General features: G+C 33.3%; 4 protein-coding genes and 3 long non-coding RNA genes across 11 annotated transcripts; 4 read left to right on the plus strand and 3 right to left on the minus strand.

Moving 5' to 3' along the window:
- The first annotated feature begins 2,359 nt into the window (after positions 1-2,359).
- On the plus strand, positions 2,360-15,218 carry RAPTOR1 (Regulatory-associated protein of TOR 1). Of its 2 annotated transcripts, none has more exons than XM_011020735.1 (23): positions 2,360-3,080; positions 4,756-4,858; positions 5,548-5,630; positions 5,704-5,862; positions 5,974-6,090; positions 6,213-6,370; positions 6,877-7,031; positions 7,152-7,296; positions 7,380-7,458; positions 7,636-7,737; positions 7,953-8,036; positions 8,149-8,259; positions 8,752-9,105; positions 9,198-9,387; positions 10,054-10,659; positions 10,790-11,119; positions 11,217-11,340; positions 11,758-11,882; positions 11,980-12,125; positions 12,215-12,319; positions 13,882-13,967; positions 14,289-14,373; positions 14,472-15,218. In XM_011020735.1, the coding sequence occupies exons 1-23, from the start codon at positions 2,724-2,726 to the stop codon at positions 14,808-14,810; spliced, it is 4,143 nt and encodes a 1,380-aa protein (XP_011019037.1). In that variant the 5' UTR covers positions 2,360-2,723; the 3' UTR covers positions 14,811-15,218. The 2 variants fall into 2 exon arrangements, with proteins under 2 accessions (XP_011019037.1, XP_011019038.1); XM_011020736.1 differs by having other exon boundaries at positions 10,790-11,107.
- A 277-nt stretch (positions 15,219-15,495) lies between these two features.
- LOC105121881 (target of Myb protein 1-like) lies at positions 15,496-20,581 on the minus strand. The gene is made up of 9 exons (XM_011020737.1): positions 20,147-20,581; positions 19,705-19,783; positions 19,345-19,443; positions 18,515-18,628; positions 17,854-18,017; positions 17,666-17,747; positions 17,503-17,588; positions 17,067-17,348; positions 15,496-16,700 (listed from the first exon to the last, which is right to left on the minus strand). The coding sequence occupies exons 1-9, from the start codon at positions 20,284-20,286 to the stop codon at positions 15,878-15,880; spliced, it is 1,869 nt and encodes a 622-aa protein (XP_011019039.1). The 5' UTR covers positions 20,287-20,581; the 3' UTR covers positions 15,496-15,877.
- Positions 20,582-27,026: 6,445 nt separating this feature from the next.
- On the plus strand, positions 27,027-30,039 carry LOC105121883 (Pentatricopeptide repeat (PPR) superfamily protein). 2 transcript variants are annotated; one of them, XM_011020740.1, is made up of 3 exons: positions 27,027-29,133; positions 29,440-29,801; positions 29,892-30,039. In XM_011020740.1, the coding sequence occupies exon 1, from the start codon at positions 27,150-27,152 to the stop codon at positions 28,668-28,670; it is 1,521 nt and encodes a 506-aa protein (XP_011019042.1). In that variant the 5' UTR covers positions 27,027-27,149; the 3' UTR covers positions 28,671-29,133; positions 29,440-29,801; positions 29,892-30,039. The 2 variants fall into 2 exon arrangements, with proteins under 2 accessions (XP_011019042.1, XP_011019040.1); XM_011020738.1 differs by having other exon boundaries at positions 29,440-30,039.
- Positions 30,040-31,058: 1,019 nt separating this feature from the next.
- On the minus strand, positions 31,059-34,550 carry LOC105121882 (uncharacterized). The gene is made up of 3 exons (XR_841617.1): positions 34,163-34,550; positions 31,262-31,368; positions 31,059-31,195 (listed from the first exon to the last, which is right to left on the minus strand). It is a non-coding gene; the product is annotated as an uncharacterized LOC105121882 (long non-coding RNA).
- Positions 34,551-49,737: 15,187 nt separating this feature from the next.
- On the plus strand, positions 49,738-50,490 carry LOC105121884 (uncharacterized). Its single transcript, XR_841618.1, has 2 exons — positions 49,738-49,933; positions 50,108-50,490. It is a non-coding gene; the product is annotated as an uncharacterized LOC105121884 (long non-coding RNA).
- Positions 50,491-51,610: 1,120 nt separating this feature from the next.
- Positions 51,611-53,405, minus strand: LOC105121885 (uncharacterized). 2 transcript variants are annotated; one of them, XR_841620.1, is made up of 3 exons: positions 53,174-53,405; positions 52,973-53,076; positions 51,611-52,831 (listed from the first exon to the last, which is right to left on the minus strand). It is a non-coding gene; the product is annotated as an uncharacterized LOC105121885 (long non-coding RNA). The 2 variants fall into 2 exon arrangements; XR_841619.1 differs by having other exon boundaries at positions 51,611-53,076.
- A 7,509-nt stretch (positions 53,406-60,914) lies between these two features.
- Positions 60,915-70,101, plus strand: LOC105121886 (D-alanine-D-alanine ligase family). Of its 2 annotated transcripts, XM_011020741.1 has the most exons (24): positions 60,923-61,507; positions 61,593-61,664; positions 61,741-61,784; positions 61,857-61,968; positions 62,059-62,130; positions 62,505-62,567; positions 62,729-62,806; positions 62,907-62,999; positions 63,401-63,520; positions 63,850-63,936; positions 64,132-64,341; positions 64,424-64,471; positions 64,927-65,181; positions 65,333-65,409; positions 65,622-65,866; positions 66,339-66,407; positions 66,493-66,557; positions 66,678-66,847; positions 66,979-67,057; positions 67,833-68,088; positions 68,428-68,473; positions 68,747-68,855; positions 68,990-69,052; positions 69,788-70,101. In XM_011020741.1, exons 1-24 carry the CDS (start codon positions 61,178-61,180, stop codon positions 69,866-69,868), a joined length of 2,844 nt encoding a protein of 947 aa, XP_011019043.1. In that variant the 5' UTR covers positions 60,923-61,177; the 3' UTR covers positions 69,869-70,101. The 2 variants fall into 2 exon arrangements, with proteins under 2 accessions (XP_011019044.1, XP_011019043.1); XM_011020742.1 differs by lacking the exons at positions 67,833-68,088; positions 68,428-68,473; positions 68,747-68,855; positions 68,990-69,052; positions 69,788-70,101 and adding an exon at positions 67,712-67,796 and having other exon boundaries at positions 60,915-61,507.
- Positions 70,102-71,259: the final 1,158 nt, after the last annotated feature.

Genomic DNA, 71,259 nt, shown 5'->3' on the forward strand with positions numbered 1-71,259 from the left:
TTTGAAAATTGCCATGAAGTTTCTCTTTATTTTAAACTTTGATCATAACAATTTGATCAATAATTTAATTAGGATGCAATTGAGAAAAAAGGTTAATTGATATATGATTTCAAATTAATTTCAAACAAATAGAAGAAAACATCAGTGATTAGGATACATTTTCTGATACCATAAAACTTATTAATGAGAAGTGAAAGGATGATATTTGCACTTGATACAGTGAATTAAAAAATGTATATGGATCAATAAATCATAAAAAATATAGTGAATGCTAATTAAAAACTAGAGTAAAAAAGTTGATGTTTATAGTAAATAGTGTAAAACGTAATAGTAAAAAATATATACACATGCAAATAATTTATAACCAAGGGCTAGTTAATGGTAACATAAGTGCAATAAACTATAAAATAGATGAAATAATAAAGGTAACATGATCATTTTCAAAGTTTATTTTTATTTAATTCTATAACAATTAAAATAAATATTCAAAAGGAATTAAAAGATTTAAATTATGTATGACAAAATATGTTTTTCTAGTGAAAATCCTCATTTCTTATCTATGCAATTTTTTCTTGTTTTGATGAAATATTTCATTTTATTAACGTCATAATTTTTTAATAAAAAGTTAAAGCAATTAAAATAAATATTCATAAAAATTCTAATAATTTAAATTCATGATAAAATAATTTTTTTAGTCAAAATCCTTACTTGCTTACTCATTTATTTTGTTGTACTTAACCACGACACCTTTTTTTTTATATCTAGCCGAAATGTTTCTCCCTCATTTTCCTTTTTCGATAATTTTTTTCCTCGTATCTTAACATCCAAGGAATAAATGTGAAAAAAATAATTTTTTAGGACCAAAACATAGATACTTAAAACTATAGGAACCCAAAATATAAAAATCAAGACTTTATGATCAAATTGAACTTATACAAAAACTTCAAGGGCTGCTCTGAACTTTTCACGTCATACAAGGATTGAAATGCTAGGAAAATAAAATGTTAAGATTAAAACATGAAAACCTAAAACTATAGGGACTTTCAAGATTGAAAATTGTAAGGACCAAATCAAACTTCTTTAAAGAACTCTAAGGATCAAATTGAACATTTAACAATATCTAGAGACTTAAACTCAATAAAAATAAAGTTTTATAAATGAAATGTAAACAACTAAAACTACGAAATGTGGAATAAAAAATTAGTCTCACGTTCTATAGCAGGTCAATAACAATTTTTTTTAAATATAAAAAATAATAAGAGTATAAAAATTATTTTAAATGTCTTGGGTGAGACGATTATGCCTGACCCAACACACGCCAACAACTTTTAAAATAAAAAATAAAAAAAAATCACCTTTATAATTCTTTAAATATCTATAGTATGGTTTACAATATAAATATTTTATGTATACAATACCAATACAATGATTTTCTCACACATTTTAAAGTATAGTAAAATATAATAATAATGAAGATAAAAAAGTATTTTTTTAGTTATAAATAGTGTGACCACAACATTTATTTCTTTGAATCTACTTGGAAGTGAAATTGCGATTATTTTTTAAAATATTTTTTATTTAGAAATGCATTAAAATAATTTTTTTATTTTTTAAAAATTATTTTTAATATCAAAACATCAAAATAATTTAAAAATAAAAAAACATAAATTTGAAATAAAAAATAAAAAAATTTAAAATTATTTTTAAATCATAAAAATAGACTATTTATAATCAATAACCCAAAGGAGGAGAATAAGGGGAAAAAAAGAAAAGAATTTGGAATCGATTCTTTCCATTTTTAATTTGCTAGTTGCCTATTGACCACACCAGATTTCCTTCGTAATTCCTCTTTTATTCTGAAACCACACCCCTCTCCAGAACTAATTCTTGAATCGGCTTTGATATATTTAAATCATTTAAAAAAATAAAAAAAATAAAAATTTCATGCAATTAAGAACCTGTGCTTGCAATTTGACTGAGGTCCCATGGACTGGCTCCCTAAAGTTGTATAAAAATAAAACTTGGAATGTGCTCGATATTTCTAAATCCCAAATCATCAATAAATTTAAAATTAGACACCAATAGTATAATACCACGAGATGCTTCCTATCATTTATGGATTTCGTTGCCCGTTAATAATTAAATAATCTCAAGTGAACAATTATAGTCATTAGAAAAGAAAAGATGCCATTAGAACAAGCTTAAAACCGTTATTTTATTATTAAATATCTTCATCAAAAGGATGTTGTAATTAATTACCCTGTATTCTACTGTCTTAAAACAAAATCAAAATAACCTAACAAATATTAATGAAAACAAAATTATATTATAATTTTAAATTAAAAAAGACAAAGGGAAAGACAAGAGCAGCAATCCTATTCTCCCTCATTATCTCTCTCTCCCCACTTTATTTCTCTTTCTCCCCCTCTCGCTGCGCCTCCACACTGTCCCCCCCCACCACCACAACCACCACCACATCACCGAGCTGGAATCTCTCTCTTCTCTCTTACGCATCTCCATGCGCCGCTGGTTCAGCGGTTTCGTTGATTAACCCCCTCCTCTCCCTCTGTAGATACCCTTACACACGACCACAATACACTCCCCCCCTCTCGTGATTCGAAAAACGACACCGTTTTATCACCTCCAGGAGCTAGGGTTTCGAAACCAGATAACCATTTCTAGAAAAAAACTTGTAAATATTATTGTCGTGTTTAGGGATTTTGATGGCATTGGGAGATTTAATGGCGTCAAGATTCTCCTCACAATCACCAGTCGCTTTTGTATCGAACCATTATGATCATTATCCGTCAAGTCACGAAGATGATGCTATTGATGTAGCCAGAAGAGATGACAATAATAATAGTAATAATAATAGAGATAGAGATTCTGATACTGCTAGCACTAGTAATTACAGCGGAGGCAATGCCACGGCAAGCATCACCGCCACAACCACTACTAGTACGGCGTATTTGCCGCAGACTGTTGTTTTGTGTGAGCTTAGACACGAGGCATTTGAAGCTTCTGTGCCTACCGGTCCGTCTGATAGTGGACTCGTTTCGAAATGGCGGCCCAAGGACCGAGTAAGATACTGTGTTTTGATGTTTTGTGTTATTTTTTATGTTTTAGTGTTTGATTGAATGTGAATGAGTTATAGTTTTTTCTAGGGTTTTGTTTGTCAGCTAGTCATTCTGGTGGATTTATGATTATGAAGAAAATTTGATCTTTTATGGTTGTTGTGTAGTTATTAAATGAAAAACACTTTTAACAAAATAGTTAGTTGAATAGATAATGGAACTGTTGAGGTGAGATGAAATTATTGTTTGGGTGGGGAAGTTTTACAGTAGTGTTGCTACTCGGAGGAATTGTTGTATCACACTGGCAATTGGCTGTTATGTGATCATTGGAAACTGTGGTTTCTTGGTGGGTGGGGGTGGTTTGAAGAGGTTTTGATTCAATATAAATATAAATTGTGGCACTTGACATTTTCCGTAAATGTTTCATAGAGGTTGTCTATCAAACCTGTGACATTTAACATGGCATCCCTGGAAATGAATTATAGTTTATAGAAAAGGACTAATTAGGGTTTTGCTTTATTGGTGGAAAGTGCATGCCATCAATTACTTGACATCATATTAGCTTAACAATTATATAAGGAAAACTTAGGTTTAGAAATCCTAATGTCAGTAAAAGTAACAGGTCTTCTGACCTTTGATGAGTGCTCTATGCTTTGTGAAATTTCTGAAACAAAGTGAGCTGAGGAAATTGAAATGCCAGTATCTTTTTTGCTTCTTCTTGACATTTTACTTTAGATGAAAAAGTCATTTAACTTTCAAAATAGTAAAGAGATTTCAATACTACTGCAATGAGGGTTATCATATTGACCATGTGACTGTTGGTTGGTCATGCCCTGCATAGCTAACTGTCTGCTGGGAAAAGAACATGTCGACAGAGCTCCTGAAGATCCTTGATCCAGTCTTAGCAGTCTTTTGATGAGCAGTTTTGATTTCTCTTTTTATTTTTATTTTGCCTTGAGCTTGCTTCTCTAGTTCTTAACTCTATCTGCTGCTATGGCCTAGCAAACATCTAATAATATTAAATGTGTGTTTGGAATTGGTGCTTTTGAGCTCAAAAAGTACCAAATTTTTGGGGTGCTATTCCTTGCTTTGGGAAAACATTGAAAATTCCCCAAAGGCATCAATTTAAGCTTATCATTGCTGTAAGAAGGGATGATAGTGTACAATGAATTTCCTAATTGGTTTTGTTGCTTTAGGGCTCCCACAGGGCTGACCACCTCTTTTCCTAGGATTGCCATAGATTTTGGCAAATGCCACTAGATCTTGTGAATGAAACATGTGTATTAGGACTGGGTACTGATTTTATTGCTTGGATGGATTAGAAGAAAATGATGTAGCAAGAAGAGTAAATCATATCCAAAAATAGCTTCTTGAAAGAAAAATATTGAACGAGTTATTAACTAGGAGAAAAACTGCATGCATTTAGCAGTTGCATGTTGTGGGATGCCATTGCCTCCACTTGCATTGTTCACAACAGAAGGTTTTTTCTTTGAATGGAATATTTTTCTTTCATTGATAATGGCTAGGATGGTAATATCCAGTGACATCTTGTTTTTTGTACTAGGCTATATTTCTTATCATCTCCATGTTGTGCCACCATGGTAAATTTTTGTTCTAGATGCTTACAAGTTATATCTTCACATGTACTTGTGTTTGATTTAGCTCCCAACTTTTTGTGCAGATGAAGACTGGATATGTAGCTCTAGTTTTATGTTTAAACATCAGTGTTGATCCTCCGGATGTAATAAAGATATCCCCTTGTGCCAGAATGGAGTGCTGGATAGGTGCACTTTGAGCTGCTGATCTCTTCTATTAGTTTTAAATATTTGCCTTCTCTCAACTCATGCTTTGTATGCTGCTTTCACTTAAGCTTTTGTTTTAATATTAGAATTGTGTGGTTTATAAACTTTTTTTTAGAAGGCCAATTGGTCAAAAGACCCTCAAACGTTTTGTCAAATCCAACTTGATCCCTGGCTTTTCCTTTTTTCGATTTTGTTCCCTCAAACTATCAAGTCAAAGCAGTTGATCATGGAGGCAGTAATTACAGCCATCTGTTTTTAACAAAGGTGGCCAAATGCTTTGACCTGATAGTTCGAGGGACCAAAATCAGAAAAACAAAAGTTAGGGGTTATGTTGGGTTTTTCCAAAGTCCACGGGCTCTTTTGACCAGTTAGCTTTTTTAAGAAACTGTTGTGTGGTGCTTAACTTGTCTCTACTATTTGATTATTTATCTTACTGTTGGATTCATATAGTTGTAATGCTTTGTTGGTTGTATGGAAGAAAGCAATGCACTAGAATCTGGGAGCTTACTGCAATTTTTCAACTACACAATTTAAATCCAATTTACTTTCCTATCATTTTATCTCCATGGCAAATAAGTGAAACATAATCAAGAAATGCTAAGAACAATCTCCTTTTATTCATGAATTTAAATCCTCCCATTGGAGGTTCTAATTTTCCTTTTTCTTGGCAGATCCACTTTCAATGGCACCTCAAAAAGCTCTTGAAACAATTGGAAAAAACTTAAGCATTCAGTATGAAAGGTGGCAACCTAAGGTGAGGACTTTCTTGACACTTCTTTCTTTGAATTATAGTTCCATTTATATTTACTTTGTTCATCTATTAACAGGCTCGCTACAAGGTTCAACTTGATCCTACTGTTGATGAAGTGAAGAAACTTTGTAATACATGCCGAAAATATGCCAAGTCCGAGAGAGTTTTGTTTCATTACAATGGGCATGGCGTTCCAAAGCCAACTGCTAATGGTGAAATCTGGCTATTCAATAAGGTTTTACTTTTACTCCTTTAGTTGATGAGTTTTTTTATTTCACTGCTACAGTAATCTTTCTAGACATTTTTATATTTAACATGCTAAAAATTTTCTTCATCACTGGTGTAGAGTTATACACAATACATTCCCTTGCCAGTCAGTGATCTTGATTCCTGGCTGAGAACACCGTCAATCTATGTTTTTGATTGCTCTGCTGCTGGGCTGATAGTCAATGCATTTCAGGAGGTATTCAGCAATTGTGTCACTATAAGTTTCTTTCTATGTACCTTTGACTGCTATTTCATAAAATTTGATCTCACAATTTGAGTAATCTGATTCTAACTTGGCTGTTACTATTCTTTAAATAGCTTCATGACTGGAATGCTTCTGGCTCTGCTGGATCCACGCGGGATTGCATTTTGCTTGCAGCCTGTGAAGCACACGAGACTTTGCCACAAAGTGATGAATTTCCTGCTGATGTGTTCACTTCATGCCTCACCACTCCTATCAAGATGGCATTGAAATGGTGAAGCTTTTATCTTTTTAGTTTTGATTGTTACAATCCATCCTTTCTTTTCCTTTCAGATAGCAACTTTCTGACTTCTGGATAAGGATTTCCATGTTTTTTCTCCTCATTACATTAGTTAGTGTTTTCTATTTATGTAACTTGCCTGTGATTATCTTCTATTCTTTTGTCTTCTGATGACTTTACAAGGAATATTTAAATGTACTATGTTGAGTTGTCTTGATATTTGGAGTTTTCATGTGGTTCACTTCTGAAATGTAATGGTAATTGATTATTTTTGTGGCAAGTACTTGTTAATCATTTGGTTTACATTAAATGTACTATGTTGAGTTGTCTTGATATTTGGAGTTTTCATGTGGTTCACTTCTGAAATGTAATGGTAATTGATTATTTTTGTGGCAAGTACTTGTTAATCATTTTGGGTTTCACTTCTGAAATGTAGTGGTAATTGATTATTTTTGTGGCAAATACTTGTTAATCATTTGGTTTTCATCCCTGTGCCCCAGGTTCTACAGACGTTCACTACTTTGTGACTCCCTTGACTACTCATTAATTGATAAAATTCCTGGACGGCAAAACGATCGTAAAACACTTCTGGGAGAATTGAACTGGATCTTTACTGCAGTGACAGACACAATTGCTTGGAATGTTCTTCCTCGTGGTAGTTTCTTCTTATTAAAAAATGATTTTTTGATTTTTCATACGTGCACTTCCTCTGATTTAGTTCTTCATTTCTCTCTTTCCTTGTTACATGTAGATAACACTTAGTTTTACTCTGCAGATCTTTTCCAGAAGTTGTTCAGGCAAGATTTGCTAGTTGCCAGTCTGTTCAGAAATTTTTTGCTTGCTGAAAGAATTATGCGTTCGGCAAATTGTTCTCCAATTTCTCATCCAATGCTGCCACCAACCCATCAGCATCATATGTGGTATTGTAGGAAATACTTGTTTAGTCAGCCCTGCAGTGTGTTCACATATCCATTTATCACTGTTTCACTAAGGTTCAATGCAGGGATGCATGGGATATGGCTGCTGAAATTTGCCTCTCTCAGCTTCCATCTCTGGTCGAGGATCCAAATGCAGAATTCCAGGTGTGTTCCATTGTGATACTATGCTACAATAAATTGGCATGAAATTTCTTCTGCCACAATTGTCATGTGCTTTTGGAAGACTGACTTTATTTATTTATTTTTCATATTATTACCTTTTGTCCATCCAAAGCATAAAAATTTAAAGTGTCTAAGCAATATGCCTTTCTTTTGATTCAGCCGAGTCCTTTTTTTACTGAACAACTGACGGCTTTTGAAGTGTGGTTGGACCATGGATGTGAACATAAGAAGCCACCCGAGCAGTTGCCTATTGTTCTTCAGGTGTGTGCCACTTAGTTCATGTTAATTTCAAGAGAATCACAAGTGCCTTTTTTTTTCCTTCTGTTTGTAATTACAAAAAAAAAAAAAAAACTGGTAAAATGCTTTATATTAGGTTAGATTTTATCCACGTCCATGCCTGTCTTAGCTAAATTCTATTCTTCTGTTCTGTTTTCTGTAACTATTATCTTATGAGATTTTTATTTATTCATATACAGGTTCTGCTAAGTCAATGCCATCGTTTCCGAGCACTGGTTCTTCTAGGGAGATTCCTTGATATGGGACGCTGGGCAGTGGATCTGGTACTTGCTGATGAATTCTTTGGTGCAAAAGCTTTTTTATGAACAAGTGCTCATGGATTGGGGTTTTATTATCATGGCATGATTGACTTTGTTTTATTTTATTTTTTTCTAGGCTTTATCTGTTGGAATATTTCCATATGTTTTGAAGCTGTTGCAAACAACAACACCAGAACTAAGGCAAATTCTTGTATTCATATGGACAAAAATTCTAGCGCTTGATAAGGTACATTTTCAAGGTCTTTTTAACTTTTTTGACAAGTTGGTGCATGTATGGTGTGCTGTATTAAACAATATTTTGAATATTTTTGGTCTCTAGTGGTGGTTACTGGAGTAAAATATTCTCCACCTGTATTATAAATTTGCATAAGATGAAAGGGTGCAAATGATCATTTTTAGTGACAAAAAGAATTATCAAAAGAAATGTTGAAATAATATTGTGCAGTTTTTGCCTCTGGGGCATGTAGCTAAAATACTATTTTCCTAGTTCATAAGACTACAACAGTGGCATTATTGTTCAAAGAATGACTTAGGCTGGAAATTTAACAACTACAAACTATATCTTACTGCCTTTAATTCCCAATTTTCTCGTGGCTGTTGTTCTTATGTCAAAAAAAATTACCAGGGCTGGAAATTTTACCACTATTAGAATTACTTTCTGTTTGATTGTACTCATTTCTATAACAGTACTTAAGAAGTTCTTTCTTGTGGATCTCAGTCATGCCAGGTTGATCTTGTTAAGGATGGGGGGCATACATATTTTATTAGGTTTCTCGACAGCTTGGAAGCATATCCAGAACAGCGTGCAATGGCTGCATTTGTTTTGGCTGTTATTGTTGATGGACACAGACGGGGCCAGGAAGCCTGTATTAAAGCTGGTTTGATTCATGTGTGCTTGAAGCACCTTCAAGGTTCAGTGCCAAATGACACACAACCTGAACCCTTGTTTCTTCAGTGGCTTTGCCTCTGCCTGGGAAAGCTGTGGGAGGATTTCACAGAGGCTCAGATACTAGGTTTGCAGGCCGACTCCCCAGCAATATATGCTCCTCTACTGTTGGAGCCCCAACCAGAGGTTTATCTTTTTATTAGTTTGTTATCTTCAGCAGTTCTTCTTGAGTTTGCTTATTTGTTGAACTACTTAATTACATAATCTATTCATTCCAGGTTAGGGCTTCTGCTGCATTTGCACTGGCCACCTTGCTTGATGTTGGGGGTGATGTCTGCAGGGATGGTGCTACTGGAGATGATGAGTGTGATGATGATGAAAAAATTAGAGCTGAAATTAGTATTGTTAGAAGTCTATTAAGCGCTGTTTCAGATGGAAGTCCTCTGGTCAGGGCAGAGGTTGCTGTAGGTATGTGTAGCTAACCATTAACATTTCTATACTTGATCGATTATGTTTTCTTTCTTTTAGTTTAGTGCTGTGAATATGCCTTCAATTGCAATTATCATGTATAATTCAGTTGGGGGCAGGTTAATAACATCAACTATCGCTGGGGCCGTGGTTAACATTTTGGAATTTAAAAGAATACCTGAAGTGCTACCTTCTCTTATCATTTTTTCTCAGCCAGATTTCGGTTATCATCTGTTCTGTGGGAAATTTTTTCCTTCTGTCAACAGATTAAAATAAAAATTTTGGGGCTTAAATTTATAATATTACATCCTCCAAAGCCAATGAGTCTACTAACATGCTTGACAAAGCGCACCAATTATTAAAGCTAATTATATCCCTGGTGGATCATCTATTTGATCCCTACTTTTCAAAATGACCTTTATAGGTTTTTGTACTCATAAAAGGCTGTAAAAAGATTCGGAGGCAACATAAGACTTTTTTTCCCGTGAAAAGCAATGTTGTTTGGTGTCTTTTTGCCTCTTCATGTCCACTTTGTTTCTTCACCAGTTCTGGGGCAAGTGTAGGGTGTGGGGCAGTCCATATTTTTTCTCCTATTTCATGTTTGTTTTAGTGAGTCCCTGGGATTACAATTGTGAATCATGAATGAATTCAGTTCTCTTTGTGCAGCTCTGGCACGCTTTACATGTGGCCACAAACAGCACCTCAAGCCAATCGCTGCCTCCAATTGGAAACCTCAGTCGAATTTCCTACTCAACTCATTACCTTCTTTGGCCCATCTAAAAGCTACAGGTAGTGGACATGCCAACCCTAATCAGTATGTGCCATATGCAAGTATTGTTTCATCTCAATTTGGCCCTTTGACAAGAGGTGGTAGTGACAGCCCATCTGTGGTTCGAGATGGAAGGGCTTCCACCAGCAGTCCTACTAAAGCTGGAATTATGCATGGATCACCATTATCTGATGATTCATCTCTGCATTCGGATTCTGGTATATTGAATGACATTGTCAGCAATGGGGAAGTACTCCATTCAAGGCCAAAGCTTCTGGATAATGGATTATATTCTGACTGTGTACTGGCTATGTGCACTTTCGCCAAGGATCCTTCTCCACGCATAGCAAGCCTTGGTCGAAGGGTACTGTCGATTATTGGGATTGGACAAGTGGTGACAAAATCTGTAAATTCCACTGGTAGCAGTGGTCCCAAAATGTCATCTCCGACTCCAAGTCTTGCTGGACTGGCTCGTTCATCATCATGGATTGACATGCATGCAGGTAACTCTTCTCTTTATATCTTTTTACATGATTGTACTGTCACTCCAAGCAAGTGATTGTGTCATCTTAGTTATCTGCACCTTTATCTTTTGATCTTCTCTAATCTTTAATTTTGGAATATTTTTGACAGGTCACATTCCTTTGACATTCAGAACTCCTCCTGTCAGTCCTCCACGATCAACCTACCTAACAGGAATGCGTAGGGTGTGTTCTTTGGAGTTCAGGCCGCACCTTATGAATTCTCCAGATTCAGGATTAGCTGATCCTCTTTTAGCTTCTGTTGGATCTTCTGGAGGCACAGAACGGAGTTTGCTTCCTCAGTCAACTATCTACAATTGGAGTTGTGGTCACTTCTCAAAGCCGCTTCTCACCACACCGGATGATTCTGAAGAAATATTAGTTAGAAGGGAAGAAAGGGAAAAATTTGCACTGGAACATATTGCCATGTGTCAGCACTCTTGTGTGTCTTTCTATTTGTTTTCTCTTCTTTTATTTATTTATTTATTTTTGTACGAGGTTTTGGTTGAGCTGATGAAATGTTCATTTTTCTTGGCCAGCTGTTAGCAACCTTAATAACAGAATTGCTAGTTGGGATACAAAGTTTGAAACTGGTACAAAGACAGCCTTGCTTCAGCCTTTCTCTCCTATTGTGGTTGCTGCTGACGAGAATGAACGAATTAGGTAAGCCAGTCTTTATTCAATACATCTTTTATGGAGTATTATTTTAGTTTCTCATGGCTGTCTGTTTTGACATGCCAAGTATGGTCGCAGATTAATGACATTGTATGATGTCATGTTTTCAAAAGTTGGGAAACTTGCATACATTGTACAATATGCCATCAGGAACTACTTCTCAGTGGCTCTGGCTTCTTGCTTAACTTAATCTTTAGTTCTGTTTATCCTGTTACCTTTTGCATCTAGTAAGAACAATTCAGCATGTATTCTACCTAAATTCAACTGATACTACAGAAAGGCCTGGGCAAACAAAAACTGGAGTATGGATTCTTTTGTTTTTTTCCCTGGTGATAGGCAAATAATTTTTAATCTTTTCTCTGATATTGATCTCTTGAGTGATGTGTGATGCTTGTTTCTTTGAAGGGTGTGGAATTATGAGGAAGCTACCCTTCTCAATGGGTTTGATAATCATGATTTTTCCGACAGAGGAATTTCAAAGCTCTGTCTTGTAAACGAGCTAGATGACAGTTTGCTCCTTGTTGCTTCATGTAATGTTTTTTTACTGATTTTCAATTCATTTCATGGTGGCTAGACTGGTCCTTTATTAGAATGCTAGGAATCATTTTTGCCATGTTTTTGCTAAAGATGATGGAAGTATACGGATTTGGAAAGACTACACTGTGAAGGGTAAGCAAAAGCTTGTCACTGCATTTTCTTCAATCCAAGGTCATGGACTTGGTGTGCAGAGTTTGAATGCTGTTGTGGACTGGCAACAACAATCTGGATATCTGGTACATATTTAATTGTCTTTTGTACTGTTTTTATATTCGTAATGTGATGTTTATAATAGTTTCTTCTATTTTTAATGTTGCTTTCCTAGTATGCTTCGGGGGAGATACCATCCATCATCATGCTTTGGGACCTGGATAAAGAGCAGCTTATTCATTCTATTCCTTCCTCGTCAGATTGTAGCGTCTCAGCAATGGTGAGTTTTGTTGTTTCCTGGGGTTGTTTTTGAAAGTAGTGTCATTCTTTGCTACAATAGATAATAGCAGAACTAAGTTAGAATTTACGAAAAGCGGCAAATTTAAAACATGGTAGTTTTGAAGAAATTCTTTAGTTCTTTTGTTTATGGTGTGCTTGTGGATGTGAGAATGGTTCATGACCTTTCGTACCTCATTTTTTTCTTTCTGATTATTTTACTGTTCAAGTTTTATGGGGTAGGCTCTCATAAAACACCACTGTTATCATTACCATGTAATAACACTAAGAAAACGTTATCATGCATGTACCTATTGGTGGTAAAATGCAGATGTGTGATTGGCTATAGGAGCGCTTTAACGAATACCTTTCTTTTCATTTGTGACAATGATGCTTGCTGGATACATTAAATGTTGTCTTACAGATTTTACCATTGTCTTTTGCTGATGTTCAATTTTTAACTGATTGTGCTTGAGAGCTTTTCCCTATCATCATAAACCGTGGAGTCAAAAGAAATCTTGTCAAGGTTTGTGGAAAGCTGTTTCCAACTGAATGAAACCCAGCCTTGGATCCAAAGTCTTGCTTCTCTGTTCTGTTCTAATGAGTGCTAGGTGTGGTTTTTTTTTTGTTTCAATTTTCTACCCTCTTACTCCAGTATTCAAAATGTGCAATACCGTTACTCCATCTGATAAACCTTTTTCTCTTTCTGGAATTGCTGTTGCAAGGAATAAAAATAAACCTCAGAGTGGTGTATGTAGAATACTCCATAAACTTTTAGTTTTCCTTGCTACAGGTTTCATCCATTATAATCATATAATCTGCAAATAATAAAAATCATGGTGTATCATCTTGAATATGGACAATTTCTCCATCACGAAAGCAAAAGGTAGAGGCTGCAAACCAAAAGGACTGTCCGGATGGTAGATTCTTGGTGCTACCCAACCATGATGGATAAATAGTTCATGTCCCTCCCAATAGTTCTCACCCTTGTAATTGTCCTTTATACGTTCACACTTGTTCCCCAGCTCCACAATAGGACCTCTGTTACATTATCTAGAGTGATAGAAAGTTTATGGAGGTCTCTTTTTTTTCTTTGTATTTGCATCAGCCTCATTGGGAATAATATAGCCTTCATAGTTGCCTGGCATAGAAGTGAATTAGTTTTCTCATGGAGTAGCATTTTAATGTGCTGCTCTGGTGCTTGTCAAGGATTATTCTCCTTCACCATTTATTTGCATAGCAATTTGCTTTCTATAGCCAGTGACTAAACATTGCAGTTCTTGGTACTATTTCAATAGCATCTTCAAATTGAATTCGTATGGATAAGGTTGTTCCATGCCCAAAATTGGTTATGGGCAAAGATTATGTATGTAAATCGCAATCTTGTCCAGATTTAAGAAAATGTTTATAATTTTTGTGCACTATTGTTTCTGCCACCATATCAAGCATCCATATCTTTAATAATCTTTTATTTATTGCTATTTGGTAGTTTATTTCATATCCGCTGTCATCATTAGTAACTTGTCAAATCTGTTGAATGATCTTCATTTATGTTTATCTGTGCAGTCTGCTTCTCAAGTTCATGGAGGTCAATTTACTGCTGGTTTTGTGGATGGGTCTGTCAAACTCTATGATGTCCGAACACCTGGAATGTGAGCACTGCTTGTAAAGTGTTCCTCTGGCTCTGGCATGGCATAAATGTTTGCTTGTTTTTGACATTTTGATAAGCTTGTTACTGTTGCTACTTTTTTTATGATAACAATCCCAAATTCAAATAAACTGGTTCCTAATGCTTTACAGTGAAACAAGTAATGGGACTGTATGTGATGAAACGAGTTGGGGATTCCTATCATATGATGAAATATGTCGATCTTATTATAGACCAGACTATTCAGTAACTTCTATTGCAAGCTCAAAAGATATATTACTTTGCATTCCCTTCTGTTTAACTGTTGTATTTTTTCTAATTTTAGGCTTGTTTGTGCTACTCGGCCGCACACTGAGAATGTAGAAAAAGTTGTGGGGATTGGCTTTCATCCCGGGCTTGATCCTGGAAAGGTAACAATTGCACTTTGTGATATACTTGTTTGTTTAGACAGCTGGTGGATTTGTATCTTGCCTTGCCACAATTCTCCTTTTCTCTTGTTTTCTTTCAGATTGTCAGTGCATCCCAGGCTGGTGACATGAAGTTCCTGGATATGAGAAATTATAGAGATCCCTATCTCACGATCAAGGCCCACAGGGGCTCACTCACAGCTCTAGCTGTTCATAGGCATGCCCCTATTATTGCCAGTGGATCGGCAAAACAAATTATTAAATTATTCAGTCTAAATGGTGAACCATTAGGCTCCATTAGATACCACCTAACCATAATGGCCCAGAAGATCGGTCCTGTAAGCTGCCTCACCTTCCATCCTTACCAGGTCCTCCTTGCTGCTGGTGCTACTGATGCTTTATTCTCCATCTACGCCGATGACAACACTCAAGCAAGATGAAAGCACACTTCTTTACTGGTTGACTATGTCGTAGATTTTTGGTGGCTGCACAAGCACTGAATGATTTGTTAATGTCACCGATGGTAGTTTATGGCTTCAGATGTGACAGTCGACCATGCCAACACCTGTTTGCTGAAACACTGATTTGACGTCCTGAATCGTGTGCCAGATATTTCATCAGCCTCCAGTGCTGAGGGTCAGATGGTGAGAAGAAGTCCTGCATGGTGTGGGTGGAGGCAAAAATGTGTGTAAATAGTTTCTTTTCCTTCGGTGTGTTCATTGATCCTTATATCTCCTTGTTCATTTTTATAAGCAACACGTGTCACTACATAATTGGAAGTGTTGCTAACCGATGTTGATAATCAGTTTATCATTCAATCCCAGAATATTTTAATAGGTTTATGGTTCGATGGGCTTTTGTATAGCTTGTAATTAACTGTCGAGTTTGCCCCCTGTAACCCCTTGACCCTTTGAAAAATTCTCTTGTTTCAATTATCCAGCAAGGCCTGGAATGGTGTGATTAAGATGTTAAAGACAGGATGATGCCCCACCTTGTATCATCTCGACCATAAAACTAGAGTGATAAAAATGTATTGCGGCGTTTAATATTCTGAGAAGACGCTATAGGCAAAACTGGACATCTATATACCAAGAACATGTTTGTTTGATCACACCATGGAATGAGTGATGAAGCCAGCTACAAGCTTCCAATGAAGAGCCTGGCTACTTTTCGCAATTCGGGTTAATTGAAGATCAAAACCACTAAATCCCACATCAATTTCATATAACATAGGCAAGTGCTTAGATAACCAGCAGAAGCTACCCAAGAGTTGGATGGACGACCCATCAATGGGGAATGGAGAGCTATTATCGCCTCAACCTCCTTCGGTACATCTAAAAATGAACCTTCTTACACACCCCAAACTGAAAGACCACACAACAGGCAGTAGCCATATTCACAAAGATATATCCAGTTTGTGCGCCCTATTCCCCACTAACATTTCACTTGCTCCCACCCACCATACCTTCGCCAGATGATCCTGACAAGCTTGGTGGTCTGCTGCCAGTCATTTTATACCTCCATCTGCATTTCCAAGAACATTTAGATCTTCAAACAACCTGTATGGAGGAACAAAGGACTGCTTTTGTCCTGGAGCTGCAGGTATCCTAGAGGCGGAACTCATCCAAGGATCACCACTCATGGTTGATCCATTGCCTGCTTTTGTGGGAAATGAGTTAAATTGTTGCACAGGTCTAGCAGCTTGCACCGGTGTATAAGATGCAGTTTTGTTGGCTCGGGGAGATGAAAACATATTATTTGTAGCAGACGTGTGATTTTGGTTGTTGAGATAACCAGTTGTAGCTGCCCAGGGTGGAGGTGGGTAGCAGGACGAGTACAGCTGAGGCTGACGCACTGCTTGCTGCTGGGGTTGAGGTTGCAACTGTTGCAGTGGTTGAGATGGAGGTGGTAACTGGTGCTGCTGAGTTTGATGCTGTAACTGGGGTTGAGAAGGAGGTCGTACTTGGTGCTGCTGAGTTTGAGGCTGGGCCCATGGAACGACATAGCTGTTGTATGGAATGGGCCCATGGTTTACAGGATAAGTTCGAGAAACATACGGATAACCTTGTGTATTGGAGGAAACATGTAATTGAGGCATGGTTTTGGAGATTGGTGGGGTGTGAGGGGAGGTTGATGTTGACAAGGTGAGGCTCAAAAGGTCAATCATATCCTGCTCTTTCATGGTTCTTACTGGTGCAGGTGGGTCAGGAAGAGCCAGAGCATTGCGTGGGGAAGAGGTTGATGCAATGGGCACGCCAGCATTCAATGGCACAAGAGCCCCGTTTGTTCCACATGAGCTTTGAGATGACATGGAACGTGTTTTGGAATGCCTGTGTTCACAGAACAAAACAAGTGCAATTACTGCTTCGAGATAAACCAAAGTCTTGGTAAACAGCCATGATGCAGAGCATGAACAAAGGAAAACGGATAAATAATTTGTAAATCTCCATAAAGGTTGGCCAGCTACCAAAGTAAAATAAATTGAGTGGTCTTTTATTCACCAATTACTGCTCCTGTCGCTCCACATACTGGCCATAGTTATGGTCAAAGTTTATTTCCTACCTCGTGATTGCTTCATGATGGGTTCCAAAGTGGTAGAACTGCTATCTCCCTTATGTATGTAATGTGAAAATAATTTAAAAGTTCAGGTCACCAATGAAAAATTATATAAGATTATTTTCATAAGCATGAGCTACCTCCGAGCTAGCTGTGCGAAGCCATCCTCCTCTTCATCATCTTCATCTATAGCGCTCCTTGTCACATTAGGAACTGGTGTGGTGGAATTAGTTGTAGATCTTGGTCTGGCATCCCTTGCTTCAGTTGGCTTGATGTCTGAGGACCATCCTTCACTTGGTTTGGAGCATAAGCTTGTAACTTGAGTTGGCATTGGAGAGCCAGAAGCAATAGCATCATGTTTTGCAAGCAAGATTTGCAGACTGTCATTTAGTTCAAGACCCTTGCCAAGAAGTTCCTCGTCCCTGCATCATGACCAAGATACTTTCAGAAATTCATGTACCAGACTTGCATGGGATCAACACTCGCATGCATGGAGAAACAAAGACAAGCATACAGTTACCAGTCTTATATCAAGAACATGTTTTCAGAAAAATAGACATCTAACGAGCAACTGACCCAGTTGTAGCTAGCATCTGCATCAATTTTTTCTGGTTCGACCTACACCGGTCGACAAGATCAACTATCACTTCATCTTTTATAGCCTGAGAAGACAAGCAGGACCACATCTCAAATATTTTCCTCAATTGTTTCGCTAAGGTAAAAAGCTCACTGCACATACCTCACAGTTTCCAGGGTTAACAGCTTGCAGCATATCATTCAAGAGCTCCATAACATCCCACATGGAATCCAAGCCTGACAAACTATGATAATTGAGAAAAATATCAGTCAATAAAAAACATGAGATTTGGCAATTTTGAGAATACATCATAGACAAATACAATGTGTAAACCAGCAGTTGATCCTAACCTTAAGCCTTCAATCTCTGCAGCCATTGTTTCATCAAGTCTTCTAGAAGAATTGCTAGGCATTCCATAACCAGGTTGGGTAAGCCTCAATGTTGGATTGGTTGCCGGTGGTGTAAATATTGGAGCCGCATCTAATGATCGCTGGGGAAATTCAACTCCAGCACGCTGCCATTCGCACACCCCGTAACTAAAAATTAATTTTTCTGTACAGATTCCATGTAATATGGCATAATTTGTTAATTAACTACTATGAATGAAAAAACTTTTGATCTGGCTGTCATAAAAGTATGTAAGAGCATATGAGCAATATTCCATCCGAAGGATTGGGCTTGCATCTCATTTGAATGCAACCATCTATAGCATCATTTGAAGGCACTCTTATTATGAATCATGCATTGAGACCATATCTTTCTAGCATTAAAAATTAAATTAAAAATCAAATTAAAAAATTGACAGCGCACTGTAATCCACAACAATATTTGGTTGGATACAAAACCTATAAATTATGTTTAGATCAGGGGCTTATCATTCTAGCATTCAATGATTATTGCCCCACTTCCAAAGTCAACCGAGTAAAAATTTCATGCAAGAGTTGGCACACATACTGAACCCAGCAGGAGCACATCAAATAAAATAATAGAATATTTTAGCGAGATACTTGCCCTTAATTCCTCATATGCCCAATAATACTGAGGGTGTTTTCCTCCAGGCCCACCAAATGCCTCTTGCCAAGAATCAAGCAAAGCCAGAATCTTATCTCTCACATGCATATCTGTCTGCACAACCAGTTAAAATGTGTTAAGTTAAGATCAAGGCTTCCCCCAACCTAGCCCCTTTTTCGTTTTTTATGAAGATCGATTAGATGAGAAAAATACAAACATCAATGTTTCGATTTTCTCATGAAAAATCAACCACATTCAATCTTATTTGAGATCAATGGAGGCCTCAGACAACATAGCTGGGAATTTTTCCCATCAAAACCAAATAGCTCATTGAGCACTGTGGTTTTTATGGCAAAGGCACCAATAAGTGGCAATTATATCAAAACAATTTATATGTTATCCTAGTTAAGATGGGCCAAAACTTTTGCTTATACTACTCTTAAATAAACCTAATTACAATTTCTCCCGAAATATTTTGGCTGGCCTAGTTAAAAGGTTTGAGATGAACAACCATTGCTGGAATTTCCATAAAACACACAGCTTAACAATGTATCAATTGCAAAACACAAATGGCTCCACCTCTTTATGTATATGCACAACTCCAATTGACTATTAGACATTCTACTGACATTTATTCTTTTGGTTGCTGGAGTTCAGAATTTAACATCTTGAAAACAGAATGGCTACAGAATTACAATTACGAAGGATTCTAAAGAAGGGAATCATATATACTGATTTCTAACACATATTAAAAAAGAAAACAAAAAGGAGTCTCTACAGAGATGGTAAAATTGACGATAATTACTTCTAGCAAGAATTCAAGGAGTTACCTTCTTCTTTATGATTTTCACCATTTCCCCCAATACATTCTTTTCAGCAATTTGAAAATGGACATAATCACCACAGTTCTTCACCAATGTCTCCAAAAGCTACAGAGAAAATTTTGCACTCAATCAAGCAAACCCAAAAAACCAAAAAAGAAGAAGAAGAAGAAGAAGAAAGAAAACTTTATAAACAACAGAGCTTCCTCGAATGCCGAATAGATAATTCAAATCCATATTTTGGTGCAATAATCAAAAGAATTTCACATTCCAAAACACACATTTGAATTCGACAAAACCATAATCGAAATAATAAAAGCTTAAAAAAAACATAGAAAAATTAGTGAATTCAAGAAAACAAAAGGCTACCGTCAAAGTGAGTAGTTGGACTTTAGGGCTCTTGTGCTGCAACCTTTTCTTCAAAGCTTTCACTACATCTTTGGCTTGCCTGGTATATATATATAAAAATAAATAAATAAATAAATAACCAATCTCACCAAACAACACAACATCGAGTCTAAAAAAACCCATTTGATAAAAAAAACACCATTTCTTCTTATAAATTATTTCTCATAAAATTAAAATTCTTTCCGGAAAAACAAAGCATACTGATTAACCGATAACAAAGAAGTAAGCTTCAATTTCAGTTACAACACCTAAGAGAATTAAGAAGCAGAATCTTTAACACGTACGTATACGTATAAACATACGTATACAAATGCGCAGGGTAAAAAAAACCCACCTGTTGTCAAAACGTGAAATTCTGAATAAAAACATAAAAGAGTTAAAAGAAGAAGCAAAAAGGAATTACCAGTGATGAGAATTAACGGAGTCACAAATATCAATATTCATGGTCCAATCAGGACCGATTAAAAGATCGCATGTTGCTTTATCAACGGCAACTGTTGCCGAAGAAGACGAACCCAAACCCATCCCCATAGCAAGAGCCATCAATCTCTCTCTTTCTTTACTTGTGTTTAGCTCGTTTTCTGGGAGTGTTGTTCGACGACAAAATTGAAGGTGACAGTGATGATGATGATGATGATGAAAAGAAAGTCTCTCTCTTTCTTTCTCTTATTAATTATTTTCTTGTTTGGCAGGAAAGAAAATAAATCTAGGCCTTCTTGGTTGTTTTCCTTCTCTCTTTTCTTTCTTTATCTGGGTCACTTCTCAATTCTCATTGATTTTCTCCCCTTTCTTTTCATTATTTTTTGACTCGCCATTTTCTTTCAGCCTTCTCTTCGCGGAAATGTCGTTTCTTTATTTCCTTTCCTTCTTCTTATTTGTTCTTATAAATTATTTTATTAGTTGATAAACAAATTTATGTTGCCTTTCCTTCTTATTTGTTCTTATACATTATTTTATTAGTTGATAAACAAATTTATTTAAATTAGAAAAATTGTCTTATTTCATACAGAATCTGATCCTGCCTTCTGCTAATTTATTTTAGTTTTACGGAACAATTTTATTTTTCAGGGTTTTTTTATAATTTTTTGTTTGTTTTACATTTTGAAAAAATTTAATCTCTTTTTATTTTTATTATAAATTTATGCTTTTTAATACTTTGATATCTTTTTAACATAACATAGTAATATTAAAAATAATTTTTTTTTTAATCAGAATAACTTGAGAGTGAGAGAAAGTAGAGGGGGGGCTTAGAACGGACAAAAATGATTGTCAGAGGTCAGAATCAATCAGGGTGGGGTTGTCTGTTAAAGAAAAGTGGAGGTCAGTTTTGTCATGCAACCCCCAAAATATGGATGGACCAAAAATCTTCTCAGCATTCTTAGGGATATTGCCAGAATGAGACATTGAGGTGATAAGAGAACATACTGTAAACAGAGGTTTGTTTTGGCTGTTTCCAAGCAGTTCGATTTTACTTGTAATAAAGTTCATTCATGCCAAATACTGCACGCTGTCCCACTTCATCAAATATTTTCCTGCCAGGTTTTTTTTTTTTTTTGGAGAATCCAGGTTTGATATAGTATTATTTTTTTTAATGAAATATGGGAAAAGTGGTGAAAAATAATTGTTTATATAAATAAATATAAAAAATCATTAATAATAAATCACCCAATATTTTAAGATGGCCACTTAGGTTTTGTTTCACATTGCAATCCAACAATATTTTTAAAAAGTTTTAAATTTTTTAGTTTTAAATTATTTTATTTTTTGTGTTTTTGAATTAATTTGATATATTGATACCAAAAATAAATTTTAAAAAACTTTAAAATATTATTTTGATATATTTTTAAATAAAAAATATTTTAAAAAGTAATTTTTATCATATTTTCAAATAGTCATTTAACCTAACATGGTATATAAAGGTGATAAAAATTAAAGAGTTCTCCACATTAAGGTTTCTTAATTTTGAAATTATAATCTTAAACTATATAGAGGAACCTCATATATTTCTTGAAATATTTGTAATTAAATAATTTAATGAAAAAAATAACACATTAACTGTTTATAAAGAGTACTAACTGTCTATATAGAGTGTGAAATGATTTAATAAAAAATTAAATTTAAGTTGAAAACATAATTACTAACTTAGAAAAATAATTAAAATAACAAAAATAATATCTTTTAAATCTACTTTAAGGGTCTTTCGATCCCCGGATCTTGGCTGAAAATAGTCAAATACCTCCTAAAAAACTAGATTTGTAGAATTATTAAGTAAAATTTAATAGTGAAATAAAAAATTATAACCCGTTTTTTATTATAAAAATTGCTTGAACGCCCCAGTCACAACCCCTCCGCTCTTAAGTGGTGTTTGATTTATTTCAACCGTTCATAGGTGTTAATTTAATTATTATTTTAGCTAATCGAACAACAAGCTTAGAATCCATTTATATCAGATTTTATCAAAAAAATAAAAGAGAAAAACAAACCAGCCTCTATTTCAAAAATAAATAAATAAATAAATAAATGACTTTTGATTATACAAGATCTTAATAGAATGATGTTCAATTACCTACAACTCTAAAGGAATCGAGATTTTTTTCTGTGCTTCACCGTCTTCTTCTTTTCTTTTTTTCATTTTCAAATGTTTTTCTCCTTCCAATTACATTCTGCAATGGTCTAATTAGATGGAATTAATATTGAAATTATGGTAGAAGTAATACATCAAAAGAAAAAGGGGCCATACGGTAAAACACAAAGAACAATAAATAAATTTGATTCAAAATTCTTGTTAATGCTTGTTTCGATTTACAAGTTAATTTTATTCATTTTAGATTTCTGGATGAAAAGAACTAGTTGAGAAACAATGAATAGAGAGAGAAAATAATTAATTTTCACGATTATAACTCTAAAAACAATCAAGTTTAGTATTCAAATATTCTATTCGGCTAAAAAAGTTAAATAATATTGGTTGTTAACATTTAAATTTGCTGAAAAAATAAATTGAACTTTGAAATATTTAGGATCTCGGGTTAATATTTTATTTTAGATATTTTTAAAAAACTTTAAGGGCACAAATAAGTTAACTGAGTTATGTATGTTGTTTTTCATATGTTTTCGTATAAAAAATAAATTGTAAAATGAGTGGTTTGATTAAAAAAACTAAAGGAGATTTTTTGCTCATTTTCCGGCTGTAAGCAAGCAAACAATGAGCCATTTTCCTCATTGGACGACACATTATTTGCTCCCTTAATTAAAAAAGAAGCAAGGCTAGGAGTTGAGCCTCACCCTTTTATGTCATTTTTTTTGCTCCGGAAAACCAATGGTTACCATGTTGATTCACTAACTCTGAAGTTTTTATATGTTCTTATACAATACTACATGGTTTTATTTGAATTTTAATAATATTTTTTGGTTTTATTTGAATTTTAATAATATTTTTTTCATTATCATGTATCTAATATGAAAATAATAATATTAATAATAAGTTATTCATGAAAATTCCACACAAATCATTTTTTGTTTTTAAATATATTTTGAACATGGTTATAACATATTTAAGAGTTTTTTAGCTTTCAATCACAAATAAAATACGAATATAATATTTTGATATTTTTTTTAATTTACTTTGACAATTATAAAATATTTTTTTAATAAAAATCATGATTTCAGTTTAAAACCTTACATTTTGGCATGCCATCATTGTCCATTAATGGGGCATATCCAGCCCAACCACTTAAATATTTTAAAAGAAAATTAAAATTTTTTCATACCAAATTAATATTTTTTTATTTTGATTTAAAAAATAATGATAATTACATGAAAAATCATAAATGAAACTGAGGCTGCAGCTGCGTACCTGACAGACGGATCCTAAGTCTTTGTAGTTAGTGTACAGCCTGACAGCTTCTTCTTCTTCTTCTTCTTCTTCTTTCCTATTTTTTAAAACCCGTAGGCACTAGCCTCTACCAGCAATTCTTTATAATTACTTCCATTAACACGTGCAAGTATTGTGGTAGAAGATGGAGGTGCTTTTCCTGTCATAGGCAAGGCAAAATCTAGTCACCCTCGTCCCCATCATTCGTTACAGGGCCACCGCCATCATGGCGGACGTCATGGAAATACAGTCATCCTCCAGCCTGCACGATGAGAAGGGCCATTGCCTTTTGGAATTTGACCTTTCCCTTTCCTTTTTCAGAATTATTACATGTATCTTTAAAAATCCCTCCATGGTGGTGATAATTGCGTCTGGCCATACCTCTCGACCGTTGCATCCACCTTCAATTTTAAGTGCATGCTTAGTGTAATAAATAATTTATTTACGTCAAATCGCTGGATGCAGTGCAAGGTCCACTTGAAATTATGATCAGAAAGGTATTTATAAAAATAATTTAGACTATGAAGATATTATTTAATGCTTTTTTTTATATATATCTTTCTCCACCACATTCTTTTTATATTACCGCTTTTTTTCTATTTTTTCATTACCTTCTCGCACCAGTTCTTTTTATTTTATTTTATTTAGACTCCTGTCACCCTCAATTTCTTAAACTTCTTTATTTAGTTTTTAGATAGGTAACTTCTACTATACCATTAAAAAATATAATTTTTTTAATATAAAAAATTATTCGGGTAGCACTAATATTTTAAAAAAACATTGAAAATAAATAAAATAAATAAACAAGGTGGGAAACTTCAAGCTTGTCCAAACACATATGCTCAAACATAATCACATTAATGGGTCAACCAAGTCCTTAAGTAAGATCATTCAAGAAGTCACTACTCAAAATGTCCATGCTTCATTGTCTCCTACCCGCAGTATATTAAGTCTTCTTAAACACTCATTGTTCAACAACTAAAATAACTTCAAGTTCTTTCTACTCAATTTCTTGATACTCCAATTCAATGTTGCCAAACTAATAAAAGATATTTTATTGCTTTTGTGTAGTAAATTACAAGCTTAAGATTATTAACATGTGTTTTCTTGCTTCTTGGGAAACCAATTGAGAGCTGAGATGGGAGCGAAATACGGGCAAAAAGTTAGTTTTCTATACATGTTTTTGAAAACCAAAATCTTTGCAAAACTAGAAACAAAACAATGCCATTTCACTTGAATGTTTTATTTAATGTGAAACAACATTGTTTTTTTGCTTTAATTAGAGTTATGTTTTTCTATTTAAAATCATCCCGAACTTTATATTTGTCCTCCTATTTCAGCACCTTTTACACTTCAATCATTAGAATTTGAATTTTTCTATTTTTGGTTAATTTTCATCCTTTTCTTTTAATTTCTTTTGATTTCACCATGATCAAATTATAACATGTCACTTGATTTCTCCATTGCTTTCATAGCAGTCTTTTATTCTCCAATCTTTATTTTTATGATAAATTGGCTCCAAGTTTCAAGTTTCTTTTCCAATTTAGTTTATAATTGATTTTTTAACTTGGCTATTTAATTGAAACTCACCCTTGAACTTTTAATTTTTAATTTCAGCCAAATTAAACCAATTTAAACCCTTTTCTTCAATTTATTCTTCAACTCAATCTTCAATTATGACTCATAATTTTATAGTACTCAATTATTGGTATAATTTCATATATATATATTCTCTTTTCAACTCTTTTATTTGTATTGTTTTCTTTTAACGATTAACTCTAACCTAACACATAAAAATTAAAAAGAAAATGATCAAAATAACAAAAAAAAACAATTAAAACTATCTAAATTTACTGAAAAAAACTCATTTTTTTATTTTTTATTTTTACTTGAATTATAAAAACTGGAGGGGGTAAAAATTTGGGTTATAATACATATTATAAAATTCTATTATGCTATAAACAAGTTGTGTAGAGCTAGAAATTATAGTTCATGTAGGATCTTGTCTTTGTAACAATATGAAAAGGTCATTCAATTATTGGAAACAATAGCTAACCTAATAAACATGATTTATTCACATTTTTCTCTATAATGTATCCTATATTTATCACAATTCATATTTTGGCATGTGAAACACATCAAAGTTTAAGCTTACTCCTCCTTTATTAAAAATTAAAAATTTTATATCATTATTTTTATTCTCCATTCAAAAACTTTGATTTTAATTTAAAAAACTAAAGATGTTCTAAGGCTACTAGTTTTTTTTTAGACGGAGATGAAAGGGTATTTAGGGTGCTATTTTTTAAAATAAATAAAAATAAAAATCTTTGTATGCAGAATAAAAATTATGATATTAAATTTTATTTTTAAAATTTAAAATTGATTCCATGTAAAAAACTTAAAATCAATCAGTTAAGTAAAGGTTATTGAAATTGAGGGTATTTAAGTTATTTAATTATTTTTAGATGCAAAACATGGAGGTAACTATGAAAAAAATAACAAAAAGCACTTGATTTAAAAAATATCAAAATATAGGGAGGTCAAAACTAAAATTAAGAACTAATTCTCAAATGACTTTAAATTCAAGGAAAGCTTGGGAGCCTATATATTTGCTATAATAATGAGTTATAATTTAAAAGGTATAATTAAATATTTTTCAAAGAATTAGGACAAAACTGTAAGCTTTTAAAATTTTACTGACATTATGATGCTCGTCCTTGCACATAGTTATAGCCTAAATAAAACAAGTATATATAAGAATGATAAGAATGATGGAAAACCACTATAATACCTTATTAATTAATTTGATTGTATTAATCTTTCTATATATATATATATATAAATTGATCAAACGCCATTGGTTTATTTAATGATATCTAATGAGTAGTTGAAATGTGTTTTCTGGTAAACAAAGAATTTTTTAAAATAGAAAATTAGTTTTACTAGTCAAAATTTATAACTTTGAAAAAAATAGGAAAGAAATTTTAGGATTATAATTGAAGGTTTTAATTGAAAGCAGAGATTTGGTTTGTTTTTGTTATCAAAATTGTGTTTCAAAAACATATTTAGCATGAAAAAATAATAAATTAATATTTTATAATAATTCTAATGCATTGATATAAAAAAAAAAAAATCATTTTAATACAATTTATTTTTTAAATGCTTTACATCACACAACCAAGTACATTCTCCAAAGCATTTGAAGATTTTACTTGAAAGGTATAAAACCAACAAACGAACGTGAGTGAACTGGTCTATGTGTTGTGGCCCATTCAATGCAGATATACTGGGTAAATAAAAAAAACTTAAGTTGGATAAAAAAGCAAAATTTCCATTCTTCTTGGAAATGAACTGGGCTATGTGTTGTGGCCCATTCCCTTCTTTCATCTTGGTAAAGGGTGATTTCCCCCGACTCCCCACTGAAGCATTTCAACTTCGACAAACATGAAGTGACATGGTAAGAAAATCTGACAACATGCTGTTGTAACTATACTCCCATATAGATCTTCTTAGTTCTTCCTGAATCCCAACAACAATGGTTAGATGCACTTCTAAGAAGAGTGCTAGTTTCTTCCTTAGAAAACACAGGAAATGGCCATATTCACCTTACAAGGCCAGATGGCACAGAATTTTCAATCAACAACAAGCCATGCAATCTCTTAAACAATCAGCCCTAAAACCGCCGCAACAAGAATCTCCCCACAAACCTCATCTTCTATCTTCTCTTATTCACTCCTTTGGCATCTACGATGTTGAACCAACCCCTAAAGCCTTTGACTTTATATTCAAAACCCTCGTTAAAACCTCTCAGTTCCATCACATTCCTTCAGTTCTTGACCATCTCGAAAAAGTTGAAAGCTTTGAACCACCTGAATCTACTTTTGCTTATCTGATTGAAGTTTATGGCAGAACTAATAAAACCCAAGAAGCAATTGAGTTGTTTTACAGAATCCCAAAGTTTAGATGTGTCCCTTCTGTCTACTCGCTCAATACTCTGATTTCAGTTCTTTGTAGAAACAGTAAAGGTTTAAAGTCGGTGCCTGAAATCTTGTTGAAGAGTCAGGTTATGAATATTCGAGTGGAAGAATCAACTTTTCAGGTATTGATTACTGCTCTTTGTAGGATTAGAAAGGTGGGTTTTGCTATTGAGATGCTGAATTGTATGGTGAATGATGGGTTTATTGTAAATGCAGAAATATATTCGTTGTTGTTGTCATCTCTCTGTGAACAGAAAGATGCAACTAAATTCGAGGTCATGGGGTTTTTAGAGCAATTGAGGAAGTTAGGATTTTTCCCTGGAATGGTGGATTATAGTAATGTTATTAGATTTTTAGTCAAAGGAAAAAGGGGTTTGGATGCTTTGCATGTTTTGAATCACATGAAATCAGATAGAATTAAGCCTGATATCTTTTGCTACACTATGGTTTTGCATGGGGTGATTGAAGCTAAGGATTATTTGAAGGCGGATGAGTTGTTCGATGAGTTGCTTGTTTATGGTTTGGTTCCTGATGCTTATACTTACAATGTGTATATAAATGGTTTGTGTAAGCAAAATAATGTCCAAGCGGGGATCAAGATGGTTGCTAGCATGGAGGAATTGGGATGCAAGCCTAATTTGATTACTTATAATATGTTAGTGAAGCAGTTGTGTAAGGTTGGAGAACTTAGTAAGGCAGGCGATCTTGTGAGGGAGATGGGAGTGAAAGGAATTGGGCTAAATATGCAGACATATAGGATAATGATTGATGGCTTAGCAAGCAATGGTAAAATTGTTGAAGCATGTGGTTTATTTGAGGAAGCATTGGATAAGCGTTTATGCACTCAGCGTTTGTTGCTTGATGAGATAATTTGTGGTTTAGGTGATAGAGACCTAAGTTGTAAAGCACTCGAATTACTTGAGAAAATGGTTGGTAAGAATGTTTCTCCTGGCGCTAGAGCCTGGAAAGCGCTTCTCCTTAGCTCTGGATTCAAACTTGATTGTGTGGAGACTAAATTGTTTAGTTTGGTGGACTCAAATCAAACTCAATTAAGCAGTGAGAATGTTGCTGTTGAGTAATAAACCTTTTGAACTATAGAAATGGTTGAAGTTAGCGGTGAAAAGTTTTGAGCCTAGGGAGAGTTTTTCATCTTCTGGGGTAGTGGATCTACAAATAAATTGTGTTTGTTGGATTTTCATTAATGATGCTTCAGTGGAGTGTTGGCAACGTTAATAACTTTCAACTAACTGGCAGATTATGAATTTTCAAACAAATTAAAAAATACAAATGATCTGCTATGGCTGAAGCATCAAGTTGCAAATTCAAAGTTTCTATTCAGAAGCTAAGTTCTACAGTGCATGGATGCCTATGTGGTTTGAGCACTAATGGTGCCTTTGTTTGATTCTATCCTTCAATGGGCACATGCAGCTAGACTGTTCTGAATGCAAAATCATGCCTAATATTTATGCCTTTTGGCCCTTCCCCGATTTTACGAATTGCAAGGCATGCACTTAATATTGAAGGACCAACATCTAACTCCAGGTATTCTCTCTGTCTATGTGTCCATTGCATAAGATGGGCATGTAAATGCTATTGTGGTGTGTTCTGGGTCAGTCTCGTTTTGCTTGTTTTGATAACTTTGCCTTCTTGAATGGAACCTAAGCACTTTAGACTTGAGTTACTGAATTTGATTGGCATACTAATTTAAACCTAATAAGAGCTTGCCTCAACACTTTTCTTTTCAGTTGCTATTTTTTCACTAATTTTGAATCATCGATTTTCAAGTTCAATCCTATGATCTTTCTCACAATGCCTGTCCATTTATTTCTTTTGATTTGTCTCTTGCAGTGTCTTAAATTTACTACCGAGTACATTCATCTGTAAGGTGAATTCTGGGAGACAAGAACTTTAATAGATAGGATGTAGATCTCCAACAAATGCTGGAGTTAAGAGTTCGGAAGCTTAGCAGAGAGCTGTTGTTGGTTACTCATATTTGGTTTTTGTTATTTTTATCATGTCATCATATTACATATTGGAATAGGTCCCAAATGGTTTAGATCAATAGTTCTATGTTGGAGCAGCTTCTTTTACTTGTTCAGCTTTTTTAGCTCCCAGAATGCATGCAAGGCCAAACTCCACCAACACTTGTTTTAGAACTTGTAGCCTGAAAAGCTGGGTCCTTTCTGAGGTATAAGGTTGATCAGATCAAGGTATGAGTTCATCCTAGGAACCTAAAATGTTGTTCAAGATTGGTTCAAAATTGAAGTACGGTATTTGTGGAAGTTTCATTTTTTTGGCAGAAATTTATAATTCAGATCTTGTTTGTTTTCAAATAGTCCAGCTGATGTAGCCCTCTGTCTCACTAATCCTCCTCTCCACGGAATTGATGCTTGGATTTGATTAGTGGTGATGAAGTGACTTGATTATTGATGCGTGTTTTTGCTATCATCTCATCTCTTTACATGTCATTGTTTTCAATGACAGGCCTGTGAATCATTTGGTAGATTAATTGGTAAACCAGCACACAGCGTCTAGAATAGTCTAAATTCGGGTATTTTGCATGATCAAATTTAAATCTTTTATGGTCAAGGTTCATACGGCATTTGCGATTATTAAATTTACTTGCTGAATCTGGATGGTGAATGCTTGCCAAACTCTTGGCTTTCATTGGTTGAGTTTTCATATGGATTATAGACTTGATAGATGGGATATTTTGGTTGATTTCTTATTCGACTAAACCTCTCCAGTGTCCACTTGTCATGTGCTTTCTTTATCATATATCATCAAGCTCAGCGTCTTCAATCGTATAAAGTCTGCCTTTCCTATCCCTGAAAACAGCCAAAACTCTTGCAGTGTCTTCTCAATAGAATTTGTTTTGAAGACCACCAAGATAGAAGAACAAACTAAACAACTGGTGTTAGACTCTGTCGTCACTTGCTACCACCTGTCTAGAGTAATGTGCACAAGCCTCTTGCAAGTCTGATATAGTTGCAGGGAGTGAGGAGGTGAAATTAAATTAAATTTGCTCTATTTCTGTCCAAGCTTGTAGAATATGTACAGTGATTTTGGACAATTTATTAATGCAATCATTAATCACCTGAAATACGGTGAACTACAAATTTAACATATTTTTCGGGTTAGGTAAAACAAGCAAGACAGTTAAAAACTCGAAAATAGCAGCGAAGTCTTCAGGTCAGCTGACAAGCTTAGGTTTGTGATAAATTGGTTGGAGCTGGCTCTTGCCAGGAATTGTTATGGAGTGTATTTAGTCGGAGAATCCACATCACTAGTGGTTGTTTTGAATTTGCTGATATATTTAGATTTTAGTTTTTGCTCCGTAAAATAAGCCAGTTTTCTTTTGCCTTTTGCCCCCTCTTTTCCACTCATGCCGTCAATATCTTTTGCGGCTCAAACTGTAAAATTCAAGTCTTAGACTAGAAGACAGTGAAAACCTTCAGCATGAGTTGGTGGTAGAATAATTTTGTTCCGCAACTCCTAGGAGAATTCTATATATTTGGCAAAGGATGGTTAAAAATTCACTGGCTTTCCAACTCCAGTGGGAGAACAACTCCATATAAGCCACCATAAAGAGCAGGAAAAATATGTGTGTATATATATATATATATATATATATATATATATATATATATATATATATATATATATATATATATTCATTCACTTTCTGCCTTTTCGTTTGAAAGGACTTTCGTGAAGTGGACTTTTTAGGTGCTACAAGGACTTCTCTTTCAATTGTTGAAAGTTTAACGTCCATTTCTGAAACAACACAGCATAAACAGTATATCAGTAAAGTTTTTTTTTTTTAATGTATATAATTATCACAAGCATTATTAAAAAGAATCTAAATATGTTTATATTTTCTTTACAATTAAATTTTTTTTTGCAAATAAAATATATGATGTGAGATCGAGTATAAAAAAAAATGATATCAGAAAAAATAATGCTTAACTAAGAATTAATACATAAAATTAGTATATCATTATGCCTCAGTATTGTGCTTATGTATATTGTGTAAAGAAGAGGTAAAATCCATATGGGATAAAAATCTAGAATGCAGATCTGAGCTGATCTAATCCACACAATCAATACTCATTAATCTCTCGATTCCGACCACCATATATATATATTGGTGCCACCACTTAAAAGCTTACATTAATTTCTTGAATTTGATCCATTTGTTGCAGGTTTTTTTTTTAATGGTGCAATTACTTTATTTTTATTATCACAGAGTTGTCTTTAAAAAAAAAAAAGAATCACCAAATTGGAGCCTGGACTGCGAAGCCCGAAGCTCGGTGTCGTATATGGGTCAAACTCGGCTACAAATCAGCCGGAATACATAGCCGGCCCGATGGACACTCATGAGCAAAAACAAAGCAAAGTCCAGATTAACCTGACTTGAATCCTGATGCAATGGATCCATTAATCTCAACGCATGATCATGCTCCATGTGAAATAATTGCTTTTATTATTATATAAGAAATGTTTGAACTCCAGATCTTTTAGAGAAAGGAAAGGCATAAATATTAGTTGAGGTACAACTCATTGATGCTTCACTTTTTTTTCTTTTTTTTCCCCTTAAAAGAAGAGAGAAAATGATAATGTAAACGACAACACAAAATCTTTACGTTCCATAAAAAAGGCAACATATATAATCGTTAACAAAGTGAAAATGATAACTTAATGAAGGAGCAAAGAGAAAGCGAAAGATATGCATTACATGTAAAAGGCCACATATCATTTTCTAGTAAGAAGGCAAGATGCTGTGAATGGCATTTCATTGTCATTCCGACGAGGATGAGAGGGAAAAGAGCTAAATATTTTGACGGAACGGAGACATTTTATACGGTGGCTTTTGCTGCTATCTTGTCCTGTCCCCCACATGGTAGCCCCCAAAGTGCTATATCCCACACGTTTCTTGGAAAATCAGGCCTCAGTTGGTTTGCTCCATGTTTCCCTAATTCTTCTTATTGGTGAAGAATGAGAGCAGCATTGACAGACACCCTCTTTAACAACCGTTACCACTTCATGGTGGAAGGAGTAGAGAAAAGGAAGCTAACCCTAATTAATGATCAACAAGAAACATCTCGGAAGAGTTCAGTCGCATTCATATAAATAAATAATGTATTAAGACAACCATAACTCTTCCAAACATTAAAACAAAATATCATAACAATATTATTAAATAATTCTCAAATAAAAACTTTTGTCTAAAACATAAAGTTGACTGCTATATATCTTTACAATTATATGAAAATTAAAATTACAGCACAGCAATGAGCAATGTATAATAATGGTTGGCATGACTTGTCAATGTAAATACTCTTATGCTTCTAAAATGTCGCTGTCTCTCTGTATTTTTTTTTTTTTGAGACTCTAAATGCTGGTTCCACAAAAAGAAAGCATTACATAAAAGATCAATACCATCGTGAAATCCTGGAGAAAACTTTGTTTATATTACACACACACAGATACATACATATATATATATATAACTGCTAGAGAAGTGCACATGAAAAGCAATATCTACTACTTATCAATCGGCTAAAGTAACACTCTCTTCATGCTTGCAAGTGAGGTTTAAAATTTTAAAATTCAATTCTAGAATCCAATAAAGATAATTATTTTAAATATTTTCCTTACAGGGTTTACTTCACAAAATAATGAGGGAGGTAGAGGAGAAATGTTATTTCATAAGAAAAAACAACTACAATAGATTATGGAGAATTATAAATATTATATCATGGGATTAATGTTGATAATTGATCCTGCTAGCTGGTTATTTTTTTTATGCAATCTATTCTTCTGAAATAATATGGCTAGAGATTACTAATTAAGCTAGTCAGCAAAACTAGAAGAGAGAGAAGAATTCATTTTTTTTCTTGTTATATTGCTTCGGCCATTGACTTTGTTATATTTTTACTGTGTTTTCGATGATTACAGAGAGAGAGAGAGAGAGAGAGAGAGGAAATGTTACGTCAAAAAACAAAAAACACCATAGATTACGAAAAAATTACAAATATTAACCCATTAATTGGAGTTGCTAGTACTGCCGGACACTTTGGCAATTTTTTCTTGGGAAATGACATCTCTCGAGATTATATAGATATAGTACAAAACAAATCCTCTGGTGATAGTTGGATCAAGCTTCACTGCTAATTAATATTACTATCTTTATCCACAATGACATTTTTGTTTAAAAATATATCACTCACCAGCTCACAATTTGCAATATGAAAATATTATATATCCACTCGGATAGGACATCCATGAAGTGCAAATCTTTTCTTGATCTTTATCCCCACAGTCAATGCATTTTTTTATTACTTTGCTTCACAAATATTATATTTATTACACGGGCATATATTTGTGTGTATCTATATCAACATATGATATGACTAGAGCTTAAACACAGTAGAAATTTATGTCTTTCGACCATAAGAGAAAAGAAAAGTAGTTGGGTATGCAATGCTTATGTAGCCATAGCTTCACAAAAACCACAGTCGATAAATTATTCTAATTAGTATCTGATATTGGTTTGGATACGACCCACCTGCATGCATGGATTCAGCACCTGAACCGGAGATTCTCCTACTTGAAGTACCCGAGATGGAGCAATATAGCTAGGTGTGGTAGTGATCATGATGGGGAAGAAAGGCACATGAATAACTAACTCACTGGAGCTAACAAAATCAATCGTAGGTAAGAGTCGTAACTCGTAGCTCCAGCAAGAAATGCGTCTCCCTCTCTGTGTGCATGAGTTAGTAGTGCACGTGCCCTGCTTCTCCATCTTGCTCACAAACACCCCTTCTCTTCGTTCGATGCCACTACTATAACTCTAGCTAGAAATTAAGCCTAACTACCTCAAGAAAATGAGAGAGAAAGAGAGGGGAGAGGTCCTAAAATGGTGAATTTGGGACACCTATCTGCAGTTTTCAATACCCAGTGTCCACTAATTTATAACAAAAGAGGTAAATGGATGTGTGTTCGAAGGTGGTTGCGAGGCAAGAAATGAAAAGGCTTAGTTGGATGTGGGACCTTATGAGTTTGCAAACCAATTTACCTCAAACACAGCTTGTCACAACCATCATGAATAGCTTTGGACCACAGCATCACTAACACAAAGTACATTTATTTACATCTAGCTATACCCTGTAGCTTCCAATTCTTAATTCAAGACAACCAAACCGAATCCAATTGTATTGTTGGGGGCACCTGATGAACTGTAGTTACAATTAATGCATTCACAACAGCGCGTTTAAGTATATTCATGCATTACTTCTTATCCATGGGAGGGAAATTAAGCCACGATAGTTAAATAAATCTATCAAGATCTTAACAATTCATAAGCTTTAGATCCTTTACTCATCACGAACGGCTTCGTTAGTGTTTTCATGTATCACAATCATATCTCTTGCGACAAGTTTAAAAAAAGAAGAAGTTATGTGTCAAGAGCATTGTTATCGAAATTCAAGCCCATAATATTTTCTCTTTTAAAAAGAATTTTCTTTCACCATGCTTTTTTTCTATTTCTAATACCAAACAATATTAAGGAAATCAAAATTAACCATACGGGGCAGAATGACCCTTACATAATTGACGAATGACAAGGAATCCAAAGCCATAGGTGGTTTGTCAAGAGAATAAATAAACTACAATTGCTAACCAGTTCACAGAAAGAGTTTCTAACATGTATCTCTTAGTTAGCTACCATCCATGTATGCATGTAACAGCGCAGGCGCCTAGTTAAGCACGAAGTGATGTTTATTTAGTTGTTTTAATTGTTCATAAGACATGACATGTTCAAATTTGAGATTTTTTTGAGAAAGGAAGGGCACTAATATAAATTTAAACTACAATTTGAATAATTTTCACTTAAGAGAAAAGGAAAAACGGTAGAACTTCTAGCTCGTTCTCTTCATTTGTCTATGAGTTTTAATATGTTTTTTTTTTTTTAGTTTAACCAACTTTTGATCCAAAAAGTAGGTTAAGATTCAAAGCAAACAGGTAGTTAGGAAAAAGAACAAATATATATTCACTTTACTGGTGAAGAGCATAAATATTGCAGGTCACTATAATAATCGCTACTTATATTAAAGTATTAGGTGGTAGTATGATTAAGTTAGGTTCCCTAGAATCCATATAATTATAACTGCATATTTATTACGGATGTCCCAACGCCATTGTCCATGGACAGTGATGATAATAACTAGCTAGGTTGGCAAAATATCCGAGCTCATCACAGGCATCTTGTTCCATAATGAATTACCAATGCCCTCCATTGTGGTCTCATGTCTCAACCCCACCCCTCTAGCCGAAGGTGGATATAAAACCAAACCCTTTGTCACTTTCAGTTCGGAGATCCGCGCTGTCCTAACATGATCTTCCATATAGATTGGAATATTGACTCCTTAGAAGAATTTGGACGTGTTTTCAATGCAAATGACATTTCATTTTCCTTATTTATCTGGATACAAGTAGTGATGTGTTTTATATATAAAACTGGAAAAATAATCTCCATAATGATTCAAGATTCGATTTCCAGAAGATACATTAATGCTAGTTTCTCTTTCTTGCTTTTTTTTTTTTCCAATGAAGATAGATTGATTTAAAAAGGGAAATTAAATAGCTAGCAAGATAGTTGCCAGATAGTTTACAAAGAATTGTTAAAAAAGTCAATAATTCCTCATTTTCTTTTTATAAAGTCTATAGATAGTTAGATTTACATATAGATAGCTAGATTTAAATTTGTATTTATTTCAAGTGTGTTTTACTTAATATGGAAGTCTACAATTCTAGTATTTATACATATTATAACACGACAACAAAAGTTATGACGGTGATTTCAAAATCTCTTCATGCTATCAATGCAACGTTAAGGAATTCACATCCTTTGGTCCTATGGCCTCTAACACATCATTCTCCTCCTTGTCCTTCAACATTATGGTACACCTTTTAACCATTAAATTATCTTCTTCTAACTATCTTCTTTGGCGTAGTCAAGTATTACCACTGTTGAAAATCCTAATATCTCTTTGGATATTTTAATGATTATGTTACCATGTCTTCTGCAACTGATGCTTCTGGCTTTGAAAATCCAGAACCTGTTGAGTGGCAACAAATGGATCAACTTGTGCTGAGCCTTATACTTTCTTCCTTAACTGAGGAAGCCATGTCTATTGTTGTTGGATTACCTTTCTCTCATGCAGTTTGGTCTATGCTGGAGACCACTTTCAGTCATCGTTCCAAATCTTGTGAGCTACGTATCGAAGATGACCTGCAGCACATGAAGAAAAACTCATGTAGTGCTGTAGAATTTTTCTGAGATTCAAATCCAATTGCGATTAGTTGGATGTTATGGGCAGACCTGTTGATGACCTTGACAAACTTCACTGGTATTTGTGTGGTCTTGGTTCTGAATTTTCTATCTTTTCTACCACTCAACTGTCAATTTCACCTCTTCCATCATATACTGAAATTGTTCCAAAGGCCGAAAACTATGAAATCTTTGTTCAATCATTGGAGTCATCTTCTTATACAAGCTCCCCTGCTGCTTTTACTACATCTCACAATGCTATTACATCTCGCAATACTTACGGTCTCATCAATTCTGGTCGTGGAAGTGGCCATCATTTTCGCGGTGGTCATGACAAGGGTTTTCGTAACAATCATAATCGTCCGATTCGATGCCAAATTTGTCATGTTGAAGGTCATTATACATCCTCATGAAGTGATCGATATTCTCGTCCTTCAGAATCAACACATTTAATGGAAGCATTCACTCCCTGCTCACTCAATGATAGTCAAACCTCTAATTGCTACACTGATACTAGCATAACAACTCATATGATTCATGATGTCACTCAATTGGGAAAAATCGATACATTACCAGTGAGGATTGTGTTGTTGTTGTTAGTAATGGTGCCTCACTTCCAATTTCTCATCCTACTACTTTTTCCCTAACTTCCTTACTTAAATTACTAGATGTTTTAGTTGTGACTGGACTCACCAAAAATATTATATCTATGACTAAACTTATATATGATTTTCCTTATTATATCACCTTTATTAAAGATCTTTTTGTCAGATGGAATTTAGTCACAAGAAAAGGGGTGGTAACCGGTCAATATGAAAATGGCCTATATATATATGCTTAAACGTGGACATCATTCTTTAATTTCTACTCATTATACATGAGCATTTTTTCATGTTTGGCATGCTTATTTAGGTTATGAATCTAATTCCATTATTTCTCTTTTGAATGATAATCATCAGTTGTGTGTAATTACATTGCTTCTAAATCCTATTGCTTTCTTCAGTTGTCAGCTTGCTAAGAGTTATCATCCTCCCTTTTAACCTAATGATAAATGTGCTTTATCTGTATTAGTACTTGTTCACTGTGATTTATGGGGTTCATCCCCTATCTCTTTAACTATTAGCTTTAAATATTATGTAATTTATTAAGGATTATTCTAGATTTGCATGGTGGTTCTATCTTTTAAAATTTAAATCATATTTTTTTGTACTTTAATTTATTCAATTTCAAAAATTTATGAAGAAAAAATTTTCAATTAAAATCAAGATTTTTTTAAAGTGATGGTGAAATTGAATTTACATGTCATAAATTTAAGGACTAAATAATTCAATCTGGAATTCATCATGGCCTATCTTATCCATACTTTATCTTAAAATAGGAGTGCAAAGTGTAAATATTAATATATAATTGAAACTGAACTTGCTATGCTTTTTCATTCTTATATTCCTTTAAAATTTTGGGTTGATGTTTTTAACACTACCACTTTTATTATTAATTGGTTGTCAACTCCTACTCTTCATAGTATGTCCCCATTTGAAATGTTAGTCTATTTCATTCTTTGCTTACCATATTCTCTGCTTACCATATGTGAGCTTAAAAGTTTCAAATCTATAGCTAAGCAACTGGGTTGGATAGTTGCGATATATGATAAAATTCAGGCTCTTTAACATAATAACACATAGGATTTGGTTCCTCAACCAACTCATAACAATATGGTGAGTTTTAAATGGGTTTATCAAGTTTAATAAATATTTATCAAATGACTTTGTGGATTGTCTTAAAGCTTGACTTGTTGCGTAAGAATACACTTAACTGCCAGGTTTAGATTTTATTGACGCTTTTAGTCTTGCTATTAAGGTCTTTATAATTTAGGTTATGTTATCCTTAGCTATTTTAAATCATTAGCCTCTATATCAATTTGATGTTAAGAATGTGTTTTTAATGATTTTTTTTATAGGAATAAGTATATATGAAATAACCGCTTGATTATATTGATTCTTAATATCCCACGTATGTGTGTAAACTCTGCAAAGCACTTTACGGACTTAAACAAACTCTTAAGGCTTGGTTCAATAATTTTAGCACAATTATCTTAAATGTTGGATTTTTATCTAGTCATGCTGATTCATTATTATTCATTTTCTCCAATGATGATAATTTTATTTATTTATTATTATATGTTGATGATATTATTATCATTCGCAACAATTTAACTCTTTTTGATGACTTTATTAGCAGATTAACAAAAGAATTTGCTACTAAGGATATGCGATCCCTAGTTATTTTTCAAGTTTAGAAGTTCATCAACATTCTAATAGTTTTTTACTAAGTTATGCTTAGTGAACAATTAATGGATTGTAAACCAATAAGTGGTCTTAAGGTAGTTGCTCAATATCTCTCTAGCACTAGTCCTGACTTTGATTATCCATCCTTCTATCGATCTTTTGTTAGGCTATTTAATACCTCATGATCACCAGACCTAACATGGCTCATATTGTCATTATTATCAATCAATTCATGCACATGCCATATATTGCTCATTTTTAAGCTGTAAAATGAATTCTTTGCTATATTAAATGCATTATTTAATTTGGTTTATCTCTAACACGGTCTTTTTCACTAGCTCCCCTTGCTTATTTAGATGTTGATTGGGTTGGCTACCCTAACACAAAAAGATCTATTTCTAGTTATGCAATTTATTTTAAGGATATTCTTCTGTCTTTAAGAAACAACTTATAATATCTTAAAAAAGTTATGAATAAGAATATCGTGCCATGGCTTTTGCTGCAGCTGAGATTAAATGGTTGGCTCATTAATCTTTTCAAGATCTCAAAGTATTCTTTGTGAAAATCAAAGTTTAATTTTTTTTATTGTCAATCTTGTCACACGTAATCATTCTAAACACTTTGATTTAGATTACTACTTTGTTAGAGAATAGGTAGCTTCAAGAAAACTGCAAGTTCATTATGTTCCAACTGATCTTTAGATTGTAGACATGTTCACAGAGAGTTTTGGTTAATCTTGATTCCTTTTTCTTCATTCTAAGCTACATGTTCATGACTCTTACATGTTTTACATGTAGAGGGTGATAGAGTTATGCATGAATCTGTTAAGGCAAAATCAACACAGTCCTTGTCAGATGCTATTTGTAACAACTAGATAGATAGATTTAAATATAAATTGCTAGATTTAAATTTGTATTTTATTCAAATATGTTTCACTTAATCTATAACTCTACAACTCTAGTATTTATAAATACTACAACACCACAATGAAGGTTGTGACAATGATTTCAAAATATCTTTATATACAAGCACATAAAAAAAAAAGAGCAAAAAAGAACCTCTAAAAACCAACGAGGCAATTTAACTTGTCTGTCATAATTAATTTGAGAGTGATGTATTTGTATGAAATCTTGAGGCAATTTCATTTTTAATAACTTTACTAGCTATAAGTTGATAAGATTAAAGCTAGATTTTGTATCTTAAATTAAAAATAACAAATATAAATAAAAAAGACTAACAAATCATGAACCTATTTAATTCAATTAACTTTTTTTGGGTTTGCAAGTGAGCTAGTAGCTCAACTGAAAATAGTCAAGTGGTAAGGAGTTAATTAGCAATAAAGAACATTCATGTTTCAAATATTATTGCTTGCATTTCTCAACCCATATATAAATATATGATCGACTGGGGATCTTAAGTTGACAGACTCTCCCTCAAGTTTTGACTCATGAAAGTGGCCGCCTACTTGTGAATCGTGTTAGTGTATCCATGATATATAAAAGAATTATTTTTTTGTTTATAAAGCTTACAGTTCATGCATGCACCTTTAAAAAAAAATTGTTTGAGCAATTTTAATATCTTTAAATATGTTTTGCAAGATCAACACAGTTCCAAAACTCATTAGAGAGGGAACATTTATTTTCGATGAAGTTTTTTCACAACTTCATCACACACACACACACACACACACACATATCCTTTAAGTTGTTATTTTATCTTTTTGCAATAGTTGGATAAATTAAAAGTTTGCTTGGAATTATCACTTTGTGTTGTATTTGGATTATTGTGTTGTAGCATGATATATAGTTGAAAGTAGTATTAGTGGAAACATTTTTTGGCAAATTATAGTTATGCTTTTAAGATTATATTGCATTTTACTTAGAAAAAGTGGATATCATTATAAAATTTATTAGCTTTGATTCAAAGCACGAAATATTCTATTTGAATTCAAAAGGAAAATAATTTTAATTGAAATAATTATATACTTTTTTTCATAAACAAAATAAATCTTAACCACTTGTAACTTTTAAACAAAATGTGGAAAAAACAATTATACTTCAAAAATATTAAAATATGGAAACATAAAACAACTAGAGATATGTAAGTTTTAAACTTCATGATTGTATGTAATTGTAACTTTTACCAAACCTATAGTTCCATATGCATTTTCTTTTTACAACAAAATAAAATTTGGCCAAACATAGCTTGAAAGCAACTTGACTTAAAAAAAACAGATATACCAATAGACTAGAGATATGCGAAACTTAAAATCTTTATAATTATATTTATTATCCTTTTATGGTCTTTAAGTCTCTTTCTAAGTCCACTTCCCGTCATCAAAGTCACATGTGCTTCTCACACTTTGAAAACATGAAGAGTATAAGAGACTTTTTTTCTTCATAAGCTTTTTTATGACAAATCATCAAAAATAAAATGCTACCTAATATGAGTTTGTATATATTCAAACCATAGCCCCACGCTCTAAAATGTAAATATATTTTAAAAAAGCTCCAATATCTTAATATGGCTATAGGATATAAATATACACGTTGTCTACAATATAATATATAAGAAATTGACATAAAAAACAAAAAAGAAGTCAAATTTGGACATGTAGGAGATAAGATAGGAAACACAAGGACACACACAATATATAATAATTGTGTGTAAACAAAGCCTCTCATGTTTTTTTTTCTTCTTACCTGACATGTTCTTTCCCTAAGCAATAACTTACAAACTATAAACAGCTACTATTAAAACCTTTAAATCCTACCCATCTCAACCTTCACCCAAACATTCTTCTCTTTTTCAACTTCCAGTTTCTCCCATCTTTATTTTCAAAAAGCTTTCTCTTCACCTTTAAGCTTTTCTTGCTAAATCACCCGAAGTATTTAGGTTTATCCCCCCTGAAAACTCTATCTTATACCATCAAGCAACATATATACAATCCATTATTTTTATTCAAATTTTACTTTGAACGTTTTCCAGCTAAGCTGACTTATACAAAATTGAAAAAGAAGTTCAAGAAATATGGAAATGTTATTTCTCCTTTTTTCTGTAGAAGGAAAATGAAATTGGAAAGATGTTTTGGTTTTATCACATTACAATTACACCAACTATAGGATATTCTCAAAGAAAGGCTAAATCTTATCTAGTTTAAAACCTATGAACAAAGGGCTAATATGGTGCGATTTAGTAAACCATCTATTAATTTATCAATGGGAAAACAGGAAGCTTTATTGAAGAAAATTCAAACTTAGACATGCTTTAGAGATGGACAAAACTATGTAGACGTGGTCAAAACACCAGAATATGGAAAAACTCTAGAGGCACAAACAATGATATATAAAACTAAGGACGAAGATGTAGAGTGACCACATATAATTCTTATGTGTGTTATTGCATTTAATATTGATTATACTATTTTCAACATAAAGTTGATGCAAAGTGGAGTGAGGATTGCTAGCTTAAGATTTTTGGGAGCCTATTATAACTTTTAACACTTATAACTCCATGATTGAAGCTACTAAATCAGAAGCTATTGAATGAGAAATAGTTTTTATTGAAATCAGATCATGGCTAAGAGCAAACAAAGCTATTGATAGTGTAGATATAATTTTGAGTATCTGAAATTAAATAAGCACACATGTACAAGTATATGATTTTATTAAATATATGATTGGGTATAATTTTTATGTAATGTATTCTTTCAAAAGAACAAGATAATCCTCTGATTCTTTTCTTGGATTTGATGTAAAGTGACTTGATTTATTTGAGCAATCAAACCAAGATTTGTGCTTTGCAAGAATATGAATTTCAATGTATATTGCGAAGCAAGATTTAATGATTTGATGCTTTGAAGAGTATATTTGATTCAACTTCAAATTGTTGTTGAAGAACTCTTATAAGACATTTAGGATTAATCTAACAGAGTTTTGTTCTTTGTAGACTTCAAGCATAGATGAAGAAGACTTGAGAACTTTTGAGAAAGCTTCCTTGTTGAGAGAGAGAGAGAGAGAGAGAGTTTTCTTGTTTGAAGAGCTTGTCTTAAAGAAAATTTGTATCTTTAGTATCCTCTGCCTTTAAGTTGAAACCCTTTATTTATAGAGATCTGTAAGGGTTCTCAGGTCTTTTTCAAATACCACATGACATAATTTTATTGGTTGATATTTATTAATAAAATCTTGCATTTATGATAAGATATCTGATGAGACCTTATATTTATGACAAGATATCTTGAATATCTCATCCCAAGTGTCAACCTGTCATTGACTAAGTAATATATAAAGGCTCATTTATTTTTCATGTCATATATTTTAATTTTATTTATTCTTTCTTATTTTTTAAAATAAAATTAAATAACACGTGATGAAATTTGATTAGTAAAAAAATTATGTTTCTACATATAGATTTACATTAGTTAGTATCTTTGTGTTACATTTGACAGTATGGAATAAGGACTGCATTACAAATATTCTAGCAACACAAGGCAAGGTCAGTATATATGACTTAAATTGTGTTAGTCACAGCTATATCTCTGAAGTCTATGTTTACATTGTTACACCATCTACATAGTCTTTGTATGACAGAACTCAACTAATTTTAGATGGGGAATAATTTCAGATTTTAGTGGAAGAGATTAGACAACCTTCATGTCCAAAACTCTTATTAATTCAAGACTATTGATCTCTTAATCGGAATCTAAGGATGAAGATTTTTGTAGCATGCATAGCATCATAAAAAGAAGATTTTGGGTTTAATAGCTACTTCTTAGAAATTAAAAGGGATTTTAGGTTTAATTATAAAGTTATTATTATAAAGTTAATGAGTTCCTATCTAGTATTATATTTATTAGAAAACCTAATAGCATGCGAGAGTCTGAATAAGGGAACTACTTATGTAAGGTGTAAACATATGTTTTAACCAAAGATCGAGTTAAGAAGCTAAGATAAAAAAAAAAGTTTATTAATATATCTCTTATTTATCTTATAGAAAACATGTGTTTTAACTGGAATCATTGTTTTGTAAAAAAATTATGATTGTTAAAGCAAATTACAAAAATATCAAAATAGTATGTCCTTATTTGGTATGTAATCGATAGATTAAAAAAACATAAATTTGATAAAATTATTTTCAAAAAATATTTAAGAATCAAAAAAACAATTTTAATCAATATTTCAAGAGAAATTTATTATTGTTGTTATTTTCATATCACATATTAAAATTGAAATAAAAGTTTATAATATTATTTAAGATACATTTTAAATTTTAAGAGTAAGTGAATTAGCATATTCTTTTTTTAATGAAAGAAAAACAAAGAAAAAAAAAGATTAGGCCTTACGCTTGGCGTGGGCTTGGAGGCTAAGTCCTTGTGTCTAACTTGGCTTTAATTTTTTATTTACAAAAAGGAAAATAACATATTATTTGTCACTCATGGAGGGAATATTATCTACTACTATAGAGAATGTCTAGCTTCTTTTTCTAGTTTCTAGCAATCTAAATGGCCATAAACCAGGTAAAAAATTAAATTGTGTATTTTGAATTAAACAATTTATTTTCAATCAGTTTTCATATATCTCTTGAGAAACATACTATAAATCTTAATAGAAACACACTACAAACCTTAATAAAATTCACATGTGCCTTTAAGTAGTTAAAAATTACTTAGAAATTGATAAATCAACTCGAGATCACAAAACTTTTCGATCCTTAATATATTTTTTTTCTAGTAAGATGAATACAAATAATCATTATTATCAAACTTTTTTTATCAAATGAAATATTTTGACACAAAACTTGCCAATTTTAGTTGCAAAAACAATCAACTACTTTATCTCTTTATTGTGATATCCTAGCAAGGCTCTGTTTTTAATCTAGGGATTGAAAAATAAACAAAATGAATTTTTTAACTAAAAAAATTACCAATAACTTAGTGTCAGAATTAATTTTTCATTATATTTATTTCAGTTTTTTTCTTTTAATTTGATATTTTTATTATAATTTCAAAACTAATTTAAGCTAATTAGATCATCGATTAAAAAAAAAGATTTGAAAATGAAAAAACTAAAATAGAATCATAGAGGAGCTGAGTAGACACCTCAAGAGCCAAAGTTTTCAAAATCAAAGTTTTCAAAAGTCTTGAAATAGAAATGTTATTATGCTATGTAGTCCTTGGAAGTGCCAAGTTCTGGGCGTGTCACTCATCGTATTGTTGTATCTATGTATATCGTATCCCTATGTATCTCATAACTATATCCCAAACAATAATTAACCATATATATATCTCGCAACTATATCTATAATATTGTGCGAGAGAGAATGGAAGATTATTTATGAAGTAAAATATGGTGGCAAAATCCTCGAACAGTCACGTCAAATCCTAAGAAAAAGATTGACATCATGTTGTTGTTACCCTGGACCAACCACATCCTTTCCTTTATGGCTGGATGGTCTTGTTCTATAGTGCTTAACAATTTGGAGGTTGCGGTCCATTGACCTGGAATTCCACTCCACTCAAACACTACACTGACAGGGATATAACTAAAAAGAAATAACTACTTCATAATATTAAATTGTCAAGCTATTAAAAGAAGCATAAATTTTTGAAGGAGAGAATTATTTTTAATTTAGAGATGTCAATTTCTAATGTGTGCACTTGTTGACGTCACATTCTAGAAGACTAGAAGTGAATTGGAGTTATAACAAAAAAATAAAAAAAGTTAGTGGTAATTGAATCACTACTTGTTTTTGTGTTTTTAAAAAATAAAAAATAATTATTTTTAGATTGTTTTGATATCTTAATATTAAAAATAATTTTTTTAAATAAATAATTTTTTAAAAAATATTTATAAATAAAAAATAATATAATTATTTTCAAACACCCTCCGGCAGTGGGTGCTCTCCCTTAATTAAATTTATTTATTTTTGAGAAAAGAGGGAGACAGGGATGGAAGTCGGTAAAGTTTCTCTTGGTGTTATTAATGCCCATATCACACACAAACCACGGTATCCTGCAGTGGAGGGAGCCAAATAATAATTAATGGGCACGGGTTAGCTTAATTAATTGGGATTAACGGCTTGTTAGGTCTACATTATCAAATTATGGTGTGAACTTTTCTTTCTCTCTCACACGTCCAAGATTAGACCTTTAACTATTGAATGTTAACTATCATCGTCCAAAATTTAATGCATAAAAGGCAAATAATGCACTTTATCCTGTAATCCACCATTGAAGATTCCAATCCTTTGCTTCTTATATGCTTAAATTTTATTATAAGAAGAAATTATACAGTTTGAGATTTTATTTTTATTTTTATAGACTAGATTTATTTTTTTCCATAAGAAATATTTTTTTTTTTATCGATTTGAAAACTAGTGTGATTTAGTGCAACCAATTTCCAAACCTCACACACACATATATAAATAAGAAGAGAAAAAATAATAATTGAATGAGTGTTACTATTTTTCATACTTGAATGTGCTCATTACTTACCTCAATGGGTTCTTAGCTTTCAAATTTTTAGCGAACATATGACCTCACTATTTTATCACAACTTTCTTTCCTTTTCTTTTCATTTGGTGTTTCAATGGAATTGGATTATATACTAGTGGATAAGCTTTTTTTTATTTTAAAATTGTTGTAATGGTTACAGCTCAAAAATATTTTTTACCTAGAAATATATTAAAATAATTTTTAAATTTTTAAAATTTTTTTTGAGATCAACATATTAAAACAATATAAACACATAAAAAATATTTTTTTAAAAAAATTAAGAATATATAATTTTAATTACATTTTCAAACATACTTTAAATTTCATTCATCTTTTTTAGAGTTTGATTTTGAGATGAAACTTAGTTATAAAATTATTTTAACTTTATTCAAACAACAAGTAATTATGTTTATTGAAAATTAGTCAATATTGATAAATATTGAGCCGTTTGTCACCTCATCACAAGATAATATCACCTTTAAATACTTTATTAATTCTTATATTTTTGTTGTTTATCTTAAAATGACCCTAACTTTCGTAAGAAAGTTAATAATTTACTATGAAAACACACTTAGTTGTATTGCACTAAACTCGATCCACTTAATAAGTGAAACAAAAGGCACTTCCAAGTTGATTTGGGCAAAGGCTGTCTTTATTTTGCTTGCAAAGATACATTTCTCTTCTTATCCAACAAATTAGTAATGTAGCCTAAGAATATAACCTTTTGCGATTTGATAGGCACATGTTTAGCATAGTCATTTTAGAGCCCAAACCAATCACGTTAGTGATGGCTGGGATTTGTGCCGTCCATCACCGGGTCTTGGCACTAAATATGAGATAAGACCCATTAAGATCGCCAACCCAAAGCATGATGGGTCACCAATCTTGTCCAAGCACTTTATGCCCACACGAGATTCTTCTCCCCCTTTTGAGTCCAAGTGCCATGGAGACCTTTAACTTGCTGATTCAAGAGGATTGTGCCATCTCTAATAAGCTCATCTGATCAAACTAGCACAATCGCTAAAGGAGTCCATGAATTCCTTATATGGTAAAGACTTCTTCAACTATAATTCCCTTGAAGTTAGTCTCTTTTAGGATTCTTTCTTTTGCTCGAGTCTATAGGTATCAATATAGAGTACCAAACATGTAACAAACATAAAAATATAAATAAATATGTATGGGTACATCTAAATATAATTCATACTTTAATGGAATTGTATATAAAAATATATACACAAAGTAGAATAAACAAAAAAAAATACAATTATTTATTGATAATCGAGCTGGAATGTTTATTGTAAACAGACTTTTAAATCTTTTTTATATATTACTTGAACTAGTGTTTTTTTATCCATATCTTTGATTTATTTTTTTTTATATTATTTATGATGAAAGGATATGAAATTAGGTTGTAATGTCTTAACTATAGATATTTTATAATCTAGATTGAGTTAACCAGCAGTTGAGAAGTTAGTTGAACAATAAGTTGATGCTCTAAGAGTTAAAATGGAGGCAAAGTATAAACAACAACAACAAAAATTGGAGAAGATCATAACATATTTTTCTAGTTTTTATCCTCCCTCTATGAACCTTCATGAGATTTTTCTTCCACTTCACCTGCAATTGGAGCATGTAATTGATTTGTATAGATATTAGCATTTAGTTTTTATATTATATAAAATTTATTCTTTAATTTAGATTAGTCATTTAATGTCATTGTAAAATTGTTTTATAGCTTCTTTTTTTTAAAAAAAAATAATTTGTTTAAATACAGATGAAATTTTTAACAGTAAATAATCAACATTTATATAAGAAAATTATAAAAAAATGTTAATTATTTTGATCCATCCTAACTTATCATTGATAAGATATATCGTTGATATTTTATAAAAAAGCTATTAATGAGACAGACATATTACTAATAGAAGTATTTTTTAGAATTTCTTTGATAATATTAACCATTGAATTTGATGACAGATATTTGTTAACCTCTTTTTTAAGGAGTGGTGATAATAATTCATCACTATATTTTTTAATATAAAAATTTCTGATAAAATTATCATTATATAATGACATCAGTTATGGGAATATTTCTTGATGATATGTTTTTATTATTAAAATTGTTAGTGATATTTGTACCTATAAAATTAGTGTGTACACCAATAAAATATTTTGTTGATGTTTTAAATTTCTCTAGTCATGCAGGTATAAATATTTAAATTTTTTATTTAGTAGATAACCAGTAAATATAGTAAAATCCGACTCCTAGATATCCATTACCATTCTTAATTTTGTATGAAGTTACGCCTTGCATGTCATTACTTAGATTTTAAAAAATATAATAATAATGTTTGCTTTAAGTAGTTAAATAATAATTTTTCTGTAGCTAATTTAACTAAATATTTCTCCCTAATCTCAGTCAAGGGGAGCGTATACTAACATGATGTCATGAGAGCACTGATTTTTTTTTTGTTTAAAAGATAAAAGTTCGAAAACTATTTAGCAGGCTAGCCCATTTAATTGGTCATCTTTTCTCTAGGCCCTTTTATTTCAGCTTTTCTGAAGTCATTCTTGGATCTTAATTATGGGCCTCACAATGTTTCTAGATATAGCCTTTATTGGGCCACAACTTTACTGCTCAGACTCTGCTTCGACTTGAAAGATTAGAGTTGCAGAAATTAGAGTGTATGATAAGTTGCACGAAAAAAAAAAAACCCGAGAAATTATGGACGGGTATAACAAAAATCAAGGTTGCTGAATGAATATATGGCTGACATCTTTTGGATAGAAAATATCATGGTAATCAATTGAATGACTGGAAACATGGTGCTTATGAGAAGAAAGACTCGTCGCAAGTAAAAAAGTGTCATAATCACTAAACCATATGATAAATTATTCAATGCGTTGATTTGGAATTTTGGAGCCTTTTCCTACGAGACTTTAAAGAAAGTGAGAAAAATATTTTTGACTTGGACTAAGAAAATGTGTTCACAGGAATTTTGGGTTGAACTGGCACTTCAAATTTGACAAGTTGATCCAATGTTCTATAAAGTAAGCTGAGATCCACATATATTTCATGCTTAAACGGGTTTGCATCACTGCAGCACAGAATGGGGTGGTTCCATAGGAAAGTTGCAGTCTGTGCTTGGCTTATAGCCTATGTAGTCTTCTTCATGAGTTCAATTTCTGTGTCGACAGAAGCAAGAATTTCCAAGTTCGAAGCTATTCAAGGTGCAAAACTTCTTAAGTTTGAATCTCCCTGGACATCTTCAGTCCTATAGATAGAAAGTATGGCATGCCTAGGAAATTTCTAAACATGCATGGAATAGAGTATCTTAATTTCTTTTTCTGGCATGTATATTGTATTCATGATACGCTTATGTTTGAGTTGTTAATTTTTGACAGAAAGCCTAGTCCTTCAGCGACGGAATCTGAGGCCGATTGGCACTTCTCGAAATCCCCCATTGCCAAATCCTTCACCACATCAACATGGGTAGGAGTTTCAAGAGCTAGCTGGGTTACAATATCTCTGCAAAATATATACTTTGATGATGTTGGTTTAGCCATGATGATTCAGAAGTGAAGTGGTTGCAGCCAAAATGTTTCAGTGATGTATCTTTTTGTTTTAAATTTTCTATATTTTGCTCCTTTCAACCATTAATATGCATAACAAGCAAGCAGAGGATTGGAGAGTCGCCTTCTCGCTTGTAAGTCGTAACTCTCCACAACTGGAACTTTGTTGTAGTTAACTGATAGCTATTAATAGTCTTACGTTCTCCCTATTTTTTAATAGTTTGATTAGATGGGATTTTTTAGAATCCTTTTGGATTACAATTTATGGCAATGAAACTAGATACTACATTCAAAAAAAAAAAACTTAAAAATAAATAAATAAAAAGTTACAAAATTCATAAGATTTCTTATTACATCGTGGGATCTGTTCAAGTTAATAACTAGCAAAATCAATAGATGTTACCAAGTGATTTGATATTGTTATGTAAAAAGAAATCAGAGGAGAAAGGTAGGAAAGGAAGCATGTTGGAAGATAGCTCTACGGGAAAAGTCATCAATACAACCAAATTCACAGGTCTAAATTCTTTTGTCTCTTTTGTACAATTAAAATATTATCAACCAATCAATAAAATTTAAGTAACCAATCAATACAACACAATATTAAATTTTTTTATGTGGAAACTCATTGTAAAATAAAAAGAAATCATGGGAATTCATCTAAAAACTTTCACTATAAATAATGAGATTGAAAAGTATTTTTTTTAGTTAAAACTACAATATATAAATTATTAAAAATAACATATTTTTCAAATATAACAAGATTAAAGAGAAAAAAACAAGAAATTAACAATCTCGTTTTATGACAAAATGACTTGTTTTATGATTAAATAAGATGTGAAATTGACAGTTTTGTTTATGATAAAATGACCAACTTAAATACTTTTAATTTTCAGTCCAATTATAGTTGTGTCAAAAATTTATTCTTGAAATTTCAGCTTGATTTAATAATAAAAACAAATATTGAACGGATAATAGTAATAGTCAAGCAGTCAAATTTGTGCTTTCTTTTTTGTTAATGTCACTATAGTGTTCCTTTTTAATACAATACGAGCAACCAACTCTAATTTTAATATCACTTGTTCATCAACTCACTCTTTAGATTTCTTCTTTGCTAAACACAAATGTTTTAATATCTTAAACGTCTACTAGATTGAAGTTGAGCTAGTTTTAATACCATGTCAGAGAGAAAGAAAAAAACAAAGAGATAAAGATAAGAAGGGAAACATGATGGAAAACAACTCCTTTTTCTTTCATTACTCTCAAAAGAGAAAAGTCCAATGAATTTGAATTTAGGTCACCATGCTGTTAACACATATTTATACACTAGTGTAGATATAATTCAAGAGATTTAAAGAATAATTATATCTTTCTACATGCATATACATTATAGAGTTCAAAATTCATTCCCATAGATATCAAAAATTCATCTTTCACATTAAGGATGAGAGAAATCATGGATGGAAGGGAATCCAATAGGCATCCTGATGAACCAAGAGGACTCTATAACTTAAATGTTATCCAAGCTTTGGTCCTCTTTGAAATTTGAGATCGTGTCTTCATAGTGATGACGGGGAAATGTAAATTCAGGCACCTCCTTGATATCCTCCATTGGCTGAAGAAATATCAAAAAAGAAAAAGAAAAAAACAAAGAGAGAAAATAATTAAAGGTTGAATATTATGTGGATAGCATTATAGCAGAATTTGTCTGCAAGGTCAAGACTCGATATATGTAGGAACTGGTGGTCCCTGCCATAATTGCAGTTGACGCCATAGCAAAAAAAAAAAAAATTATCCTAACGAAGCAGAAATTCTTGCCTGCCCAGGTACCACAAGAGAAGCATCTAATAAACAGTTGTCACCAATGTTAAGAAAGCCTGTGAAAACTGAAGCGACAGAAAGAAAAAGACGAGATATCCTTTGGATTGGCTTACTTAGCGGTGTGGTTCAGTTAAACTGTCAGGGTATAATGAGGGAAATAAGGAAACAATCAAGTGACTAGCAGGATTTTTTCGAATTAGTAACAGTATGGATGGTGTGAATAATTGGTGCACATGCTACTGGATTTTCTGCTGAAGATGCTGATGAACATTCTGATAGCCTAACGAAGCCTCCATCAACTGTCTTTGTTTAGGCACTCACCAGTCTACAACTTCACAGTAAATCGCATCAGTTTATGTGCAATTATACAGCAAAAAGTCCAAAAAAAAAAAAAAACTGAGTTTGGATCTTATGTATCCGATCTGATCAGTTGCATACCGTGAGAGTCGTTCTAAGGAATTCTAATCAGGGCATTTCAAAGCACGGTCAGACACAATATCTGCTCATTTTGCAGCATCATGCCAATCGTAGAGTTTCTGATGCAGCGCAAAGATTGAGCTTCTATGAATAGTTGCTATAAAATTCTCAGGAAGACTAAACTTACATGAATGGCTCGCTCACACGATTATGCGTCAGTTGCGGGTCAATATTCGGAAGTAGAGATATTGCCTTTCCATTTGATCTTACCATATCACTAGGATCTGGTTCTACAAGTAAGATCTTGTCGTCTGGTAGAACCTAATAATATCACGAGAAGTAACAAATTAGCTGCCTGTAGGATTTAGGATTACCAGAGCTCAATCCCGTGAACATGTCTCTAGCAACATGTACAAAAAGCAACGACTATATGATATCGTGTTAGCTAGATGAAGAAGGAACCTCTCCTACGCGTGTCCTGAATGTCAATAATCCACAACTAGCAGCCTCTAATATGGCTATGCAGAATGCATCTGTCAAAGAACTGCTCGACGAGTAAAAGAGTACTGAGACAATATTCAACAAAAACATAAATGTATCCTGAAGCTCTAGTAAATAATATGAAAAAATGATTTAAAATTAGAAATCAGGAGAACCTCTGACCTGCTTAAGAACATACGGCCAGAAGGCATATGGTACGGCACTCAGCATTTCCACTCGATCTTGGAAGTGTGTTTTCCCTCATCTCTTCCAGCCTGACGCGTTTAGGTCCATCCCCTCCAATGAACCGTACCTTTACACATGCATATTTCTAAAAAGAATTGACTAGAAGCTTTTTAGACAACTACGATGTTGGTTGCCTAAGTACAGATCCTTCAATCTGCCAATGCTCTGTGAAAATGGAGATCATGTGGGTCCATGATTTACACCAACACAGGCTTTACAGAGGTAGTCCTGGTAATGCAGTCCCATGATGAACATCAATCAGCCAATAGAACAATAGCATCTCAATTCATATTGTGAAGCTTAATACTAAGTGCAAGTTTGACAGGTTAATGGAAAGAACAAGCAAGATATCAAAATCAGAACGCGGCAATGCACTATCAAATTTACATTAACGAAAATGAAAATTTTCATAACCATAATATTCATGTTGGAATTTACGGAAACGGAAGGAGAGAATCTTCATGTAAATAGGTTCATTCAAGCAGGTCATGTAGCTATACACTTAAGGGGAACTTGAAAGGCCGAAAGAGAGTTTTTTTTTACCTTTCGAATTAAAGGTGCATACAGACTACTCCCGTAAAAGAAAGGCTAAACTTTCTGCAAAATCACTGTTAATTTTTTTTTGTTCATCGATGATTTCATAATATATATATAGATTTTATTTCACTGGAAATTAATTTAGAAGTTTTAGACTTTTCTAACAAAAATAGCGATGAACATTTTATTGTAAATTCTGTTTGTAGTAAATTTATGTCAATATTTTTCAACCATTATCACTTGCTTTTCAACCACCGTCACTTTTCAACCACTATATTATAGTAGTTAGCAGTTATTTGTTTTTTGTTAGTTGCTGTCAAGGCTCTCATTTCTCCTATAAATGGAGACAAAGACAAGAAAGTGAGATCAATAAAAAAAAGAAAGATAATGCAACTGTAAGAGTGAAAAAGTGCAGATTTGAGAGAAATACTGAGAGTAAGAGTGAAACCTGGAGTTTTGGGATTGTACTGGAGTGAGTTGAGTATTTGTATCATTCTTGTAATAATATACAATCTGCTGCCTTCGTGGACATATCTGGTTTTGAGGAACCACATAAATTTGCTTGTTTGTGTTTACTTTTGGTCCAGTATGCACAACAAATTGGTATCAGAGCATTAGGGCAGCTAGAACACTGAAAAACACGTTTTTTTTCATCTCTCGGTTCAAAGTTGTAGAATTTTCAAAGGAATCAGATCTTGATTTTGACCACCTACCTTGATTCCTCTAGTCAATATGAGCCCGATGATATAAAGATCATCGAAATCAGAGTTGAAAAGAGTATAGAGCTCGCCAAAGTTTCGCTTGAAATCTATCGAAAAAACTAGACAGTGCCGAAATTCTAGAATAAGAAGACTGCCACATCATCTGACATGTCAACGTTGAGTCATCATCTATGTCATCAACAGATGGTCCACAGTTTCATATCATCAGCCATGTCATCTAATAGTGACGAAATATTCTTTTGATAAAATAATAATATTCCATTCACAGTGACAAAATATTCTTTAACAGAGATAGAATATTCCTTTCTTGAATTAACTCGATTAGATTGGTTTTTTTGGCTAACTCAGTGATGTTTTAGCCTGTTTTTAGCCGAGTCAAGCTTGTTTATAGCATTTTCAACCATTCCGGTCGCAACCGTGGTGTCTGTTTTGTGAAACAGCATGCCGAAGTTACTGTTTTGGTTTTTTTAAGCATAAAAATGCATGTTTTTTTAACAATTTCAGGAGTCCATTTGTAATCCAAAGACGTCTTAATGGTTGATATTCCAGAAGAAAGATCAACGAGGAATGCTAGTATACCTCCACAATACATTTCGATATCAAATACCAAATTTGAGGTGGAGAAGTTTGATGGAAAAGGTAATTTTAGCATGTGGAAATGTGAAGTTATGAATATGTTTGTCCACATGAATTTGGATTTCACTCTAGAAGATAAATCAGAGGATTTGGATGAGAAAAGCTAGGAAAGGATAAATCGGTTGGTCTGCAATTTCATCCGATTTTGTCTTATAAAGGATCAGAATTATGCCTTTTCAAAACAAAACTCTGTATAGGAATTATGGCAAGCACTAGAGGACAAGTTTATGAAAAACAGTAAAGAGAATCGTCTCTACTTGAAAAAAAAGATCTTCCATTTTCAGCACAAGAAAGGTGCTTCCATGAATGAACATTTGAATGATTTCAATAAAATGATAGCTAATTTGAAGAATTTGGATATGAAAATCGATGATGAAGATAAGGCTCTGTTATTATTGAATTCACTACCTAACATATATGAACATCTTGTTACTATTTCACTGTATACTAAAAAAAAGATTAAATTCATTTATGTGTTCAATGTTTTAGTGAACAATGAGTACCAGAAGAAGGACTAAATTGTTCACAAGGAGTCAACATTGGAAGCATTGATAGTTAAAGGTAGAACAAACCCCAGAAGATTTCGAGGGTGAGGGAGATCTCGCTCAAAATCCAGAGAAGAATCATCAAACAGACGATATCTTGTAAAAGATGAGTGTGCCTTTTATCACAAAAAAAGAGCACTGAAAAAAAAATTGTCCAATCAAGGACAACAAGAAAAAAGATAAACCAATTTTGAATGTTGCATGAGATGAAGATGAATAAGACTCTGTACTCATCATGATCTCATCACCAGAAAACCATTCTAATGAATGGGTTTTTTATTCTGCATGTTTCTATCACATGTGCCTTAACAAACACTTATTCTCGAGACTTGAGGAGTTCGATGAGGGATTGTGTTGATGGGTAATGATAATGTTTATGAGATCAAATAGATTGGGACTATACATCTGAAGATGCATAATAGGATAATCAAGACACTAATAGAGGTACAGTATGTACCTGACTTGAAGAAAAATCTCTTCTTACTTGGAGTCTTAAAATTTAATGGATATAAGATTATTATGCATGATGGAGTCCTGAGAGCAGTCTGTGGTGCATTAGTTGTCTTTAGAGGCAAGAGGATAGGAAACCTATATTTCCTAGATGGATCTATAGTTATTGGTATAACATCTATCTCCAAAAGTATAAAAGATGATGAAACAAATAATTCCAGAATTTAGCACCTACACTTAGGGCATACTAATTAAAAGGTTTTGCAAGGTTTGGTTAAGCAAGGTCTATTAAAAGGTGCCAATATTGGAAAACATGGGTTTTGTGAGCATTGTGTTCTTAGAAAACAGACAAGGGTCAAGTTTGGCACTGCGATACACAACACAAAAGGGATTCTAAATTATGTTCACATAGACGTATGAGAACCTTTAAAGAATAAATCTATTAGAGGTAATCATTGATTTGTTACTTTTATTGATGATTTATCAAGACGAGTATGGGTGTACATGATGAAACATAAAGATGAGGTCTTTTTATATCTTTATGAAATGAAAGAAAATGGTGGAGACTCAAATTGGAAGGAGAGTTAAAACTCTTCGATCATATAATAGTGGTGAGTACACTTCAGATTCTTTCTTTGAAGTTTGTCAGGATGAAGGGATCAAATGATATTTTACTATGCACAAAACACCACAACAAAATGAAGTAACAGAACGCATGAACCGTACATTGGTGGAGAAAGTTCGATGTATGCTATCATATTTAGGACTAAGCAAAGTGTTCTAGGGTGAGGCATTAAGCTATGCTTGTTATATCATTAATCAGTTACCTTCAGCAACATTAAATGGAAGAACCCATTTAGAGGTATGGTCAGACTCTCCTGCAAATGATTATGACTCTATACGTATATTTGGTTGCTCAGCATATTATCATGTTACCGAGTCTAAACTAGATCCTAGAGCCAAGAAAGCTATATTTTTAGGCTTTAGTGGAGGAGTATAAGGTTACAAACTCTAGTGTTTTGAATCAAAGAAAGTGATTTTGAGTAGATATGTCATTTTTAATGAGTCATCATGCTACAACAATAGAAATCACAGGAGAAGAAAAAACAATCTAGTGATGCACAACAGGTGGAGTTTGAGACTTCAACCATTCCTATAAAGACTGTTCAGACAATCCCTACTGAAGGAGATTTAGATAAAAGTTCAGATGAAAAAGATGCAACTCTAGCAACCACACAACAAGAATCCATTATAACGAGTAAATAAAAAAAATATTAAAAAACCTGCTTGGTATTGTAACATGATGGCTTATGCACTTCTAGTTATTGATGATGGAATCCCCTACACCTACAAAGAAGCAGTACAAAGTGTAGAAAGTGCAAAATAGAAAGAGGAAATAGATGGAGAGATGAAATCTCTCCACAAGAATTAGACTTGGGATTTGGTATAACTCCCTAAAAGAAAGAAGACAATTGATTGCAAGTGGGTATATGCCAAGAAAGAAGGTAATCTTAGAAAAGACAACATTCGTTTCAAAGCAAGATTAATAGCAAAAGGCTATGCTTAGAAGAAAGGGATAAATTATAATGACATATTCTCTCCAATTATCAAACATTCATTAATCTGTATTCTAGTAGCCTTGGTTGCACAGTTTGATTTGGAGCTAGCCCCACTTGATGTGAAAACTGCCTTCCTACATGGAGATTTGAAAGAGAAAATTTACATGTCTCAGCTAGATAGTTTTAAAGTCACTAGGAAAGAAAATTGGGCTTGTAAACTAAAAAAGTCATTGTATGGATTGAAACAATCTCTTCGCTAGTGGTATAAGCGATTTGATAAGTTCATGATTAAACATGGACACACATGAAGTTAGTTTGAAAACTGTGTATATTTTTGCAAACTTCTTGATGGTTTTTTCATCTATTTGCTTTTATATGTGGATGATATATTGATTACATTGAAGAGCAAAGTAGAGATTGATAGATTTAAAGCTCAACTGAGAATTGAGTTTGAAATAAAGGACCTTGGATAAGTTAAGAAGATTCTTGGTATGGAGATTCAAAGAGACAGAAGAAAAGGTACAGTCTATTTGATATAAACCCAATACTTGAGGAAAATTCTACAGAGAATTGGGGTAGATTGTAAAACAAAACCTGTAAGCACACTTCTAGCTTTTTATTTTAAGCTAAGTGCTTTAATGTCTCCACACACAGAAGAAAAGCGCAAACATATGGCTCAAATTCCATATGCAAATGCAGTTGATGTATTAATGTATACAATGATTTGTACGAGACCAGATATTTCACATGTTGTTAGTATGGTAAACATGTATATGCATAATCCGGGAAAGGGTCACTAACAGGTAGTTAAGTGGATTCTACGATACATTCATGACACAACTAATATTGATTTGAAATTTGAGAAGGATGATAGACTCGAATAAAATGTAGTTGGTTATGTGGACTCGGACTATACTAGTGATTTAGATAAGCGTCGTTCCACAACAGGCTATATGTTTACACTTGCTAAAGGGTTTGTAAGTTAGAGGTCAATGTTACAATCAACAATAGCTTTGTCAACAACTGAGACAGAGTACATGGCAGTAATGAAAGCTTTCAAGAAAGGTATTTGGTTATATAGGTTGATTGAAGATTTGAGAATTGTTCAAGAGCACGTGGATATCCATTGTGATAGTCAAAGTGCTATTTGTCTTGCAAAGAATCAAGTTCATCATTTCCATACCAAGCATATCGATGTTCGATTTCATTTTGTTCGAGAAATTATAGATGAAGGGGATATACTGCTACAGAAGATTGGTACTGCAGATAATCCAGCTGACATGCTCACAAAATATGTCTCAAGGATCAAATTTCAACATTGTTTGGATTTGATCAACATCTCTTAGTGTTGAGCACCTTCAGGATGTAGCACCATATGTCGCATTAGAGGCAACATTAATTGATCACGATGATTGGATTGGAAAAATCTTGCTAAAGTGGAAATTTGTAGCAAATTTATATCAATATTTTTCAACTACTATCACTCACTTTTCAATCACTATCACTTTTCAACCACTATATTATAGTAGTTAGCAGTTGTTTGTTTTTTGTTGGTTATTATCAAGGCTTTCATTTCTCCTAAAATGGAGACAAAGATGAAAGAGTGAGATCAAAAGAAAAGAGAAAGATAATGTAACTGTGAGAATGAAAAAATGCAGATTTGAGAGAAACACTGAGTGTAAGAGTAAGATACTAAGTTTTGAGATTGTACTGGGTGAGTTGAGTATTTGTATAATTTTTCTAATAATATATAATCTATTGTTTATGTGGATATACCTGTTTTTGGAGAACCATGTAAATCTGTTTATTTATATTTTTTAATTTGTGTTTGATTTCAATCCATTATGCACAATACTGTTATCAATTCTATTAACAGTATTTAATTTTCTTTGATAGGATAAATGATGAAATATTTTATTTATAATTTATTTATTGATGAAATGAACAATTAAATCTAGTTGATGCATTTCTTTCTTGGCATCAATATTTTATTGGCATGAAATGAAAATATTTACGCACTTGATAAAATTTTTCCCATGATGTGTTTCTATTAATAAATCTATCCACAATGTGAATGGCGAACAAAATGGTGTTTATTCACAGAATATTCTTTTGATTTTTTTTTAATTTTTAAGTGGGACTTTGATCCTACTCATCTTATCATCATTCATTTTAAGGTGTTCAAATCCAGTACATGATTTCACGAGAGTGAGTCTAACGATGTCTGGTCCTGATATCATGATACCATGATTGACCATGATTTGAAGAGGAGTGACTGGCTGAAGAAGGGCTTGTCATGTTGAAGAGTTTCATTCAAGGAGAGAACGAACTCTTGAAAACTAAAAGGAACATGACAGGGTAGTATAACTACAGCTACCGTAGATGTAACACTTGATTCGAGTACTTTTTTGTGGTTGATTCCATCTTGATTTATTCCCTCGATTATAGACACCGTTTGATGTTGTGTTAGCTTATATATTTTATAACAGTTTTAATTAAAAACTCATTTTTTTTTAACCATGATTAAAAGTATTTTTCTTAAATTGTTTTTTTTTAAATCACAATTGTAAGCTACGAGAATGCCAAACACGAATTAAAATTACTTTTGTTTCGACGATGTCTTTGATTTCTGCCCCGTCTCCTATCAGAAAGACCATTGATCTTATAGACAGAAACAAATTATTTTATCCTCGGCAAAAATCTTTCTAACCCCATATAAGCTACCAGCTCTGCCTTTACAGTTCTGTTACTGCCGGCAGCTCACTATTATCTTATTATTTGTGCCTCGTTGTCGTTGGTATAGTTTGTAGCTACTATGGATGCCTTCGATCATCTTCGGCGTTCATTTTGCATGGCCGGCATAACAATGAGGGATTAAGAAGGTTGAATCCGAATCAAACCGATGACAAAGATAAGGTGGTGTGAATTCTGTCAGGGAACACTTTAGTTACATAGAAGAATAAACTTCACTGTTCCACGTTCCTTGAGCTTATTACACAAGTGGGTGTCTTTAAAAATTGCTGGACATGGATAATTTAATCTCTGTTGACAGAAAAAAGACGAAAGAGGTGTGATTTTGAATGGTGGATGCTGTTACGGTATGACCAAGAACAAGAATTTGTAGCGTAGGACACCCAATAACATTATCATCCTATTCTTAAAAAATATAGAGCCAAAGCCGAATCTCGAAAGACCAAACCAAAATAGTTGTAATCAATTATCCATTATTAGCACTGTTGACTAATACTCTCTAATATAGAAAAGGTGTTTTGGCCTCTCGGTTCCTGTTTCGCTCGTCCATTGAAGAAGCTATTGTAATTGGCGTTGGCATTACACTGCCGGCCCGCAAGACCCTTTTTTTTTTGGGTGGTAGAAGACAAAGAAAACATTCAAAATGAAACAACACAAAAGCAATCACACTCTCTTAACTTCTGTATTAAATACTAAACCTGATCCTAATTCTACTCAACAGCAAATCCTAATTCTCCTTCTATGGCATCGTCATATCTTTCTTTCGCTTCAAAGCTCTCTTTTCTCCATAACGGAAACTACAAAAACGATGCCGTTGGAAGGAACTTGCTGTTTGATAACCCAAATTCGTACAATTGGAACCGGAAATTCAGTGATTCTTGTTTTTCGAAGACGCGATGCTCCGGCGTTGGAGTAACACGCGCTGCCTCCACGACGGAGGCAGTGGTGGATGACAATGGAGTCTCGAAAGAGGATAGTAGAGTTCTAAGAGTTGGTTTGATTTGTGGAGGTCCTTCTGCTGAGCGTGGGATTTCCCTCAACTCTGCTCGATCAGTACTTGATCACATAGAGGTACCCTTGCATGTGCCAAGATTTGTAATTACTGGATGTGCATTGTAACTTTTTTGGTATTTTGTTATTGTTGTTGTTGTTACAGGGGGATGATTTGCAAGTTAACTGCTATTATATTGACTATGATATGAATGCATTCGCTATATCATCTGCTCAGGTTGGTTAGTTACTCAGTCAACGAAATATTTTCACTTGAATTGAATTATAAGTGGCAACTGTGATTTCTCTCTTAGGTATATTCAAATACTCCGGCGGATTTTGATTTTAAGCTTGAAAGGTAAAGTTTTATTTATTTGCTATTTTCCCCCTCTAATGCAGAAAAGGATGGCTAATTGTGTGTTTTGTGCAGCCTTGCCAAAGGTTTTTCGTCGTTGGATGAATTTGCAGAACATCTTGCTGCTTCTGTGGATATAGTGTTCCCTGTTATTCATGGCCGGTTTGGTGAAGATGGTGGAATTCAGGTGCATTATATACAGCATCATCCTTCATTTGCGTTATAGGATATTGTCTCGAAAGATATATTTTTGTAACGGGTGGTGGTCTTTATTCAGGAGTTGCTGGAAAGGCATAATATTCCATTTGTTGGCACAGGATCTCGTGAGTGTCGTAAAGCATTTGATAAGGTAAGGGAGACAGTCTATTAGGCTGTAATAAGCTATTAGGTTTGGAAGCCCCTAGAATTGAATCGAATTTCCTACGTATTGTGCATTGAATATTTGAAACTTGTTGGTATCTCTGGAGGTGTGATGAAAGGAGAGCTTTATTAGTAGATTGTTGCTGGCAATTCGAAGAATCAATTTTTACTAGCATCCATGTTATTAGCTGACTGTTCCTAGGTCGACATAATTACTGATAGATGTTTGGGAAATAAATTGAGAAGGAAAATTGTCATGCCTCCATATTTCACATACCCTCGATAACTTTCGAATGTTACTTGTGCTAGAATTACTTTCTTCTGTGAGATGAGGCTAACCATTTACCTTCAAATCATTGACAGTATGATGCCTCCTTGGAACTTAGCAAACAAGGATTCATAACTGCACCTAGTTTTCTAGTCCAGGTATTGGTCCCAACTATTTGGTAATTTGTAGTGCTTTTGTCACGCCTGTCTGGGTCATCTTTTTTTTTTTTTTTAATCTATCAATTCAGTGCTGGATATGCATTAGGTTGCAATGCATCTGGTTATGAGTGGATATACTGACATGTGCATATGGCATTTAGGGAAGTGAAATTGAGGAATGTGAATTATCCAAGTGGTTCACAAGCAATCAATTGGAACCTAACTCTGGGAAAGTTGTGGTAAGACACTCTTCCTCATCTCAGTTTAAGTAGTCTAATAAGCACCTGTAGTGAGATGGTTCGGCATTAGGATCTCAAACTTGTCATCATATGTTTGCAGGTAAAGCCAGCTAGAGCTGGATCAAGTATTGGAGTTACAGTTGCTTATGGTGTTTCTGATTCTCTTAAAAAAGCAAATGATCTCATTTCAGAGGTAATTTAAATTTTATAACATTTCTCATTAATGCATACTTTGAAATTTACCAACTTTATGCTGAAACACCAGACCAGCTTACATGGAAGGTGCTGAGATTGCTTATTCATGTCTAGGTTTTAGTTCTTTTTCTTCTTTTTTTCCCGCAATTTCAGGAAGGTGTTAAAGCTGAAGGTTACTTTTTGGTACCATGAATACTTAGTTTGCAAAGTTAATATTCCTAAAGATTTGGGAGGATTTTTTTTTTTGTACCATCTGAAGGCAAGGGAAAAAATGATTAGCAAACTGGAATGTTGTTGCATTTGGGCTACAGATGGTTCAATTGCCGTAAAATGTTTTCATTTTAAACCATGCGAGATGGATCAACTGACTATTATGATGTGCCTTTTCATGTCCGAAAGGGGATAGATGATAAAATCCTTGTTGAAATATTTCTCGAAGGAGGGAGCGAGTTTACAGCAATTGTCCTTGATGTGGGATCTGGTTTTGATTGTCACCCTGTTGTTCTACTGCCAACTGAGGTATATTCTTTTCAGCCCTCATGAATCATTTCAATAATGGTTTAAATCTTCCAAGGTGCTTTAAGATTTTATGTATACTATTTTATTTATTTGTCATGTTTTTATGAGATGACCATGAATTGTGGAGAGAGTTTTTTTATTGGCTATATGCTCAAACATGTGTTTTTAAAATTGAATTATTGCTTTTAATAGTCTACTGTTGTGTTAATTTTTTATCAGAAGAAGGGGCTCTTGTGTAGTAGTGCCTTACAAGATTTAGAAAACCAAGCTATAAATTAGAGTAACCTGGTGAAGAACTGTGATCTAGTAATATGTCATTGATGGTGCAGGTGGAGCTTCAATTTCATGGCAGTGTTGATGTAAGAGAAGAAGATGCAATTTTCAATTACCGAAGGAAGTATCTTCCAACACAACAGGTACAGCAGAAGTGTATCTGAGAATTTCTTATTGCAATTGCATTTTTCAGAAAGAATATAATATCTTTTCCCATTTCTTTTGTTTTGTAACGAATGCATGTATGGTGCATCATATGTGTCTTGAGTTGTGATGTGTAAACTCTGTAATGCCTCCTTCCATTGTTCTAGTCTCAGAAGTTCTTACTTTCTTCACAGGTAGCTTATCACACTCCACCTCGTTTTCCTCTTGAAGTAATTGAAAATATTCGAGAAGGAGCATCTATTTTATTCCGTCAACTCGGCCTACGTGATTTTGCTCGGATTGATGGATGGTTTTTTCCTAATTCCATGAATGCATTATCATCTTCAGCTGGGAAATTTGGAAGGACTGAATTGGGCACAATAATATACACTGACATTAACCTGGTAAGTCAATTATATTCTTACTGGGACTACCAATATTATTTTTTATTACATCTGTGATGTTGATTTCTGATTAATATGTCAGATTAGTGGAATGGAGCAGACCAGTTTTCTATTTCAGCAAGCTTCAAAGGTACTTATTATCAGTCTTTTGCTGTGGGCTTCTACTTGAACTTCTTATGAATGTTGTGTCCCCTTTGTTTATCACTGTAGCAAAGTTGAGTTGCGTGCTTCTTGTAGGCTGGGGCCCTTCCCCATCAGGTTGCTTTTTCTTTCATGCTAGGCTTGGAATTGGCATAGGAATATGTCAGATACTGTGGCATGCTGATTAGTAAACATTTCATGGTAACATTATCATAGCAACAGAAGTGTGGAGCATGCATGGCTCATACTTTGGAGTCTTGGTTCTATATGGTTCATTAGTACCTAAAAGTTGACAGATTTTCTCACGTGTAATGCACACGTGAAGTGAGGCATGTTATTCCTTATATGCCACAGAAATGTTGAAATGCTCGTGAATCTAGTAGTTTTTTAGCTTTTTGTCACCATTCTCACTCGTCTCCTCAAAAGGTTTCTCTTCTTGTTCAGGTTGGATTCTCTCATTCTAACATTCTTCGAAGTGTTATTCACCATGCTTGCTTGCGGTTCCCCAATCTTGCATCACACAACGAAGTATCAGCTCATTTGCCAAGAAGATCGAAATTCATGCCGTTTGATGAAGCATTTAACAAACAGGAGGGTATTCGTAAAATTTTTGTCTTGTTTGGAGGAGACACTTCAGAGCGGCAAGTATCTCTTATGAGTGGAACAAATATTTGGCTTAACTTGCTGGCATTTGATGAAGTAAGTTTAGGAAACATTAGCTATAAATTTGTTTAGTTTGCATATTGGTTAGCGGATGTGTTTGATGAATTTTTGTTTGGATGTTTTACTTTTAATCGAGGTACAATATGGTTATGAATAATGTCTGATATTGGCAATTTGTTGTCTACAGCTTGATGTGACTCCTTGTTTACTTGCCCCCTCAGACGACCATTCTGATGACAGTTCCAGAGTGGTTTGGTCATTGCCGTAAGTAGAGATTTTTGTTCATGTTTCGACTCCATTATAAGCTTGCACAAATAATACATTTTCTTTTTGAAAAGTCAAATAATCCACCGTCTATTTATTTGTTTTCTATAAATCTGCACTCACAAGCAATACAACATTTTTTATTGCCGGCCATATTTTGATTTATTAGATTTTCATGTATGCTATAACATGCTTCTGGAATTTATATGCAGTTACTCTCTTGTGCTGAGACACACTACAGAGGAAGTTCTTGATGCTTGCATAGAAGCTATTGAACCAGCTCAGGCTGCGCTGACTTCTCATTTGCGCAACCAAGTGATGAATGACCTCATGGAATGTCTGAAGAAGCATAGTTGGTTTACAGGGTTTGACATAGCTGATGAACAGCCTGTTAGATATTCATTAGAGAAGTGGGTCAAGCTTGCCAAAGAAGTTCAGGCAACAGTTTTCATTGCAGGTATTTTTTTTTAACCATTGTAATGTTATGATTGATGCTTGCATTAACCTTTCTTTCCACTGTTAGCATGAACATAATAGTACATGTTTGATATATGAATGTGTGTTGTAGTTCTAAGATATCTGTTTTTTTAAGAATATACAGTAAGAGCTTTACTTTAGATATAGCTCTTGTCACGTTAGATAATATCTGAACATACTCTTTCACCCAAACAAGCAAGGTCATCAAACATGGATTTAGTTGTCTGAGTAATGGTTTGCTTATACTGGGAAACATCACGTTTGTTAAGCCATAACTTTTCACACTTGGGAAATTTGATTGCAGAGCATGTGGGAGCATGCTGTTCATATTCTGATATTCTTAAATGAATGCTAACACTATGTTAAGGATGAAATTTTTATTTAATCTCTTTTATTTAACTAAACATTCAGCTATTATATTCCATACGAAATTTATCTGATGTTTTCTACAGTGCATGGAGGCATCGGAGAAGATGGTACACTGCAGTCTTTACTGGAGTCTGAAGGAGTTCCTCATACAGGTTATTGTAGTCGACACTTTGTCACCTGAAGAATTTAGTTGTCTTGGTACCGGATTGTTCATTCTTCTTTTATTTTCAAATAAAGGTCCTGGTGCGGCAGCTTCGAAGACTTGCATGGACAAAGTTGCAACATCACTCGCTCTTAGTCATGTATGTAACAAAATCACTTGTAGGGATCGTCTTATGAAAACTCAGGCTATGTTTAATCTTTCCTTTCTCCATCATATATTTTTCAACATAGCGTTGGTTGTGATCTCTAGTAATGAACAGCTTGCAAATTTGGGAGTTCTTACCATAAATAAAGATGTGCGCACAAAAGAGGATTTGCTGAATGTGCCCGCACAGGAGATTTGGGATCAGCTGATCTCAAAGCTTCAGTGTGAAACATTATGTGTTAAACCAGCAAGGGATGGATGCTCAACTGGGGTTGCAAGATTATGGTTGGTTCATACCCCTTGTTTTTCCAGTTGTTAATAATCTCTTTGATCTGATATCAAATATCCCTAAACTTAGTTAAATATTTTGTGTGTATTTGAATTAATCACATGTTGCTTACCTTTTGTTCGGGCAGCTGCGTTGAAGACCTTGCAGTGTATATAAAAGCTTTGAAGGATTGCCTTCTCCGGATACCACCTGATAGTTTCTCAAAGGTATAGAAGCTTCTCCATAATTTTGTTTCAGGATAACAATGTCAGGTGCCAGTGTCACAGATTGTTTTTAGAAATACAGATATCTTGTCTTTGAAAACATTTCAAGGTGATTATTATGCTAAAGTGCATGTTCATGTTTGATGAACTGTTGTAAATGACATGTCATTTAGCACCAAATAAGAAATTCGGAAATTATTTTAGATTTCAGCTCTGTAATTACTTGTTAGGGTATCCCCTGGAATAAGAGCATGAGCTTGATGCCCATTTAACATGTGCATGGATGGTAGTTCCTGGGTGCATCTAATAACTTTATTCTGAAAGTTTTGCATCTTTTGTTTTCTTCTTTTGATAAGCATGAAAGTTTTTGTTCTTAAGACCTAAAGAAATCAACTATTATTAAATTTCAAGTGAAAATTAATAGTCTGCTACTTTTTGTCTTTTAAGTTGTCTAATGAACCCCCAGTAAACCCATTGTCATTTACCGAACAAATAAATGATTGTGACTTCCTAACTCATTGGTCCATACTTCGTTGGCAACAGTCCATACTCTTTAGCCCAAATCTTTCTTGCTTAGCCATTATTTATAATCGAAACAATAACTGGGTTTTTATCTTACAACAGGCAAACATCTTTTTCTTTTTGTGTAATGTTCAGTCACATGGAATGATTGAGATGCCCAAATCTTTCTTGCTTAGCCATTATTTATAATCGAAACAATAACTGGGTTTTTATCTTACAACAGTCAAACATCTTTTTCTTTTTGTGTAATGTTCAGTCACATGGAATGATTGAGATGCCAAGCCCACCTCCAGAGCGTTTGATCTTTGAACCTTTTATTGAGACTGATGAGATTGTTGTCTCATCCAACTCTGGGGGTGAAAAAGCACAAGGCCTTGTGTGGAAAGGAAACAGTCGATGGGTAGAAATAACAGTTGGTGTTATAGGAACTCTTGGATCAATGCGCTCACTGAGCCCTAGTGTTACTGTTAAGGAATCTGGTGATATTTTATCACTTGAAGAGAAATTTCAAGGTACATGTTTTTGCTTGTTGCAATTTGTTTCAATTATGTTGGCATTTGATGATATCTCTTTTGTTTTACTTGCTGCTTGCAAATCATGGTAGTTAACCAATGGTAGCATCGAAGTTGATATGGGAGTCCTGCACCTTATTGGTTATGCAGTAAAACATGAGTAATTAGATAGGATTAAAAAAATGGAGCAAAAAGGATGATTTAGTGGCTGCAGTTGAAGTTTTCTTCATGCTTAATTTGAGGGAATTAATTTGTGAATTTTTGCATGACCTATTGGAAGAAATTCTAAATTTGTTTAGATGGCATTGCTGGTATCTTGACATTGATATTACTTGACAGGTGGAACCGGCATCAATCTTACTCCTCCACCAGCATCAATTGTTAGGTTTGTTAACTGCTATATGAAATTGTCATTTATGTTAATGCCATGATTAAGACATCCTGTACTGATAGCTATTCTGAAATAATATCAACTCCAATTCCCATGATCATTCTGACCATCTTTTAGAAAATTACCATGCTTCATGATAATATAATTAATGCATGCAATGACATTCGGAGCAAGCACTCTCTTTCTTCATCTATCTCTTATTGATCATCTTTTCGTCTTTGGATTGTAGTTTGACTAAATGAGCAATTTCTTCTCTTCTTGAATCAGTAACGAGGTGTTGGAGAGGTGCAAACATCGTATTGAATTGATTGCAAACACTCTGCAATTAGAAGGATTTTCACGAATAGATGCTTTTCTTAATGTTGATAGTGGAGAGGTATGCTCTACATTCTCCATTTTCCATTAGCTGAATCAACTCAAGATAATATTTGAGCTTGATTCTGCTCTCTGTTTTGCTTACAAAAGTTCTCTTTCGTGATATTTATCCATCACCCATATCGTTATTTGCAGGTGCTGATTATAGAGGTCAATACTGTTCCTGGAATGACTCCTTCCACTGTCCTTATTCATCAGGTAGCGTTTGATGTCTTTTGAGCATTTGGTGACCAATTGACTTTGTCTGTTTCTGTGACCATACAATGAAATTTTCCATTTTATCTTAAAAAAGATATCAGCAGAATTATGCATGAAACATGAACATAGAAATAAGATCATTTATTGAAAAACAATAATCTTCAGTGAAACACTGCTAGGAAAAGTTAAAAATGAGATGATTGACTGAAACATTGATGTTAGGGATGGCTGTAGCGGCATGGTTGTTTAGATGGAATATAATGAAATGTGTAATTTAATGAAAAAGGTAATGTAATGCTTTGGAAAAGTAGGTAATGGAAGCGCATTCACAAATCTTCAATCCAGTCCCTGTAATTTTTCAAAAACATTATTTGTCTTTATATATCATTTTCATTTACAAGTTGGTCCTCATTTAAAAGTTTTTTGGTCATTGCACTTCAACAAAATTAAAATTTAGTGCTTAATATGAAAAAGTTTTTGCAATTAGGTTTCTGCATGATTACTTTTCATCGTATAATGGTTTGACGTAGCTTTTTTTTTAAAGTATAATGAGTCATTATAATTGTAATGATCCATAACATTAAAATCTTGAATATTATACAACCGAACGTAGGATTATAAGGATCCATTACATTATATGTTTCATTACATACAATCAAGCATGCCATGTTAATTCATTTCATAAGTAACTAGTTACTTGTGTCCTAATGAGCTAGAATTTGCTGTGTTTCTCAGGCGCTAGCAGAACAACCTCCCATGTATCCTCACAAATTCTTTCGTACGTTGCTTGATTTAGCATCAGAGAGGATCATATAGAATTCAGCTGTGCTCGATTAGCTTCAAGTCTTGGAAGAACCCTGTATCATTGTATGTTGTTTCGGATTTGAAACTGTAAAATTAAGAAATCACATCCATGGTTCCTCCCTCTATTTGATCATTTATATTACATACTCTTCTTCATTCAGTTGTCACCTATATTTCTTGCCTAAAAAAGGTTTCGCAAGCATTCCCTGTATTGAAAAGAAAGAAAAGGAGCAGTTCCACTTGTATATCATCCCCTTCTCAAAAATCACTTCCCATAACCCCTAAAACTCGAGCCTGTATATGGTTTAAAACAACCTTGACCATATGATTCACAACGAAAAAAACCAAGGACAGGTAGAGTTGGCTACAGGAGTATGAAAGCATAAAAATGCTCTCCTCCAACACAAATTATAGCGATAAAAATACAGCAAGGACATTTTCCAAAACAATATCTCAAGGCAAGAGTAAACGACGCCAAAGTTGTGAAGGAGTGGTGATGAAATTTTCAGAAACGATGCCCAAATTGGATGAAACAACAGGTCTAGATAAAAAAATCAAGAATACTCGAAGGGTCAAGCGGCTGGAGCTCGATTTGATCAAAGGTAGATGGCGGCTAAGGTTTTAAAGCGATGAGGAGGCGATTTGTAACTGATGTTACTATAGGTAACTTCAACAATAAATGGATTTACATTTTTCTATACAAGTAAAATCTCCTACACAAATAATTTTATTGAACTTTTTTAATAGTTGAAATCGTTTCTTGTATCAAAATAATAAAAGGTAAATTACTAAAACCCTAATCAATTAGGTTCGTTTTAGGTTTATACCAACTGTTGTTGATGCTGTTAGTGGTGCATCTTGCTGTCGACGTTGCTGCTGCTTTTTCTGCTATAGATGGTTATTGTTGCTATTATAGCGGCTGCTATTGATATCTGTACTAGCGGCTGTTATTGGGAGTAAAAAAATTAAAAAAAATTAAAAAAATTGAATCATAAAAAAAAATTGATTATAATTTTTTATAAATCAATTCGTTCAGTTTTAATTGTTCAGTTTTGATTTTACAAGTTTAAAACTAAAAAAATTAAATTAAATTGAAACTGAAAAAACCTAGTCAAATCGACACCAATCAATTTTGAACAGGTTTTTATTTTAAAATAATTAAAATCAATTAATTTAACTTGTTAAATCAATTTAATTATTTTTTTATATAAAAAATAAATTAAATAAAAAATAATTATCCTATGTGTTACTATTTCTAGTTGCTGCGGCTACCTTTGATTTTGGACTCGCCAAACTTGGTCATTAAGGAGACACGATGCATCCATCATCAACATGCTTTATAAAATATCTCGTAGAAATTTAGATTCTTGGAACACTATGGTTCCTAGGTATTTACACAATGA

The sequence above is a fragment of the Populus euphratica genome, unplaced genomic scaffold (assembly GCF_000495115.2).
Source record: "Populus euphratica unplaced genomic scaffold, PopEup_1.0 scaffold46.1, whole genome shotgun sequence".
NCBI classification, from domain to species: domain Eukaryota; kingdom Viridiplantae; phylum Streptophyta; class Magnoliopsida; order Malpighiales; family Salicaceae; genus Populus; species Populus euphratica.

Coding starts and splice junctions, on each gene's coding strand:
- RAPTOR1 (XM_011020735.1), top strand. CDS start 2,724: ATGGCATTGGGAGATTTAATGGCGTCAAGATTCTCCTCACAATCACCA. Junction 8,037..8,148: donor GACGCTGGGCAGTGGATCTG/GTACTTGCTGAT, acceptor ATTTTTTTCTAG/GCTTTATCTGTTGGAATATT. Junction 11,883..11,979: donor TTTGCTCCTTGTTGCTTCAT/GTAATGTTTTTT, acceptor TTTTTGCTAAAG/ATGATGGAAGTATACGGATT.
- LOC105121881 (XM_011020737.1), bottom strand. CDS start 20,286: ATGGCTCTTGCTATGGGGATGGGTTTGGGTTCGTCTTCTTCGGCAACA. Junction 19,444..19,704: donor TCCAACTACTCACTTTGACG/GTAGCCTTTTGT, acceptor TTTTCTCTGTAG/CTTTTGGAGACATTGGTGAA. Junction 16,701..17,066: donor TTCGCACAGCTAGCTCGGAG/GTAGCTCATGCT, acceptor CTGTGAACACAG/GCATTCCAAAACACGTTCCA.
- LOC105121883 (XM_011020738.1), top strand. CDS start 27,150: ATGGTTAGATGCACTTCTAAGAAGAGTGCTAGTTTCTTCCTTAGAAAA.
- LOC105121886 (XM_011020741.1), top strand. CDS start 61,178: ATGGCATCGTCATATCTTTCTTTCGCTTCAAAGCTCTCTTTTCTCCAT. Junction 63,937..64,131: donor AGTATCTTCCAACACAACAG/GTACAGCAGAAG, acceptor CTTTCTTCACAG/GTAGCTTATCACACTCCACC. Junction 67,058..67,832: donor CACCTGATAGTTTCTCAAAG/GTATAGAAGCTT, acceptor TGTAATGTTCAG/TCACATGGAATGATTGAGAT.